This window comes from Alosa sapidissima, chromosome 11 (genome assembly GCF_018492685.1).
Source record: "Alosa sapidissima isolate fAloSap1 chromosome 11, fAloSap1.pri, whole genome shotgun sequence".
NCBI lineage: Eukaryota > Metazoa > Chordata > Actinopteri > Clupeiformes > Clupeidae > Alosa > Alosa sapidissima.
In genome coordinates this window covers 33,114,962-33,184,961 of record NC_055967.1, presented here as the reverse complement: position 1 = coordinate 33,184,961, position 70,000 = coordinate 33,114,962, and the positions used below count along the sequence as shown (strand labels likewise).

The window sequence follows — 70,000 nt, the reverse complement described above, 5'->3', positions numbered from 1 at the left end:
AGAGAGAGAGAGAGAGACTCAAAGCAATCAAAGGACTGTAGAGGCATGTCCAAAAGGGGGAATTAATTAGGCCTTCCTCCTCTGTTCTCTTATCCTCTCCCTCTCCTTCAGTCTGTTCTCAGGTTTTCCTGTTTTTCTTCTAACCCACACTTCATCCTCTCCACCTCTACCTCCACCATCACCCCCTTTTTTTTCTAAGCCCTTTTCAGCAGCCTGGCTTGTGTGTGTCAGTGAATGTAAGACGGGGACGGGGCAGAGGTCACTTATTTAGGAAACTCTAAACTGCAGAAAGTCTTCAAAGCATGCCACCCGTGCGCTGAAAAAAAAAAAAGAACACAAGACAAACCAGGAGGGTTTTTAGAGGGGCGGTGCAGACTTTGCCATCATTGAGGCGGAGCGTCTGATGTCATAGGTCGCATTCCTGTGCGGAACTAGGCCAGTTCCCTGTATAATAGCACACTGCTGACTAATCAGGAGGGGCTGGTGGGAAGAGGGGGGGGGGGGGGGGCACAACCACTGAAAGAAGTTCTCTGTCTACCTCCGAAAGTGCACATTTACCTTAGTATTTCACCTTTTGCATTTCTTCTATAGTTTGTTTTTGAGGATTTATTATGGTGTGTATTTGCATACTGCTAAACAAATACAACAATATTACTGAAATAACACAATAAGTCAAATCAAGAAGTAAGTGTTCTAGGAACCGCGATGATTCAACTCTTAAGGCTCTAGCATACATAGTATAGCATGCCTTTCAGATTTGCCTCATAAAAGTTTTTTTTTTTTTTTTTACTGAAGTTAGCTGTAATTGGCTGAGGTAGTAAGCACTTTTTTTACGGAAACTCTATAGGCTACACAAAGAATCTCTATCTGCAGTTATCAGAAACGTTCAAAGCTGTTAGATATAATTATCAATTTTGATATCTTAAACAACCTGGCCCACACCTGAATTGAGGCCCAGTGTCTGAGAACTTTAAGCCTTTAAACTTTAAACTTAGACAAATCAGAATCTACAATACGATTATTAGGATTTACAAAAATAGAGGCATACATAGATCATTAAATAAAATAAAAATAATTATGCAAATATTGTGATTACATTGGAGCTTATTTAAATTAAAAATATAGCCCATTTTTAGTGGTAATCAATCAATCACTCAAGGTGCATTGATTAGTGCATATTTACCCTGCAATGTGATGGAGTTCAGTCCTACAGCCACATGGATTTGAACCTGCGAACTAGCAGCACCTCGGATTAGGAGGTGGTCATGCAAGTCAGAAGGCTAAAACCTTTGGATACTATAATGTCTCTCACTAATACCTCTATAAATGGCACTCACAGATCGTGATTTCCGCAATCTAATATGTTTATAGCACGCCAAACTGTGCAACATTTGTTTATTAAACTTAGGTATGACATTAACTTTGATGAACGTAGATTGTGCAACTGTAACAGAGAATTATACAACACAAGTCACAAAAGAATAAAATGCCAATGCCAATCCCTTCACTATTTTGCTCTAGTTGGTTAGTAAATGTAGGTTGTAGCAGGTGGGCACGTAGCTGGACATTAAGGAGTGAGCATTGCTCACTGATGAGCTATTGTATCCACTGGCTAGCATTACAATAGCATCAGCTAGCCAGTGTTCTGTTGGGTTTTTGAGACAGTTGAGTAAATAAATCTAGGCTTGCCCAGTGACTGAGGCTGCAAATATGGAAAAGACCAAAGGCCCCACGCCTTGTCAGACACATTAGCTGTGGTTGAATGGGTTTGGAAGGGGAAAGTACCAGAAGCCAATGGATTTCGTTTTAAAATGGTAGCCTGAGATTGGCAACTGGACAAAAGCCAGTCTCTTTGCAACCCTTGTTTTAAAGGTGCTTGTAGATAGATAGATAGATAGATAGATAGATAGATACTTTATGGGTAAGGCTATTTACACCCCTGGTACAATTTGCAGTGTATGCTATTCGTACCCTGGTGCAATAAGAAGTGAATTCTATTCGTACCCCGGTGCACACAGCAATGTGTCCTATTAGTACCCCGTCTGGTACAAATATCAATGTATGCCATTCGTACCCCGGTGCACACAGCAATGTGTTCTATTAGTACCCCGTCTGGTACAAATATCAATGCATGCTATTCGTACCCCGGTGCACACAGCAATATGTTCTATTAGTACCCCGTCTGGTACAAATATCAGTGTATGCTATTTGCACCCCTGTGCATTTATTCTGGCTTATTGATCACACAATGTAATAATATATTTATTTTTTTTAAAACAAGCAACATGGTTTTTTTGTTACGTAATAGGGTGTGAATAGCTCAGCTGTGTAATAGACACTCTGAATAAGATATGCTGTTTGCATCAATGTACAGTTAGAATTCGTACCCTGGTGTTTATAGTACTGCATGCTATTTACACCCTGGCGCATGAACTAGCTAATTGTTGCAATCAAAACTTCTGTTTGAGAACCGATTTCTTGTTCAAATTGCGCGCTTTCTCTCCAGAGACGTTGGTACACATGCACATTCACTCTGCCAAAACGCATCACACGGGGAATCGAACCCAGTCTCCCGCGTGCCAGCCCTTGTCTGTGACCACTGCACTATCTGCTAAATTTATAGTTTATAGGCCTAAACGTCATATTCACGAAATTTCTGTTCACTAACAAACTAACAGTTGTATGTGTTCACTGAACCAAGATTATGAAAATAAAACACAATTTTTCAATCTAAAACTTAATCTGAACAGATTTCTTCCTTTCAGAATTCTTCACTTTCTGCTGACGAAAAAAGAATGTCCGCCATGTTTTTTGTGCACAGTGAGCAACGTCTTTTTGTTGTTATGTCACAGGGTATGAATAGCTCAGCTACAGTATGTGGCCAAGGCTATTCGTACCAGGGGTGTAAATAGACACTCCTATACTTTATTGATCCCCAGGGGAAATGCAAGGTCTCAGTAGCATACAGACAACACACACACATTCACTAACAGCAGAAAAAAGTAATTAAAAGTATATAATATAAAAACACAACTAAGCAATAAAGACAGTAGAAGATAAAGAACATACTAAATATACTAAAATACAAATTATACTAACTAACACTTAATCTAAATCAATTCTAAAAACAGTATCCACATAGTGGTGATTAATCAATCAAGAGGCGCTTTCAATGACTGAGGCAGGGACTGAGCCTGTGATTCTCTGTGCATAGTAAGGTGATAGTGCAATGGTGATAGTGGTCATGGTGATACTAAGTCCAACAGTCCAACAGTGCAACAGTGCAAGAATAAAGGCTATATATCTATATATATAACTATTTTAAGAAAAGGTATAAGTGTGGCCACAGTTCGGCTGTGGCATGGAGGGAGGGGTTATGCTATGTGCTAATGTGCTAATATAGCACGCAAACAGTGAGGCAAAAAGACAGTGGTAAAAAGTGGCTAGTGGACAGACAGTATCCAAACATGGAGGGGGTGAAGAGGCAGACAGACTATGCAGAGAAGTCTATCTCTCCTCTTCCCTTAAGTGAAGCATTGAACAGTTCAATGGCCCTGGGGACTAATGACTTCCTCAGTCTGTCAGTTGTGCAAGGCAGTGAGCGAAGTCTCCAGCTGATCAGGCTCTTCTGCTTAACAATAGTGCTGTGGAGTGGGTGACACTCATTGTCCAAGATGTTGATCAGTTTGTTCAGGGTCCTTTTGTCAGATATTGAAGTGATGCACTCCAGTTCAGCTCCCACTACAGAGCCAGCCTTCCTTACCAGCCTGTCAATTCGCCCAGCATCCTTCTTCTTTGTGCTTCCTCCCCAGCATACCACTGCATAGAAGAGGACGCTGGCAACAACAGACTGGTAGACCATCCTGAGGAGCTTGCTGCACACATTGAAGGACCGCAGCCTCCTCAGGAAGTACAGCCTGCTCTGCCCTTTCTTGTAGAGTGCATCAGTGTTGGCTGACCAGTCCAGTTTATTGTCCAGGTGGAGACCCAGATACTTGTAGGTGCTTACCACCTCCACATTGACCCCATCAATGGGGACTGGTAGCAGAGTGGGCTTAGACCTGCGGAAATCCACTACCATCTCCTTGGTCTTTGAAGTGTTGAGTTGAGAGTTGAAGATGATTGAGTTTGCACCATTGCACAAAGTCCTCCACCAGGCTCCTGTACTCCTCCTCCTGCCCGTTCCTGATACACCCCACAATTGCAGTATCGTCAGAAAACTTCTGCATGTGGCATGACTCGGTGTTGTAGCAGAAGTCAGATGTGTACAGGGTGAACAGGACTGGAGAGAGCACAGTTCCCTGTGGCGCTCCAGTGCTGCTGATCACAGTGTCAGAGAGACAGTTCTTCAGTCTGACGAACTGTGGTCGCTCGGTCAGGTAATCTGTAATCCAGGTTACCAGGTGAGCGTCCACACCCATCTGCAAGAGGCTACTCCCAGTCTGAGGGGTTGGATGGTGTTAAAAGCACTTGAGAAATCAAAGAGCATGATTCTCACAGCACTTTTCCCCTTGTCTAGGTGAGAATGTGTCCTGTGTAGAAGATAAGTGATGGCATTGTCTACGCCCACTTTCTCCTTGTATGCATACTGTAACGGGTCTAGTGCATGGCGTACCTGGGGTCTGAGCATACCTAAGACCAGTCGCTCCATTGTCTTCATCACATGTGATGTAAGAGCGACAGGTCTGTAGTCATTAAGCTCAGTAGGGTGTAGATAGCTATTGAGAAGTGTTTGTACTAACGATGGTATGGATAACAGCCAGAAATGTGGAAAAAGAAAGAGAAGGCCTGGCAGTGATGACTAAAGAGCTCATAACTGTTGGAGCATTCAGTGGTTATTCTCGTGGTTATAGTAGGCTAGGTGCCTGTGAGAGGGAGAGCAACATAAGCAAGTGGACTGACCGTTTGTGCTGTGGAGCTGGTGCTGAGAACAGAAGATAGAGGAATGAGGAAGACATGAGGTGAGGAAACTAAACCAGGATCATGGGGTGGAGCAAGGACGTTGTTAGGCCTGTTTTGGGGGTGCTGAAGCCACCCTAAGATGATCAAAAGCCCACCTAAAAAAATATAGTAATAAAATGCATCCAAATTCACATTCATTATTCTCTGTTGAATTGCTCACGGAGTACTAATCACACATGAATCACACAGATATCACATGAACCGGCAGAACCAGAGCTTTCCTATGATATTAGCGGCTAGGTGTGTGGTTTGCGAGATAATTAACATTATATTATATATGCGTGAAATTTCATCATATTTCATTCTGCACATGGTATCTGCACGTCCATCTCGGTGGTATATCTCACGGACGCTTCACTTTGGGCTGAAATTCCAATGTAATAACAGCCCAAAATAATGAACTTGGTTTCCATATTAAAGAATCAAAGTTGATCATGGCATGCACAGATCAGCTGTGCTTTTGAATAGATATTTCTATCGGCATGCTTCAGGTGACATGAATGCAAAACAATTAAATTAGTATTAATAAAGTATTTTTCCTTGATATAAAGGAAATACAGAAGAAATATGCAAGCATACTTTCCCAGATATGGGTAGCCTGTACTGTCTTCAAAACGAGCTAGCCTAGCATTTATAGAGCTCTTTTCCAAAACGCTATGTCATGTTATTTAATTGTGTATTGCAGGTAATATCAGTAAAAGTGACTGAGTAAAGATAAATAAATTATCAATGAACGAAATTGCAGTTCCACTGAAATTACTAGGAAAACAAAATAAAAAAAAATATTAATGAAAATGCATTACAATGGAAGTTATAGCATGTTGGAACCAAACTCATAAACATTGATCTCAATATAAATTGATCTCAATACAAACAAAAAAAGTTTTTGCCTGAATTTGCATTGTCCCTATTTACAAGGGCATTGTTCCCACCTCTTTTGGGGCCTACCATCAAATGTTGGACATCTATAGAAAGCTGAGAACCTCTAGTCTAACAGTCAAAATAACTGTGTGATGTACTCACACAGAGTTACAGAGGCTAGAATATAGTTTTTTCTTTCTGCCGGATTACAAGCATCTCTGAACTGACCACATTTCAGCCCTCTAGGTCACCAGGTCTTGTGAAGTTGTATGCAAAAGTAGATCAATATAGAATGAAAATATGAGTGCTTTAGACTATTATTTGCCAAGGTATGCTCATGTGTTTTGTAAAATGCCTATGGAAACTCCCCATAGGACTTTTTGTTATCCAAAATGCATACTGACAATCAAATGCTTACTGCACATGAACCCCATTGTGTAGAAGCATAATCCTGGTCTCAAATGAAAGGAAACACTGAGGTTTCTTGTGAACTATTTAGATTGTATGTCAGGTGTTCTGATATAGACTGACTGCACAAAATATGGAATAATTACAAAAAAGTCTCTATTTTTGCATTTACTTTGTTGGTTCAATGAGTGTGTATAAGATAGACTATACATCTGTACAACTAATATTGGATAATACAACATGAAGATTCAATTTCTATGGATTCTTGTGAATATTTCAGTACCCAATATGTTGCATCTACTTATTGTGCAGAAGTCAGGGTAGCACCAAAAGCGGAGGGGGGGCATTTTGGATCAAATTTAATTGAGACATAATAAGATTAATTTCAAGGCCAAATAGAGAGGGTGTCTGTACCAAGACTGTCAACTCTTACTCAACCCACTATTATATATATTGTAACGTTTGAAGGTTTCGGGATGCCAAGAGTTGTTCAGAGCAAGCTTTATTGGCTGAGAACTAGGGCAGGGACACAGACACAGATCACAATGCACACAGGGCAGGTCAAGAAGACACACACACTACACTAACAGGGGAGGTCCAGCCCCCCACACAAGAAGGAACACACATGAGGGGAAACTAAAAGGGAAACATGTTACACTAAAGACACTAACTTTACACTTATAACTTACAAGAATAACGACATAAACCCCCCAACTGTTCGCTCTCGTATCCCAGCATGCTTTTCGCGGGAGAACGCTAACACTGTCTTTCTGCGCCGACACTACAATATTATAATTATTACTGACAATCATATAGATGTTATGTGCCTTACTGAAACCTGGCTTAAACCAGATGAATACCTTCCATTAAATGAGTCTACACCTCCCTCCCATTTGAATTATCATGTACCACGCCACACTGGCAGGGGAGGTGGAGTAGCTACAATTTATCAATCTAGTCTTCTCACATCTCCCAAGCTCACACACAAGTTTAAATCTTTTGAAGTTCTAGTCCTCATGTCCTCCTAATGACTTCATGAACTTTTTCAATGACAAAATTGAAACAATTAGAGATAAGATTAATAACCAATCAGTCTCACCAAATATTCATACTCCATTGCTGAACGGTAGCGAAAATATAATTGAATCACAGATGAGACGAACAACGTTGAATTCATTTACACCTATTGACATATTAGACCTCACTTCCACAATCTCTTCATCAAAATCTACAACTAGTTTACTAGATCCTATTCCTACCCATCTCCTGAAGACTGCTCTCCCTTTCTTGGACAATGCTTTGCTCCAGATTATAAATAACTTACTGCTATCAGGCCATGTACCACAGTCGTTTGAGTTATCTGTTATTAAGCCATCCCTCAAAAAGCCTACCCTTGACCCTAACAACCTGGCCAACTATAGGCCTATATCTAATCTCCCTTTTTTGTCAAAAATACTAGAAAAAATAGTGTCGAAACAAATTGGTACATTCTTGCATATGAATAAAATCCAAGAATTATATCAGTCTGGTTTCAGAGCTCACCACAGTACTGAATCAGCCTTAGTTAAAGTTTTTAATGACCTCCTCATCGCTGCCGATAATGGACATATATCAATATTGGTCCTCCTGGACCTCAGTGCTGCCTTTGACACCATAGACCACAATATACTACTCCACAGGCTTGAACATTCGATAGGCATTAAAGACTCAACACTCGCTTGGTTTAGATCATACCTTTCTAACCGCAGACAATTTGTACAGGTTCACAATAAACCGTCTACCAGACTATGGTAAAATATGGGGTGCCTCAAGGCTCAGTACAAGGGCCCCTGTTATTTTCTCTCTATATGCTTCCTCTAGGCTCAGAAATTAGGAAACATGGCATTAAATTTCACTCTTATGCAGACGATATACAACTATACCTTTCCATAAAACCTGACGAATTAACTCCGTTAGCCAAACTTGACACATGTATAAGAGACATAAAGACATGGATGACAAATAATTTCCTGCTTTTGAACTCCGATAAAACAGAAGTCATGGTTTTAGGTCCTAAAAAGATGAGGGATATCCTATCCTCATCACAGGCTACATTTACTGATCTTCGACTATCCTCATCCACAAGTGTTAAAAATCTAGGGGTTACAATTGACCAAGACCTATCACTAAGTAATCACATAAAACAGATTACCAAAATGTCATTTTATCATTTAAGGAACATTTCAAAGATAAGGAAGTCTTTATCCTTACCAGACGCTGAGAAATTAATCCATGCTTTTGTCACCTCAAGGATTGATTATTGCAATGCTCTATACGCTGGCTGCAATAACACCTGTCTAAAGAGCCTACAGCTTATACAAAATTTGCTCGCACACTGACTAGAGCTAAAAAATATGAACATATTTCCCCTATCCTGGCCTCTCTACACTGGCTGCCTGTTAAAAGTTGCATTGACTTCAAAATATTGCTTCTAACATACAAAGCCATTAATGGCCAGGCACCAGAATATATTAAAGATCTCCTAGTCCCATATAACCCACCTAGACCGCTACGATCACAGAATACTGGCCTTCTTGTAATTCCAAGAATCTCAAAAACTACAGTAGGAGGCAGAGCTTTCAGCTATCGCGCACCCCTCCTCTGGAATAATCTTCCTTCCTCAATTCGACTAGCAGACACCCTCCCTATTTTTAAGTCTAGACTTAAAACATACCTCTTTACTGCCTCCCATAGTTAGGTATGGTGCGGTGTGGAACTTCACCCACCTCAGGGATTTTTGGAATGGACCACCCTGCTGAGTCCTCGTGTGACTGGCACCCCAGTCGCGCGTGCAATGGTGGTCACTGACCATACCTGCGCTGGTGCCGACTACCCTTCATCATGCCTTAGTTATGCTGCTATAGCATAGTGCTGTCATGGACTTTTCATGTGTCACGCCGTACAACCCCCCCCTCTCCTCTCTCCCCTTCTCTCTCTCTCAACTCTCCCTCTCTTGCCTATTCTCACTATGATATACTGTAACAATATATAGTATCACTAATTACTTATTGACATTAACCATTTTGATTTTCAGTAATACTAACCCACTCTACATCTCTCTTTCTTTCCCCTTACTGTACCTCACTTGTGAGGTATATCATCACCAGTCATCAACCATCCATGTGTTGGCCCTCCTCTCACCCATCTCACCTGAAGTCCCATCCTCGACTGCCCTATTACTGTCCCCCTATCTGGATTCCTGGCCCGTACAGCCTAGCAACCCATCACCTGCCTATGACAATTCTGCCCGGATTCCTGGCCTGCCTGCCGACCCACCACATGCCCCTTGACAACTCCCTTCCCCTGGACAAATCCAACGCTGGACTATTTGAACTTTCTGTCACTAAATCAGGAATAATGAATTATCAAACCAGATACATAATCACTCCACCTCTTGTAACTTTCAGCTCAAGTGCTTTTTAACACCATGTCTTATTCTCTACACCTGACTATCATATGCATTTGTCATGTATACAGACCTTACTGTCCTGTATTGACCCTAGGCAGATGGGTCAGGCCCTTGAGTCGTGGATCTGCTCGAGGTTTCTTCCTATATGTATCTCCAATTCTAGGGAGTTTTTCCTCGCCCCTGTTACCCATGGGCCTCTCTCTTACTTTTCTTTTTCTCTGATTGCCTACATACTGTAAAGCGCCATGATGCATGTGTAATGTTTTGGCGCTCTATAAGCACAAATAAATTGAAATTGAAATTGATTAATTTCAGAATGTAAAGCACTATACAGATTGTACATGAAAAAAGTTGTCATTTTTGGATTCCCAAGAGTCCAAGTTTGAAATGGTGTATAACATTACTATGCTACAGCAATATGGTGCGGGTAACCATCCCACCGGAGGTTACACTGAAGATTATGTGGTTTTATGACCAAGATAAGTAATAGTCAAATTACACTGAAAATAGCCTAGGCCTCAAAGCCCTAATATATGTTGTTTTACAGTGGGTACTATTAATTTAAATACCTAATGTAACTTCACGACAGTTCATGACAGTTCTTCTCCAAGTTGTTTTGTATTGGTGTGCCACCCCAAGATTTGCAATGGCCTCATCAGGCCACCCCTGTTAACATTTTCTGGGGGCACCACTGGCAAGATATAATATCAGTCCCTGCAGACTGTTATAACCAGCAATATTGCGAAAGTGAAAACTAATGGCATGGTGTCCCTGTTAATACCAATTCTTTGAAGGCCTTTTAAGGTGTGATGAAAAAATGTTGGCGCGCGCTTCACCTATAACCCTGGGGGCTAAGCCCTGCATCTGCCCCTCCTCTTGTTTTTAAGGGAAGCATTTAAAGATGAAGTGAAAGTGACATGCTGCCTGGGGAAAGGTCAGCCAGTTGAAGTGAGTGAGCAGAGAGGGCATGTGGGTGAAACATTGAGTGCCACACACACATACACACACACACACAGACACACACACACACACACACACACACACACACACACACAGACACACACAGACACACACAGACACACACACACACACACAGACACACACACACACACACACACACACACACACACACACACACAGACACACACACACACACACACACACACACACACACAGACACACACACACACACACACACACACACACACACACACACACACACACACACACACACACAGACACACACACACACACAGACACACACACACACACACACACACACACACACACACACACACACACACACACACACACACACACAGACACACACAGACACACACAGACACACACACACACACACACACACACACACAGACACACACACACACACACACACACACACACACACACACACACACAGACACACACACACACACACACACACACACACACACATACACACATACACACACCACACACACACACACACACACACACACACACACACACACACACACACACACACATACACACACACACACACACACACACACACACATACACACATACACACACACACACACTCACACACACACACAGTTCCTACAGGTCTTGTTTGTGTTTTTCCTTTTTAATTCTGCAGAAAGTTAGAAAAAAGAAACAAGACAAAATAAGAAGCAAAACAACAACAAGATCAACAAACCTGTAGAAGACCAGAATCAGCACCAGGATCAGCTTACATAACCACCCCGCTGTCCATGTTGATGGTGTCAAGGACACTTTGTGAAAAATGTGCAGTGGTGTTTATGCCATGGCATGGTATGAGATCAGTGCAGACGAAAAGAACCTTCACATGGATATTTTATACGTCTGCTTTTGCTTGCCGAATATATCACTAGTCTCGGCCTTCTCAAAAGTTAATGTGTTTTGAGGGAAAAATCAAGTCTTATATATATATGAATATATACAGTATGACTTAAATATATAAATGATTTTCAGAATAATTGGTTATTGGCTCCTTTCACTGAAAACTTACAATTATAATGGAATGTTGGTGTAGGAAAGTCAGATAAACCTGGCCAGAAGGAGACTCCATACGTTATTATTGTCACATGGTCATGGTCTAAAATAATGTTGATCTTTCATTTTCTAACAAAATCTAAAAAAGTCAAAGATCACTCCAAAGGCCAAAGGCCAAATGTATCTCATTAGAGTTTGGGCTTTATGTAGGGTTTTTATGAAAAAAGTTCAGTATCAGGCCATTGCAGCATTTTGAAGCAGATGGTGTGAAAACATGAACAGCCATACACACACACACACACACACACACACATATATATATACACACACACATTCTTTTGGTGTTAGAGCATTTTAGGTTAGCATGAAGATTTATGGCATTTGACTTGAAATGTAATGCCAGAATCTCACACACTCTTCCAGGCATGAGTCTTGAATTGACTGCGTCTGCCGGGAAAGTAAAAAAAAAAAAAAAATGAAAATTTCACCAGCACTTTCATACTGACTGCATTTCCAAACATAATTTGGACAGAAACCCTCACATACACACACACAAACACACACACACATGAAACGACACACACACACGCATGCACAAGCAGACACACACACACACACACACACATGGTAAATACAGATGTCCTCAGTCCCATGCTTGACATGCAGGAGGTTAGGCTGTGGGTAGCCGTGTCCCTTGGCATCCGACAGCAGTGACATCACCGGGCACGCCGGCTCCCACTTCTGTTTTCTCTGGCACCTGTTGGCCCTGGGGATGATGCTCATGCCACTGGCTTCTTACAGTAATAAAAATGCAATGCTCGGCTCTCGTACTGCACACTCACTCACTCTTGAAAAACACACACACACACACACACGCTCACTCACTCAGGGCCTCCCACGGCTCTCATACTTTCCATTTCTGGGGCTTCACTCTTATCAAGGCCCCTGTGTATGGTGGTATGTGTGTGTGTGTATTGGGGGGGAGAGCCGAGGTATAGTCAGTGAGTATGTGTTTGTGTGTGGGTGGCTGAGTGTGCGTGCATATGTTTTTGTATGAGTGCATGTGTGTGTGTGTGCGTGTGTGTGTGTGTGTGTGTGCTTGGATGGTGCTCATCTGATGAAACAAGGCCCTGGCGTTTACTGGCATGGCAGGAACTCTAAAAGGCTGTGGAATGCATGGCGTAACAGAGACTGTTACAGAGAAAGTGATGAGCCACTGCCAGTCGTCATACTTTCGCCGTGATGTAGACATGACAAGTGAGCTGCTTTCGGGAACTGAACTCATGTGCTGAGTAATATGTTGTTTTTCTATGTGATTGTTTAAAACAGATTGAATTGCCTTATGGATGTTTTTTTCCATTATTTCAAAATAGCCAGAGATCCCAAACCTATCTTTTCCAATGAAGACACCACATTTTTGCATGTAATAGACTGTTTCATGTCAGTGAATCATCGTATCGACAGGAAATCAATGCATGGTTCAAAGGTAGTAACAAGCCTTTAGGACTCATCACTGATTCATGAGGATCAGGCTCAGTCATACTCAGCCTGACATATTGTCCACAGAAGCACAGAGATGTCTTATGCTTTGATCACGGCTGTCACAGATCACACCGAGGTCACAGACCATGGCATGCTGCTGGTGGATCACTTGATTAATAACAAAGAACAATGCTACATAAGACAGTACATAGTTGTCCCACAGTTCTGTTATATATTCACAGGACCCAAAGCCTAACTTTGGTAAACAATATTTAGTTTTGCCTATTTGCTTGAAAAAAAAAATAAAGACAAAAAACAGCTACCTTAGTGGTAGCTACAGCCCTGCCGATGCTAAACATTTTGTCATCTTTCTCTGGAATTGCAAAACATCTGATATTTACTTTTCACTGAAAAGAGGGCCATAAATCCCACATAGCATAGTTTGAAGGCAGACCAGCTGAATCTGTTCAAGTGAGGGTTTATGACTACTCCCTTTAGTTTCAAAACAAAAAGCATCAAAGGGACAGAAGACAGATGAGGATGACGAATAGCTGATGGTGTCCTCCTGGTGAAGGGCTTACACGTGGAACTCACACATGCCTTGGCACAAGACAGCTGGGCTCAAGGTCAATGTCTGCATGATAGAAGACCCACAGGAAAACAAAAATAGAGTGCTTGTTACCTCTCTATACAGTAAACATAAACGTAAATATAAATAAGTGTAAGTGTCAAATGTAGATGCACGTGTCCTTATAGGGTTGGTGTAAGGGGCACAGACGTGAGACAGGAATGACAGCAACTACTTTGAGAGGCTCACATTCTGAACAGGTGCAAAGCCAACATGAAACCCCTGGTGCAAAGCCAACATGAAACCCCTGGTGCAAAGCCAACATGAAACCCCTGGTCAACATGAAACCCCTGGTCAGAATCAGGTGGCTTTTGGGAGACCCCTCTCAGGAGTGGGTGGTCGTCTCTCGTCTCCACACGTCGCTTTGACGGCCTGTGAAGCCTCCCGGCATGTCCATGCGGACACGTGTGGGCGAGGCCCTTCTCTTGCCTCTCCGTAAAGGTCATCGTCTCATCTCGCCCGCCGCTGTCTCACTCGACTCAGAGGTCAGGAGGTGTTGGAACACTGCATGCTTACGGGGAGATGACTCGACGAGTGTCGCCAGCCATGTCTGACAGCGTCTGCACTCCGAGCTGGGTGTCATTTTTCGGCTGACATTTGCGCCAAATGAACCTTGGCTTGGTACACTGAGATGTGCCATGTGTTGGCATGGGGAAAGATCATCCAGGAAAAAAACATATCAAGATCGTTTTCTTATTCTACCTCACAAATGTTTGTTTACATTTACATGTGTTCATTTGGCAGACGCTTTTAGCCAAAGCAACTTACAGCAATACAATAACATTTAAGCTACACAGCTACAGCTACAGCAATGGAATATAAACATTTAAGATACTGCGAAGATGAGCTAGGATTTACTACTGCATCTGTCAATACAAGTACAAGAGGATTGGAGTCCCTACATGATTAGTACTAGTCAGATTATGACAGGAGGAGAATTCGTAGAAGAGGAGGGAAAAAAGGGATGTGGAGAGGAATGAGGTGGAGGAGGGGAGAGAGGGATGTGGAGAGGAATGAGGTGGAGGAGGGGAGAGAGGGAAGAGCATGGTAAGTGTGTATCAGGTGTGTGAAGTTGTCAGAAGCACTAGGAACTTTTTTACCAAAGTAAAAAAATAGGGAGTTGTTATAATTGTTGTTCATTAATAAACAAATCACTATTACTACTGCTACTGCTACTGCTGCTAGTGATACTACTACTACTACTACTACTAATGCTAATAAAAATAAAAATAATAATAATACATTTTAAATTAAAATAACACATTTTCTTCGATTTATATAGCAGCATTCATATTTCAAAGTTATTTTCTTTTGTAAAGTGTAAAGTGTAAAGAAGCCTGTTTGTGGCATATCTACAGTACATGTGTGTGGCCATGGATATATCTGTGTGTGCTGTGTACAGCCCATGTGTGAGAGAGCAGTTGCTGCTGAGAGCCTTTGCTCTCCTGGCAACACTTAGCTCAAACGGCTTCAGCTCCAAGTCACTCACTCTCTAAAACACTAATAACACACCTTTGGGCACAGCAGACGGGTAAACACTCACACTAGGCCCCAAATTACACTCCTGACGTGTGGTACACACACACAGCCTGTCTGACGCACGGCCCATAATGCCTGTTTACCTGCCCACGTAACAGAGGAAGGCACGGCCAGTCAGGCGTTTCACTAAGGCGTATAGGAGTCTTTGATGGTTGGGACTGGGAGATTCCATCGAATGTTAAAGTTTGAAGTTCATAATTTGATGTTTTATACTTACTTTGCTTACTTAATTTTAAACGTCTAAACGTAAATCTTGTGCCACTTGTGTTTCTTTTTCTGAACAGCACATGTTAGTGGACAATGTTCACATTTTACTACAAAAGAATGACCAGCATGTTTTTACTTTCTCTGCTGGGCAACGTGATTTTTGTCCTCTTGGATGACATGGAGTAAATGTTTAACTAAAAGGCATCTCTTGGAGTTACCATTAGTGTCCATATTCCAGTTTTTATGTATTAAGGTCATGTATTTTTATGTAAAACACACACAAACAAACACACATTTTATTTTTATGTATTAAGGTCATGTGTTTTCATGTGAAACATACACAAACACACACACAAACACATCCACAGAAATTTCAGTGGAACTGTACTTGGGTTATTGTTATTTGATTTATCTTGACTCAATCAAAACAACACAACTGCACTGACATTACCTGAAATACACAATTAAATACATTACTTATTAATGTTTTCAAAAATGGATTTATAGGGTTTTGGAAAAGAGCTCTTCAAGTGTTTAATTCACTTATCTGCAGATAGTAGCATCAGAATGGCTTTAGAGAACTCAACACGCTACATTAAACACTACTACCTTTAAGACCTTCTTATCGAGACAGCTTTGCCCTTTGGGAAACCTGTCATTGACTCCAAGACCTCTTAAGATTTTGTGAATTTTATTACAGTGATGAAGCTTGTATAAACAGCAGTTTATAAACAATCTACTCCTAACCATGTAATCCATTCTCTTTCAACAGGCAAGCCCATCATCTGGAAGATACAGGATGTCTGAACCCACAACTTTGAGAAGAGTGTGGTGCTGTAAATGTCAGATATTAAAAATAAATAAAATTAACATTCTTATTGTATCACATGACACCTTACTCATGTACCACAAATGTAATAATATGGTTACTTCCTGGCAGAATTATGTCATTGCTAATAACTTACTAACAGCAAAAGTAAAACACTGTTTCCTATCATACTGCAGGGTTCTTTCATAATTTAGTCAACTTTATATTCACTTACCTTTCCCAAAACGTCCACTGTGATTAAAGGGGTGGTTAAGGATTTTGGACATAGGACCTCATTTCCAAGTAAGCAAGTGTGATATTTATCAGTGGAGACCGTTTTCAACACTTTTCATCCAGTCCTTCTAATTGCAGAGTTCGCAGGTGCTAGGCTAGCACAAGTCAACGGTATGTGCTAGCCTGCCACTAAAGACAGTCTTACCCACTCCAAAGTACACCCGAGGCAAATAAATTATAACGCCAGACTATCGATGTAAATGTCTGTATTGACAGTGTTATTTCTAACGTTATTCTATCCTTGCATTTCAACGATCCCATTACATTTTGAGGGACTAGTTTCTTAGCAGCGGTGGAATTATACTTGCTCCGGTTAGTAGTACTGCGCCGAAAAGTAAACAGTAAAGCGCACTCCAATGGGGATACCTAGTAGTAGCCTTGGTAATATCAGTCCGCCGCTGAGTTGCAAAATGACTACTAACAACTTTAGGGACCAAAGTATAACTATTGCAACGCGATGCAAGGGTAGTTGTATTTCTTACACTATTCTATCAACACAGACATTTACATCAATTGTCTGGAATTTGCCTCAGGTGTACTTTGGAGTGGGTAAGACTGTCTTTAGTGGCAGGCTAGCACATACCGTTGACTTGCGCTAGCCTAGCACCTGCGAACTCTGCAATTAGAAGGACTAGATGAAACGTGCTGAAAACGGTCTCCACTGATAAATATCACACTTGCTTACTTGGAAATAAGGTCTTATGTCCAAAATCCTGAACCACCCCTTTAACTCAAGACGCACATATTTAACGACAACGTTTGACATATTTATCTTCGCAATATGTTAGTCACAGTTTAGGCCTAAACGTAACATCTGAAGGTATTGACATTCAATCTACCAATAATGAAGGAACAGTAACCTATATGAATAGATTGAAAGTTTTTTTCACTGTCTGGAACTATACGTATGGAACACAATAAATCTTGTGAGGTATTGTGAGTCAGATCTCAGGGAAGACTTACTGTTAGGTAAGGGATAATGGACGACACGGTGGTCTGTTCACAGAAGTTAATGCACGGTCGAGGTTGTAAAACGGCCCCGACGCGAAGCGGAGTAAGTGCGTAAGTGCATTAATTTCTGTGAACAGACCACCGTGGAGTCCATTATCCCGCTTATTCCACTGTTGCCACCTGCGTTGTGTTCATTTCCTGTTACAATTTTAACGTTTTAATCGCTAAAACTGTCTTGTTTGTAGAACTAATTTCTTCCGACGCATATCAACTAATTTCTCAACTTGCCGGACAAACTGCCGTTACTAGTTCTAAATGGATGGTTGCTACGGCCAAAGGCCAGTCGTTAGTTCTATCTCTCCCGTTGTCAAGCGGGCGTATCCCAAGATTCTGATGAAATTTAGTTTTGAAACATCGCTATTTTACTTAGCCTGCTGTCATCCATCTAGCTAAAAGCCACCTCCATTATATGCTACAATATTGCCATGTTCTGAACGTCTGCATTTTACAGCTAGAATGCAACGTGACAGTTCATTTAAACTTAACAAGTTTGGCGAATTAATATACAAGTGTGATATGGCCAAAAAAAGGGATCTACTTCATAGGTGTGCAAATAACATACGGTTAATGGTCGTTCTAAATTACGTAGGACAATGGGAAATTCAACCAAGCAGTGGAATAATGAGTCATAATTCTTCTGTGATACATCTGTCTCAGTCATTTACTAGGCTATCTGAGGAAAATGGGCACAAATGCAACAGATGTGGAACAAATAATTTTCAAGTTGCATTGTTCACGCATGGATTTCTCAAATGACACTCAAGAGTCAATATGAAAATCACACAACTGTGGTAAACTGATTTAAGCAGTTTAACAGGAAATTAAATGTGAATAATATGAACGATGTGAATTTTGGTTCTATGGAATAGTTGCAACTCCAGTAAAATACAAAAGGTTTCACCTTTCTGGGAAAACAGTATTCCTAAATGCTTCATGTGAGGTGATCGACACGAAACAAGGATGGTTAGCATGACAAGACCACCCATTAATCTCAGGTCAACACACACAATTGTGGTGTCCCAAACTTAAGTGTAATTGTTAGCATTAAGGAGGAGATGAAATACTCCCTCGTCAATTTAATTTGGGAGACAGTGACTGTCAATTTCATGCTGGTAGTCAAGCTAGCATTGCTAATGTACGCAGCCAGTGACACAGTTTGGTGTTACCCTCCCACTGGGCCGCCTCAGATACCCAGAGAGACAAACACAAAGCTACACAAGAAGAAACAAAGCAGGAAATGTTTTGCAGCATTTTTGTTAATAGCCTCTGTTGCAGTTGGCTGGTGATTCAGCTATTCTGGTAATGCCAATCTCTGTGCCGCACACACACATACACACGCTGCCTCCCATCATTAGTACGAAGGTCTTGTGTGTGGCACAAACAGAACAGACGTTGTCATTTACAATGCGCTAGTACTCTGGCTCCCTCGGCACGGAGGCACTTTTGGATGCAGCCCCGTCTGTACTACCGAAGCATTAAAACGAAATTGACAGCCCTTGGGTGGAGAATGGCACAAGCGGACAGGGCCAGCCTGCCAGACTCCTCAGAAGGTCTCAACAGGCAATTGTTTGGGGTTGCCAAATGGCACCAATGCAATGTCCTTTTCAAGCAATTTCACCGCAAATATTTGCCGCATTATTTGTTTGTCTCTGTCTGTGTGTGTGTGTGTGTGTGTGTGTGTGTGTATGTGTGTGTGTGTGTGTGTGTGTATGGATAGAAGGATGGGTGCATATAAAGAGGGGGTGATAGATGAAGTGCGGAAGCTCTTTTAGTTTGTTGACTTGGTGGTTGAACCAATCCTCCACGCGTGTGTCATTTCCCGACAGCGCTTGAAACCATTGCTTATTTTTCTGAGTCGTTTTAAGAGGACCTTGGGTGTCTGGATGTTCACAGTGACAAAGACGAAACTGTCTGCCCTTCAGAAATAGCTAGGAACCACTGGTTGATTAAAGAAGTGCCCTGTTGGAATTGGGGAGATTTGTGGGAGGGTATGGGCAGGAAACGAAAGCGCAGAGGCATGGCATGGCATGGCATGGTAAAAAAGAGAGGAGCAGTGAGTGGCATTGTGCAAGATGCTGGCATCAACGGCTACGTTGATGCCAAAGGGCAACAAATCATTGACAACAGGCAGCGTCTCTTTTTTCACTCTGTCTTCCTCTAGACACTAACAAATACTATAAGGACTGAACAGAACAGAAACTCATGCCACTGACTTGTAGTCACAACTTGGTTAGGAGAGGGGAAATTATTTATCTTGTTCAGATGTAGGGACAAGGACTGGGGGACAAAGGGGAAAACAGACACTCATGCAGTTTATGTGGAAAACATAGCATGACTATCTTTTATCCAGGCTGACTTTATCAGAAACATTACATGGAAAAACATCTTTATTTCATTTGCTTGTGAAATCAATGCATATTTAGGATTTTGAAGTTGTATCCTGATTTTGTATTTGTGTACATTTCTATCCATGCCTGGGGGCTGCCTGAAGGGGGGTTCACATTGTATGCCCATTATTGTCAATGGCTTATGCACTTTTTTGCCAGTTAGCCGCTATTGCTTGTGCCGCGGTCAAAGTTGAACCATGTTGAACTTTGACCGCGGCCCGCTGTAAATCATAGGTCTTTTGCGCTGAGCCCGGCAGTAACCACAACAAAAATCTTTAGGACATTACCTCAACCAAGAGCAACCTAGCGGCGAGCACAGTGCATGCCACGTACAATATGAACCCGACTTGAAAGGGGCATGGTTTGAGTGCTCGACTTAAATGAAAGCTAATAGGCTGCTAAGGGCCGAGTCCCACCCCTCACCACTCTTGCTTAACTTAGCCATTACATGAACAGAGAAAGCTGTTTGGGGAGTCTGCTCGGGTTTGCCTGTGGTTTCCCTTGTCAATGCACATTTGATTTGACAGAAATTATGTGATTATTTGAATAACAACATGATAGCCATGGTGATTTACCATGGTGCGTAAATTTGAAAAGCTAAAGAAGCTAGTCTATGTTAGAGTTGTCCGACTGTAGAAGTTGGACAGTATGGATGGAACTATGCATGGCCAGAGCGAATGACCGCTTGCTATGCGAGGGGAAACTGTGATTTATCAAGCTCAATGCTGCTCAGATCATATAGCCTAGACCTACTATACCGGAGCATCTAAAACTATAGTCTACTATAAAAGCATCTAAAACTATAGTCTACAGAAACATTTGAACACATGTTGAACAAATTCCTCATAGCTCGTAGCCTATCACTGAACTCCTACAGTCAGACATTGTTGTATTGTAAGCTATTTCAATGAAGTAGGCTACATCACTAGTACTTATGGCTCTCAAACGACATGCTGCATATCCATCATCACAGGATCATATGCTGAGAGACTTCTGTCAAACATACCGTAGCTACGGCAAAACCTGCACGAGCCATAACCCTTCAATGCAAGCAGTGAAAGGTGGAACACGAGCCATTACCCTTCAATGCAAGCATGGTGAAAGGTGGAACTCAGCCCTCGCCAGCCTATCAGCTTTAACTTGAGTTTGAGGCAACCCCAGGCATAAATAGAAACAACATTATTTATTTTGATCTATTTGATCAGTTGGAACTATATATTTGATCAGTTGAAACTAAAATTAAAAATGGGTTAAACACTACTAATGGGTTTAGAACGTTCTTAGTGTTTTAAGCCTCCAACATTATCTTCAAGGCAGCGCTGCCTGGAAGGCGGTAGGGTTAGGCATGGGTTAAGGTTAGGGTTGGGGTTAGGTTTAGGGTTAGGATTCGGTGCCTTTAAGTCGATGGTGGCAGCGCTGTCTGAAAGACAACGTTGGGGGTTAAAAACACCATTGAGCGTTTAAAACAGCCGCTTTGACATACATCAAGATGGGATCAAAAAGAAACAGAACGGTGTAAAACTGAACAAGGCTATTTATGTGGATTTTATGTGAATAGTTATATTTGTATATTTAAAAGTACACACAATAAGCATAAACATTTTCTGCAATATTCCATCTAGTCTATCTCTAATATCTTCCTAATATTTTTATGTACTGAAACAACTTTTTTTTGTAAATTTTAAATAATGCATCATAGTTTTCACTGCTGATATAAGTCTATATAAGTATTTATGGTAACGCTTTAGAATAACATGTGCTTATTAGGCGTTAACAGTGCATAATAAGCAGTTAACAATTCATAACTAACAGCTAGCTAACTGTTCATAACATTAAGTAACTGTTAACATGCAGCTTGTAAGTGTTTATAAGCAGCCTTTTAAGTTACTTACAAGCATATTTGTTAACAGTTGACGTGCAGCCTGTAACTGTTAACAAGCAGCATGTTAATGCTAGTTAATGGTGTATAAGATAAAAGGGTGGATAACTAATACGCTTATAAGACCTTTCTTAACCTTTTGTAGTAAATTTTGCAGCCCCCCAATCTAAAGCGAGGTCCACGTAGCCTATAGTTCCACAAGCCCAACCTTCTATCTCTATATATTTACTGTATCTATCTATCCAGAGCCATAGAGAGAAAGAGTTGCGACACTCTTTGATGTCACCGCCAGGGCAGTCACGTGGTTCGTGTAAACCGCTATAGTTCCAAAACATACGCTGGCTGTCATGTTCTTCTAAGGCACAGACAGCAGCGATTGCGTTATTTAACGGTAAATATATATATATATATATATATATATATATATATAAACATACACCCTACTACTTTTTCAGATGTTATTGCATGATTACATATTTGTTAATGTCAGTTTTGCATTTTGAGAGGCAGGGTGACAACGAAAAGCTGTATATTACTTAGATACGTTTTACATTTTTGGAGGGAAAAGCTTATGTTCATGTTCGCATGGACAGAAGTACAGGCTAGAACGGCTCTAACTTAAGCTTTCTTTTCCATATCATTCATGTGATGACAGATGTCTCGTGATTTTCATTTTATCGCAACTGGGCTGTATTATTGATTACCGTGATTTTGCTTATAAATTCCGATTCAGCCATTAGCTTACCTTCGTGGTAGCATTAGGTCTGCCGTGGTCCATTCAGCATTCGCCTAGCAGCTAGCTCACTTCTGATAAGTGGTCACCCCCAGACCACAACGTGAAACATGATCATGTTAAGACTAAGAATATAATTTTAAGATTAAGCCATTCACATATTATCAAAAGCATTATGCTTATATGTTTGGGTCTATAGGTAAGTGCAGAGCTATTAAGATTTTTCTCTACGGCTCTGGGTTAATGCACAGAGTAAGAGTAAGGTTAGCTGCAGAGAGAGTGATAGAGAACAGTGACAGGCGACACTCCCCACTAAGCAATGCACAAAGAATCAAATATATTAAAGAATAACAACTCATTAAGCTTGGATGAATGAATCAAATATTGTTTAATAAAAAACACTGAGTGAGACAACAAGATGTGTGTGTGTGTGTAAATGTGTGTATCTAACTGGAAAAACAAGAACAAAGTGAAGGAACAGGGAGGAATATTATAAGTGATTAATACATTTTAAAAAAATCCTCCACAAATCAGGCTTCAGAGTGCATCAGGGCTGAAAGGAAGGACAACATTCATAATAAAGGTACCTGGCATAAGATAAAAATGAACAGTGTGGAACAAAAAAAAATGGGAACAAGCATGAATAATATCAACAAACATACGTACAGTGGCCACAACAACGATACTGGTGGTCCAGCAAGATCTGTTGAGACAGGGGCACAAATATGTTCTAACAAGCCAGTTCACTCAGGACTGCCTAAAAAATACTTTCTCTTACATACATCAGACTCACACCTGTGGAGTTCCACTATGCACTATGGCCAGTCACTGTAGGGCAGTTCCTCTCGACAACACATACTAACATCCTCTTCATCTGTGTCCTGGACACTAAAAAGCAGATAAAGTGAAATAGGGCGACAATAGATTCAACAATGGACAGACACCACCAGCAGCCATGGCCAGCACCAGCCACCATTACCAGCAGCCGGCAGCAGCAGCTGCCAGCATTAGCCGCCACCAGCAGCAGCCGCCACCAGCAGCAGCCACCAGCAGTAGCCGCCACCAGCAGTCGACACCACCAGCAGCTGCAGCCACCACCAGCAGCAGCAGCCGCCACCAGCAGCCGCCACCAGCAGTAGCAGCTACCAGCAGCACCCGCCACCAGCAGCAACAGCCACCATTACCAGCAGCCGCCACCACCATCCTTCTCCAACACCAGCCAGCTCAAGCAGTCATTGCCTCCAGCAGCAGCCGCCTGCAGCAGCAGTGTTTGGGGAACAAATTAGTCACACTACTGTCTGAGTAATAAACATTTTAAAGCTCATTATGGCTTATGATATTTTTTTGTGTGTAATAATTTGTATTCCTACATGCAATCCAACAGCCATTTCAAGAGTGTAATTAAACAAACCTTATTTCTACTAGCATCAGATACACAGTACTCAGCTGACTAACTAACACCGCCAGGTTCAGCAGATACAATCTAAAAAAAAAACGTCCTTAATCAACCTTAAAGATCCTAGTAATCTAACATCAATAATTTACTAAATAAAATATGTCAGAGATTCACTACTGAACTTCGTAATTTTTGGTGTAGCGATACCTTCTTCACAGCTTGCAAAATCGAGATAACTAAGTAGCAGGCAATGACTGAAAATCGGTTGTCTACCAAGTTAAGAAAATATATATAAATTGCACTGTGCACATACAAATAAATATAAGCATATGCACCATAAAGGGCCTATTTATATAATATACAGAGTTGACAATTCAAAAGAGGTAGCTATTTAATCAATTTACGCCTGGATATAACGTTAACGTTACCTTTACAGAGGGCGAAGTCAAGCTAACAAACTAGCAGGCAATCGGTGGTCTACCAAGATAAAACATATATATAATTACGCTGTGTACATATAAATAAAGATCAGTATATGCATCATAAAGGGCCTCTGATAAAATATAGACAGTTGACAGTTCAAAAGAGGTAGCTATTTAATCAATTTACCCCTGGATATAACATTACCTTCACAGTAGGCAAGTCAAGCTAACAAACTAGCAGGCAATCGGTCGTCTACCAAGATAAAAAATATATATATATAATTACGCTGTGTACATACAACAAAAGATCAGTATATGCATCATAAAGGGCCTATGATACAATATAGACAGTTGACAATTCAAAACAGGTAGCTATTTAATCAACTTACCTCAGAAGTTACTCGACGGTCAGCAATGGAAGTGAATGATGTCCAACGCCATAGAATGGCTTTTTGGAACTACGCGAGGCTGCATACCCCGGAAGTAGGCGGCAAAAAGCGTACAACGGAGTCCAATGGGAGTGTCGCAACTCTTTCTCTCTATGGCTCTGTATCTATCTAACTCGGTTAAGCTGTGAGAACCCCGATCTCCTGCGTCGTGAATTGCCGCGCTACTTACTGAGCCACATTCCTACCTATTATAACGACGAAATTGTTAATCTTGATTCTATATTCCGATAATGTTCTATATCATACAAGTTATGTTTTTTACAAATATGTTTCTGATGGAAAAGTGGTGTTTCATTTCCATAATCTTTATTGAGCGAACGCATAAAACAGTCAGTTTGTCAGCAGTCTAAAGATATTATGCCAGATTTGTATAGTTTGGTTACCTAGCAACCGAGGCTTATAGACGACAAGTGGGTGCGTTCAAAGTCTTGTAACGTTTGTGGAGAACTACGTTCGCAGACATTCATGGAAAACTGAAGGCAAACTGAAACATGTTTCAAATCCATCGCGAACGTTCGCCTAATGTTTGCGACTTTGAACGCACCCACTTGTCGTCTATAAGCCTCGGTTGCTAGGCAAACCTGTAATTACCTAACCCTTTGTTCATATTTGTTAATTGTTACTAACAAATCTATTTGGCACAAGTTAATAGTTTTTTCATTATTAATTAAATATTAGTTGTTTGCATAAAATCTGTATGTTAATGTTTTAGCAAATCTATTAACTAATATTGTATTAATATGGGTTAATAGTTAACTAAATGTCTTTTTGGCACTAATTAACAGTTATTTCTTACATCATTTAAAGGAGAATTCCGGTGTGATATTGACCTAAAGTGTATTGAAACATGATACCGAGTGTGAACGTATGTCTCATAGCCCATCTCGGCTTGTCCCTTGCACTCCAAAATCTGGCGCTAGTTAGCCGATGCTACCAACAGCTTTTTCAATAGTGGTGCTTCGGCATCGGGCTAGCCATGCAAGTAAATCACTGTTTTACACCCATTTACGAGGCTCAATGTATCTCCACACTTCATTGGTAGACTTCCGAGGGCCCTGACATTTAAAACGAGACATGGAGAACTTTGAAAAATCACTGGTAGTTTACTTACAAGACGATTTATACAGACAGTATCTTCACGAAGTTTAGCGTTTGCAGCCATCTTGAATTTAGTCACGATAAGTCGAGCAACGAGTAAGAATGAACAGGTATGATAAGGGATCAGATTCCAAAAATAATTCAGTGGAAATGCATGGATTCCAGTTTCTTCCAGTAGCCGGTAAAAAATGAAAATGCAATATTATTCTGCTTTAATCGCCCCTATCTTCAGTTAAGATGTTCAGAACTGCACCAAATGTTATGTGTATGATTGACCTGGAATTCTCTGGGGGTATGCCAAGTTTCGTAGAATTTCATCCATGGGGGGGGGGGTCTAAAAAAATTAGGTTATGTGTACATTTAGTGACTGTACACTCATTGGCCTGTAAATGGCGGTGCACACATATACACATGCACACACACAGGCACCCACATACTATCGGTATTAGAACGGCCGATACATAATTACAAATTCAGTAGGATTAAAAGAAAGCCAAAATAAATATTCATCATCATCATCATGGCTGCATTTTCAGTATTGTCAAGAAGTAGTCGTTTGTCCACTAGATGGCGCATCGTTGCAGTGAGACGTAATTTTGTTGGAAGTTAAAAGTGGGTTGGAAAAAACAATGGACGCTTCCTACAAGGACTGTAATTTACCGCAGCGAACATCTAATAAGGATAGGACGATGTTCACATGAAGTGTAATTCCCATTTCTTCTTGAAGCCGAAATAAATCTGAGGATGTTTATCGGACATGCTTGGTTTTTACTGCAGGTACGTTAATCTTGTAATATCAATAAGGACCTAGGTAATGTTACCGTTAGCGTTGGTTGAGTGATGGAGGCATTTGATTGATTGCATTTGTAGAAAACTATAAATGCGGTTATACCAAGCAAATGTATAGCAGCACTGTTTGTATCTTTCGACTGTCATTTATTGCACGTGCTACAAAATCATTCTGTGCAATGGAAGATTTACCAACGTTACACCGGTCTGATACAGTTTTGCCTATACATGCGTGAGACTGAGACGCCTGTTTATTTTGTTTTAAGTGCGTGCAGGGTGTGAGAGGGGAATCGATGTGCTTTGATTACAGCTTGGTAGTTGTAGTCTGTGAAATTAAAAAGCACGTGTGTGTGAAGTATCCAAACAATGACCCCTTCATTTCATTATGGCTGCTTTAGCAAAACACCTTAAAGGAACCATATGTAAGATTGTGGCCAAAACTGGTACTGCAATCACTTTCAAAATACTGAAGAGCGGTGTATCCCCTCCCCCTCCCCCCTGACTCGAGGTTGCCAACCCTGATGGCGAAACACTACTGACTTTGTGATTAGTAGATAGGTGGAGGGTGGCGCATCAGGCCAAAACACAACATGACATGACAAAACACAACATCAACATCAGTTGAGGGCTGCAACTTCACTTTTTAAATGACAATATCCTGGCCGGACTACTGTTGTTAGTGATATAAGTATTTGAAATGAACATGATTTCTTAATGTCTAGTGACATATCAGGGCCATTTTATGATTAATTGAAATATTTTTCTTACATACGGTTCCTTTAAGCTACTGTGTAGTGGGTCCCATTTAGAAGTGGCTACTTCATTCTCACTTTCCTTGACTCATGGAGCTGCGTGAATGTTATTACAACTTTTCGCCACGATATGACAGTTTAAGTCCGCTTGATACTGTAAGGCGTAAGCCATTGGTTTCCAAAGGAGATTTTATTTGTGTCGCCAGCATAGCCTATTGACAATTTATGTTGTAAATAGGCTTACCTTATAATCCTACCTGTAGCTTAGGGAAGCTAACAGCTTTCTATTAGGATCTAGTTTGTTAGTTACCGTTTTGACATAACTCCCTGATGCATTTTTGCATTTAGAATAGCCAGAGCGTGTATATCTCAATCGGAAAATTAAACAATATCGGGTGCCTATGGACTAGGCTGAGTGAACCCAGCCTGATCTGCCCGCTATTTATTTTTTGATTTCTTAAAAGATTGAGCTTGGTCTGATGAAAGCCAGATTAGCCATGGACCTCAGTTAAACAATGCAAGGGAACATGAATCAGCCTATATTTGCACGAACAATAACGGACAAAAGCTCTTCAACTTTGGCCCGTTAAAATGTGTATGAACAGTCTAGCGACGCATTTCATCAAGGCCCATTTGGACATGTCAGTTATTTGCACCACTGGTTAGATGTAAAACAGCATTTCGTTTCAGACTAGGCTACTGTTACTTAATTTGTGCATTAACAATAACGTTTCAGACTACTGTTACTTAATTTGTGCATTGACAATAAAGTATTACATGAACTAAAGATGACTAAAATCTTATGTAGAAGAAGAAACATTCACAAAAAATCCATCCATCCAAAAATGTATAAATACATTAAAAAAAATAAATAAATAACATTATGCTGATACCTTTTGCTTTTCCCAAATACAATGTAGCCTACAGGTGTAAGTGACCTTTCATCAATCCAGTTGCAATGGATGAACTGTGATGAACTGCCCTACTTGTGATTGTTTAGAGATTTTAAAGGTTTTATAACAATGCTACATCTTCTTGGCTATTCTACAATCTATTCACCTTTTCAGCACCAGTAGGCTACTTTCTGTGCAGCCGCACACACACACTCAGGCATGCCAAACAAGCATACACAAAAGTTTCAAGAGTGGGGGATGGAGTAAAATATGGAGACAAATTGAAGTGTGATTTATTTTCGCGGAACGGATGTACAGGACTGAGCGGCGGTCATATTTTGTACCGCTATGCGGTACATCTAGTTACATTTGGTTTAAGCTGGATGAGAAAGATGTGACATAATTTTATAGCATTAAACAGCTGACAGGAACGAAATTAACCGTTCCGGGAACAGTAATTTTTTGTTCTAACCGGTTCGGGAACATCAATTTATTGGTGGAACTCATAACCGGAAACGTATAATTCGTTTCTATTCGGAACGAACCAATTGGAAAAAAAAATCGGTTCAAAGCCCTGACTTAAACCATTCAGAAATGAACAGTAAACACCAAGAACAGTGAAACCAAGAAAAACAAACAGTGTCTACTGAATGTATCCTTAACTCTGAGTGGAAAACAAATAATTGAAACCAAATGCCATCCTTAGGAAGAATAACAGCACTGGGCAGATTGTTTGGAATTTCTTTTCTCAATGAGGATGTGATTTGGAGAGAAATCTCTAAAAAAGTTAAGCAATGAAAAAGACAAATTCAACAAACATGCTTTAAACAATTAAACAACGCTAAAACATGGAAATTAAACCTAAACACCCAGTGGTCGATGTCAACTCATTCCAAATTCATTACAATGTTATAATTCAATAGTTATCTGTACCAGTCGTTTTTCAAGATAGCTTGTTCAAGAAACAGTATGTGACAATTTGCACATTTTGACGTATGATTTTTTATAGTTTTGGAGTAAACGTGAAATTTACACACACTTTATGGTCATCTGAAGGACATATAACCTCTGCCCTCTAACACAACATTCAGTTCAGCTTTCTAGAGTTGACCACCACCAGAGAAGGGTTTCACAGTAAGGCATCATCAAGTTAGCAGCAAGCTAGCCAGCTTTATCTGCTATTTTCTTCTGCTGCTAATTTTAGACCAAAACTGTGAAAACTGTGCAAAACTTGGCAGTAAACACCAGCAAGGCTACACCCAGAGACGTTTCCTCTCAGCAGAACCACCCTGAACTTTCTCTACTAGCATACCTACCTATTATCTTTCAAAGTCAAAAACTTTCCAATAAATTGGTAACAACTTTGTATTAATAGTTTCATCAAATGATTTTTGTATAATTCAATATATATATATATATATATATATTTCCTTTTAATCTGTGTGTGTACAGTGACATATCTCTATCTCTGATTATCTGTTTCCAGTATCACTTACAGTGTCTTAACATGAAGCAAAATTATACCTATATTTAATAGTACATTGTGCCTATCAAAGCATCTCACTTTCAGATTTAATGAATCAGCAATTCTCTCATTTTGAAATTGTGATCTCAGCATTGAGACATTGAGGTTCACTTGCCAACTTTGACAGTTCGACTGTAATTCAGACGGTACAGAATGCACTTAGATTTCCTTAATTGCAACCTTTGCTATCTGGAGGTTAAAAGGTGAGATAAAGTTAGCCAGTGCATGGTCCGGCTTAAGGTTGTTCTCTTCCTGATTCCTGTGCTTCAGCATTTGCAGTGTTAATACAGGCAATCAGATCAGGATGTTTTTGCCATGCCTTTGGAGCTGTGTGCCTGGACCAAGACATAAAACACAGAGGACATGGAGTGGGGTACCAAAGGGACATATCGCTGCTGTGATTAATGAGGGTAGATTTGTATCTTCTTACTGAATGTCCTGATGTTTTGTTTGTTGTCACAATGTCCTGGGCTGGGCAGCAGGTGCAGATTTGCAATGTCAGCCCCCCCCCCATACACACACACACACACACACACACACACACACACACACACACACACACATTCACAGACACCTTGTTGTGTGTTTCATTGTCTTGTGAACTGCTGACACAGGGAGTGGTTACATATCTGTTACCTAATATTTGCATATCCACTTTTAGTTACAGTCAACCGCAGCCATTAGATTATGGTCAAATAAAAGGTTTCCTGTTCAACTGGTCTAATTTCAATATCCGACATGAGGTAGAGGGATCTCGTAATTCACGGTTAAACATATAATAATAACAATCCCTGATGTTTTTCAAAACACAACAATTAATTTAACTTAATTGAACTTAAGGATTGTTATCATTATATGTATATATACATATAATGATAACAATCCTGATGTTTTTCAAAACACAACAATTAATTGAACTTAATTGAATTATTGGACTTCCTCAACTGAATTTTGTGGTTGATTCTTTTCCTTGACTAGTCTTCGTGCATTTTTCAGATATGTATTATATTGTATCTGTTCCAATTCCACAAGAGGTCTGACAGATCATCTTAAAGGAACATGACAACATTTTGGGAAATGAGCTTATTCGCCATCTCCCCCAGAGTTAGGTAAGATTTTACAAACCCTTCTCATCTCTGTGCCCACAGTAATTCAGTCTGACGAAACCACCGTTAGCCTAGCTTAGCATAGTTCATTAATGTGGTCACTTATGCTTAGCACTGTATGTCAAATTCCTGTGTCCTATTTCACATTGCTATTTGTCTATGTCTTTGGCTGTGTTTTTGACAGTTTGATATGTGTTTTCGGTAAGCATTTTTTGGATCTGTCAAATCAAGAACACTGCAGTAGGAAACCTCAGTCACTGACAATATACCGATGTAAAAAATGGTATTGTCTGACAAATATTTTGAAGTTGGTGTGTATACGTGATTGACGATTTTTTTGGCGTATTTACTTTTAAACATGCTACAATTTTGGACGAAAAACACATAAGTGGTGTGCAGTGGCCTTGGGTGGTGCAAGGCTCCGGCCTCAGTGTGAGCTCAGGAGTTAGTTATGGTTGGTTGGACGCACGGGATGCTGGGAGGCCTCAGCCAAGCGCTTGAGCCAGGTTGGCAACAGGAGACAGAGGGCCCAGTGGTGGGGGTCTAGTCTCTCGAGACCCAAGCGTGCTCATGCATGCCTTGCCAGGACCCGCAGTGCCTCTAATTGCTCTGGTCTCCAATGGGGAGGGAAGAGAGGAGAAAGGGGGTCATATCCCAAACCCGCATTGACCTGAACAAAGTGTTCCTAAACACAGCAAACAGCAATGGCTTGAATAATAAGAGCACAACACTTTTCACTTTCTCTCTCGCTCATTCTCCCTCTCTCTCTTTCTCTCTCTCCCTGTTGCTCTCTCTCTCTCTCTCTCTCTCTCTCTCTCTCCGTCTTTTTCCCCTAAAGCCTGATTTCATAATGAAATCAATTTCACTCCACATCCCTGCCTGTGTTGTGATTGTTAGAGCAGGACCACGGCATAAAGAAGAGATTGTATTTCTTCACTGCTCCACAAACCGATCTAATTGTCAGTTCCTAATCAACCAGGAACTGCGAGAAGGGTTTCCTAATTATGTAACCATAGTTTCTGACTTGTGAACAATAGAGGAGCACTGTATTTTTGATGTGGAGTAAAATCATGTTCGGAACCAAGGTTGACTGGATGTATCGGTGTGTAAGGGGGAAATATAAGGGCTTTCTTTCTACTCAACTGATTTGAACTCCCCCTGGGTTCGAGATGACTGATGTCTCCAAACACCTACAGTAGGCCAACAAAACCATCTAGCTTCCAATGTTTAACATTCATATTTATTTTCTAACTGGCACCACTCCATGCCAAGTATCATTTTAGCTTTAAATGAGCCAATGAGAAATAAATATAGAATCAGAAAGAGACATCTATTTCATTCAATACTCTTAGTTAGGAAATGATCCAGTGAAAACTCATGAAAAAAAGCTCTTACTCAACAGATGACTCCTTTGACCTGAGATGTGAGAGATGCGCTTGAAATATGTACTGTGAAAACTCATGAAAAAAAGCTCTTACTCAACAGATGACTCCTTTGACCTGAGATGTGAGAGATGCGCTTGAAATATGTACTGTGAAAACTCATGAAAAAAAGCTCTTACTCAACAGATGACTCCTTTGACCTGAGATGTGAGAGATGCGCTTGAAATATGTACTGTATCTTATAGAGATGGCTTATGGGAATACAATCTCACATGGAAGTGATCTAATATTTAAAGCATCACATTGCTCTTAATTAAACAGGTCAACGTCTTGCAACATTTAAAGTATTTATTTTCTTTCTATGATCTAGGTGAGGATTTTGCTTCCTTATTTCCTTACATATATAAACTAATTTGATGTTGCAGATGCCTACTTTTCTGTTAGAAAATCATAATTCTCTAATCTCTGAAATATTGGACCCTATTTTGCACCCTGGCGCATGGCGTAAAACTCGTTTTCCACCCGGCGCAAAGTTTATTTTCTTTTTTTGCACGTTTATTTTTTAAACAATGCGCCCAGGGTGTGCTAATTAACAACCTATGGACATGGGCGGATTATGAACTTTCGGGCCCCTGGGCCCAGATGTATTAAGGGCCCCCCACTTATTGTCGTATATGTGGGAGGGGGGGTTTGGGGGTGCTCCCCCAGAAAACTTTTAATTTGTTTGATGTGATTTCCTGTATTCTGGTGCATTTTGGGGATGGCCAATACTAAATTCAATCAGATTCATAGCCTACATCCTGATTTGTTGATACTGAGGCAATGATTCCATGCAAAGGCTTGGGCTTCAGGGCCCCCTGACCCCTTGGGCCCCTGGGCCTGGGCCCGGTAGGCCCGTGCAGTAATCCCTCCCTGCCTATGGAGTGGCCTAGCGCATTGTCTAAAAATCACTATTGTACACCACCTAAAACGCACTACGCCATTGACCAAGAGAAACCTGGTCAGAAGTCTATGGCGAGTTGTTTATATGTTATTGTCAACAGTCATATTGGCAGGTGCACAACGCACCATCCTTCTATCCTCCATGAACGCGCACCAGCGCACATCCATGCAAAACATTAGAAATTGCACGATTAGGCTACAATGGGAAACATAATTAGAATAAAGATATTACGAAATACATCTCACAATGCATTTGCAAATTAGTAATGACGATTAAAACTGATTAGGCGAGAGCACAGCTAAAGACGCACTATCACGAGATATAAGCAACTCCTCTGCAGGATAAACGTTGTTTTATTTGAAAAATATTAGGGTAAGTGTTGCTTTTTCCAGCCTATGTTTTCGATTGTAACCCATTGTCAGTCAATAGTGAAAGTAACTTACTGCGTATAACTGTCTTGTCGTTGCCTGACACCATGGTGAAGTTAGTTTCACTTTGCCAATGAGTTCAAATAATAGACGAGTGCAAATGCGTAAAGGCTATGCTATAGGTTTTAGTAAAGCAAAAAAAAAGGTTTAGTGGAATGACTGTTCCATACGGTCTCACTAACAGACTCGCCGAATGCACCATTGACTGTCAAAATACCGATGCATTCTTTGACGTTGCGCTTTGCGCCGTTAAAGGGAATGATAGATGTCATTCTCATTGGTTTAAATGATGTTACACCCCAAACACACCCATGACTGATTAAGAAACCTAGGAACACCTTGTTGCGCCATGCACTCGACTTTTGATAACGAAAACACTCCCAATGTGGACTGGACATCCTACTAAATTTGAATAAGCTTTGACTAGTGACAATGCACTTTAGACTATCATGATAGGGCCCATTGTATTTCTGACACCTAAGCAGTTGATGAGGACCTCTGTAACTAATATCTTGTTTTTGGATGCTGACATTGCCTTTAACAGTGTTGCCAGATGTACAGTGATAATCATGTTTGCACAATAATGTTGCCCTCTGTTCAATTAATTGAAGACTTTTGGCATTACAGGTATGCACCAATTATGCCCATAGTGAGGAAAACTTGATGATTTATTAATTGCAACACAATCCAAGGAAAGCGTAAATCAAGCAGCAGTGCTTTTTGAATAAAATAGCATGACTGACAGGTTCTTGACATGAAAGAGGGTAAGCCGACAGTACAGGTAGCAATCATGTGTCCAATACATGGGTGTGGGTGTGTTACAATTGAATGTTGGCGTAGAATCGTACCATACTCTTCTTTTAGGGGTAACAACGGGTTGCAAAGAAAAAATGTTCTTAATAAGTCTAAATTACTAAGTTACTAAATTGCTTAGAGTAAGAAGGAAGGATGACTAGGAAAAGGATGCATCATATACTGTAACTATGTTAACATTTTTACTTTGTTAAAGTAGACAGTGTCAAAAAATCATCACTAAATGTGTTTTCTGATGTTACAAATGTACTCATACTGTTCTCTTAATTATGACCTATGAACCATAACCCTCAAAATCTGACAATTTTAGTACATAATTTTAACAATTTTACATCTGCCGAAACTGGGCCAGTGAATGAAGCAGACCAATGTGCAGTCTTCTAACATGTTGTATATGAGTGGTCTGATGCTAAGGGGTGTCCATCGTTACATATGAGTAACTGTTGGCATGCGGATGTCCCTTAAACATGCACAGAGCACCTTTCTGCTTTGGTTGATCACGGATTCTAATATCACAGATACACACAGTAAATTAACTGATCAGGTCTAATCACCTGCAGAATTGATATGACTCGACAGTATTGAGTATCAAAAGTCATCCCTTTTAGCAGGGGTGTTATTATCATATACAATTTTGTTGTAGCAACCTCTCTAGAAATTGCTAACATAAAGGAATCTGCTGTATGTATGTTTTTGCCACTGCCAGAGGCTTTCTCTATAGTGTGCAGAGCGGGCAGGGCTGTCGTGTAGCAGCTCCTTGGGAGCAAGATGGGTCGGTCACACTTTAAGTGCAACTTCTCCAGTAAGCGGCTTCTGTGTAGAAATAGAGGTCTACTAAATGATTTAAACTGCATATCAGGTTCAAGATAAAAAATAAAATGTGTCTTCACTCTCTCTCTCTCTCTCTCTCTCACACACACACACACACAGGGCCAAGCACCATGAAGACTAAAAAGACTTTTGATAAAATGTTTTTATTGATATTAAAAATGAAAGTACATGAATTGTGCATTCGGACGTTCTAGCGTGCAGAGGTTAAAGTAATGAAATTGGCACAGGATGAGAAGGCTACCAACACTAAAATCTTGCCACTGAAAGGCAAAAAGAGATCCCTTCATTTCAGCGAAAAAAGAAAAAGAGGTTTTCTTTGACGCCATTCAATTGAGTAGTAGCCAAACACAACAAAAATGAATGCAGTCCTAGCAGTAGAACATACAAAGAAATATGTTGTAATGTCACTGGAAACATGAGATATCCTAATAATAATAATAATAATAATAACAATAATAACAATAATAATAATAATTGCACTGCTTTGTTATACAACTGAAATGGGACGACTGAACAGATGTAGCTATCACAGCTATTATGTGGCCTAGTGGTGCAGAGCGGCTCACCAATGACTTCAAGCAGCTGGAAGTGCAGCTCAGCACGACAATGAGGACAAATAAGAAAACAGGTAGTTTAAACAGTATAAGACAGAACACAGGCTGAACACAGGCGGAACTCTGCTGGACCCTTAACGAGTCGTCAGGTAAAAAAATGGAATGAGTGTCGCGCAGCACGACAGGTGTCGTACTGCTCTGCAGGTGGAAGGTGACGGCCCACAAGTGTCTCTCTTGAATCTCTCTGGTGGACCATATTGTTTCCTGAGTATATCAACTGCTTAAGATGAGGATCAGTATGGTAGCCCTTCATCGAATCCACATGATGCGAGGCGGGATGGGAGACAAGCCCATTCTGGGTTAAAGGCAGTTTATAACATTTGGGGCATGTTGTTGATGGGAAAGAGAGATTAAGAGAGACTCAGAGGAGAGAGTGGATGGAGAACGCTGACACTCTCTCTCTGTCACGCCGTGATGAATGCACTGATCACCTCTATATGAGCTAGGGCACATATGAAAGGAAGTCTGACTAGAGTGGCTGGCTGGATATGACCACGAGGCAACGGTATGGTGGAGCAGAGATGCTCTTTCAACATAAGGCCCTGTGCCGCAAACAGAGTAGCTACTGCCATCTGCCCATTGCTCATACCCAGCCACATACTGCAGAGGAAACACATATCTCTCTACACAACAAAGTCTGCAAAAGATGACAAAGAAGAAGGGGGAAAACAGATATACAGATAGTATCACTGTATCACCATGATTGATACTGAAGTGGTTTAAACTGTAGTGGGTTGAGTACAATGTATACTCGGAATAGGTGTGTCTGGATAGTTGCTACTGCACTTGATGGAAGTCAGGCATTGAGTTTTTTCCTCTCCATTTAGCAGAAACCCTATTTGGCAGATCACGGAGCCATGCAGAAAAGAGTATTCAGAATATGTGCCTATTTTTGTGACATAACATGCCTAAGCAATCCAGGCTACTGCTGCTGTTGAAATATTCATTTAAAATCGCTCTGTGGTAAACCACAAGGAAAAAAGGAAATATTTTTGGTACAAAGCATCTACAAAAAGCATTACAAGTAAATCGGGAAGAAAAGAGAGCATATAAAATAAATCCGTCAGTTGAGCATCAGTGCTACGTATATTATTTGGACCAATTTTCATATATATTTTTATAACAAAATAAATAATGCCTTTATACAGTGCCCTTATTTGTATTTAAACAAACAAAAAAAGCTTTGCGGCTCATTACGCATGATACAGCTCAGACTAAAAGAATATAACATGATGTCCCTGGAAACGAATTATATATATTTATATATATTCAAGTATTTGTTTTCAGGCAAAAGCATGTGAATACTACTGATATACATTAAAAATATATTGTTAGTTGACATTATTGCGTTTTTTCCCTTTGAAATTGAAATTTGTGCCTTTCTTCATAACTGTAAAATAACATTACCACAAAAATCAGGAGAGCAAAACCAAAACAGGAATGTCACGGTACCAGAGACTGACAGTTTTTTTTCTTTTTTTTTCCTTGAAACATTTCCATGATGTGGACAAAAAAAGTGAATAAAAACAAAACAAAACAAAACAAAAAAACAACAAACGAAAACACAAACATCCCACTTGTTCCATGTCTTTTAAGGTTTCACTTCCTGAAGTGCAAGGTAAGATACTGTGGCGCAGCAGCACTAACAGGAAGAGTAGTCCATTCGCAGACGTGGCGTCCTCCCCTCACTATCCCACAGTGCACTGCGCTTGCAGGCCTCCTGGGAGCAGCCGGGACCAGAAGCATGGCCTGGTGTGTGTGTGTGTGTGTGTGTGTGTGTGTGTGTACCACAGCACCAGAACGCACCAACGCACCACCACTGCCACCGCAAACAGTAACGTCCCCCCTCTCGCTGGTTCAGCCTATAGACCCTCCTCATTCTCTCTCCACTTCTTTTTAAAAGAGTCACACTTTCCTTAAAACGGAAAGTTTTAATAACTATTCAAAGGAAAAAAAAAACGTGCTTCAATCTCCTCTTCTTATCGTTCATCCCCAAAGCTAGCACCATGACATTTTTTTGAGCTACACGTTCATAGTCCATAAAAAAATAGTGCCTTTTTTATTTACTTGACAAGAACTTTGACGTAATCCGTGGCAATGTGCAATTTGCAGACTCTTTTCTGCTTTTTGTTTGTGATTACAAGGTGCTGGAACAGGAATCTAATTTTACAAAATAATTCCTTACAGTGTGGATGTTCCTTTATAGTTTAGGTGCAAACTAATCAGAAGAAGGACTAAAAAGAGATACTTTTGTCTTGGGAAAATGGTGTGGAATGGATTCTTTCATGCTAAGCACATTCTGGTGTCCTTGGAAATCACAAAAAACATCAATAGAAAACAAAGTCTCATCTTGACACTTGCAGGCCATACAACTTTTCCATCTTCCTTCCTGTGTTGCTCTTCTTCTCTTGAAGGATCCACCTGAATTGCATTCAGCCTTAATTCCACAGCTAACTCTTTGTTCTCTTGTTTTGCTGTTGCTGTTGTTTTTGTTGTGTCCTTTTGTGTTTTGAATGACAGAGGGCGAACAGTGATGGGGGAAGAATGTGAGCATGTACGTATGGGTGGGGTGGGGTGGGGTTCGGGGGGGTCTCGGGCTTGGGGGGTGACAGGGAGGAGAAAACTGCCACCGAGATGACGTCAGAGACAAAGCTTTAATCCTCTAGTCTGTTTTTTTCTTCCTCTTCTTTTCAAACTCTTCTCCTGTGCAAACGTTTCCCAAAAACAAAACAAAAAACTCATTTGTGGTTGACATACTTTTCCGTGTGCATGAGGACCGGAGGCAGTTTGCTGGGAAGCGTGATGAGGGGTCGGTGGAACAGCGCCTGCTCCTGGGCCTTGATCCGCTCCGCCTGTCGTCTGAACTTCCGGGCTCGCAGGATGGCCGGGACGCCCCTCCGGAGGCGCTGGGCGGCCTTGCGCTGCCACACATCATATTTGGAATACTTCACGGTCACATGTTTTCTTGGGACTTCCTGCGAATGGTCCAAGCCCAGCACCGGAAGAGACAAGCAACGAGACAAAAAGGGAATTCGGATTAATACAAGTTCTATGCACATGTACGCTCAAAGATACAATGTTGTGAAGGGGAGAACAGTCCTTTATGGATCTATGGATTTGTTTGTAGTAACAATAATGGCATCTTGGCATCTCCCGTTAGGGTTGCCATTACTGAGAAGAATTGGTTGGCAGTGAGGTCCCTCTGGATGTTTAATTTACATATTTCTCCCTTCCCTTGTCCACTAATATTGCAGACATACATGTTTCAAAGACCAATGGTAAGTATGTATATTCAGGGATATCAGGCACTTTATGGTTGTCTAAATATAGTTTTGTCCTTTCTTTTGGTTTGTTTTTTTAAGTGCTAGTAGAATGTTCTGCCTGACAGTGATCCAAAATTCCTTTGGGGTTACATTAGTGCGCATGTCTTTTGGTGAGGCTGTACTAAAACAAACTCCTCTCTGACCCCAACTTCAAACAATTTGGGGTAATGGTGACAGCCAGGTTCCCAAGCCCATCTGACAGTATGTAGGCGAGACCAGTCATTGTTCTCTGACTGAAACCCCTTCCCAAAGCCCCCTCCTAACACACACACACACCCATACACACACACCACTATCAACATCGTAAACACATTCCAGCTCAAAACCTCTTTTCCTGGCCAGCAAGTCCCTCAAACAGTGGATTCAGACTTGAAAGGTCCCCCAAGGGAGAAAGAGAGTACAAGGATTTATGCGGCAAGAGCACTTCTGGTGAATGCCTGCTTTCATCCTGTCCCTTAGTACAGAGCCCAGTGAATGTGGGTCTCCTTAGCCCAACCCCAGATCAATTGCTGTGTTTATTTCTTTCGATCTCTTCACAGCCGCTTCAGGGGCTTAAGAACAGCTGGCCGACAAAGTTGTCAGTGCTTGAACGAGTTTCCACGCCAAGAGCTTGAGACCTTCTTAATGGAATGAGAGTAATGCTTCTTTTGGGGCTTTGCGTATACTAATGACATCATTTAAAAAACATTTTCCAGGCCCTGGCAGCTTTGCAGAGGATCTGCACTATATACAAGCTTCTGAACAATCAGTGTAACATGACAACTGCTGACCAGAAAAAAGGTACAAACATTTGCATTTGTTGCAAGTTGTTTACTGCTGGAGTTTATTTTTTCAGAAGGCAAAACCTCTGAAGTGAATGGCAACCACTAGGGTCACAAAGGCCATCCTTCAGGCGTGAGCAACCAGCGACCTGCCCGTGGGTTCCTGACGTTGACCCCTGTGGAAACCTTGTGTTGACTGCCTCTCAGTATGCTCCTGAGTCACACTATTTTCCGTATAGATCAGCCCTTTTTACGCAGGGACCACAATAACTTGCTTAGCACCATGGGTTTTGCATGATAAACACACTTGCATGTATTTCTATTGGATCCCACATGCTAAATATGCCTGCGCTCAGCACAAAATGATGTGCAGGAGAGCTAGATTGCCGGTGAGATAGGTGTGTGCAGGCGGGAGGTTCTCACGGATCACTTACCGGTTTTAGTACTGGCAACACTGGTATGACCTGAAGAGATGTAGCCGAAACGTCCCTCTCTGACTTAGCGGGCTTGGCGCAGTATTGCTCTAGAAGGAGAAGGTCACAGCTCCTGAAACAGCACTCTTCTACAATCCCTCGGCCCGGGGAACGTGACCTGGTATTCCTGATCAGTGGTCTACCTGTAGAGCAGAGAGGCAGACAACAGTTAGGCACCAACACAGCTACAGCGCTATTGGATAAAGAGCATCTGATGTGTCCCTCAATGGCAGACACAGATGCCCCTGTGGGACTAGTAGATTGATGTTGCTACTTTTGTCCAAGCACAAATCAATTGTTTGATCAGTGCTGCCTGTCTGTGTCTTTGTTTGTCCTGACTGTAGTTGCTCTACTAGCATTACTAGAAATATAAATGGGACATGCGCCCAAACACATCAACAAGATTCTTAAGGTACAAACATTTTACACAATGGCTTTAGAGAAGACATTGGAGGCACGTCATCTCTCTACCCCTCTCTCTCTCCTGCTCCCTTGCTTTGAATCAGTAAATAATCAAAATGGAGGATATCCTTTGACCTTGTCCCCTTGCCAGCTCAGCAGAGATAAAGAGAGCAAGGTAGAGAGACACAACAGCAAGGCGAGATGGGACAGGCATTGATAGGGACAGAGAGGGGAGAGGGAGAGTGAGGGGTCAATATCCTATAGTGTAGGCAAGGAGGAGTGGGGGGGGGGTGCACAGTAGCAGTCTCACACTTTCTTGTAAAAAAAGAAAATTACATATTAATAAAGATTAACCTAAAATTTGAAGGACAGAAGGGGTGGCTAGGCAAGCCAAATTAATTACTCATCTCATTGAATAGGGCAGCTAGAGAATACAAAAACGTGTCTGTTTGTCAGCCAATAAAGGGTAAAAGGTATCAAAGTCAACCACAATGCAAGTGATTTTTTGCTCCCTAAAACGAGACTAAATGAGGGGAACCATAAAGGTGCAAGGATGGTGATAACAACCATGCATGTCAATGACCCATTGCAATTAACACCACTACCCTGTACAGTTTGGGACTATTGTTATGCCACTGTACCAACACTGCTGGTGAATAGTATTGGGAGTAATGGCGGGCTAATGGTAACTCCTCTCCCATCACTCCTTCGACTAGACAAACAACTTTTCAATTGAGCGTAGCCTGGGAACATTTCTGGGGAGCTGAATGGAATGCCACTTGGGTGCTATTACTTTCCCTGGCGGAATGTGCAAGTAAACAAACAGGCCATTGTGGCTCATTTTGCGGAGCGCGCGCGGGCCCTTTCATATGCAACGGGGAGATATAGGCAGAATGCGCGCAGTCAGCACTTACACAGGCCGGCGTCTTTGCGAGCGCAGCTATGTGTTCTCAAGCTAACTGCGCAACTCAACACCATGCAGCCACTGACCGAGCAGGTCGACACACACTTCTTAGCATGCAGTCACATGTACGTTGCACATATTTTCTCTCAAAAACTACATCAGTCAGTAGAGTAAGAATATGTCCACCTACTGAAGTAGAAGCCCCTGTCTTCGCACACAAACTGCAGCGCGTCCACGAGCTCCCCTCCGCAGAGCGTTTCTGACGACGCGACTTCTATCATGTACAGTGTGAGAGCCAGAGCGCAAACCAGCATCCGTCTAGACGTGGACATCCCTCTGATCTGGAGAGAAAAAGAAACACATTAGGCTACAATATATGCCATAAAACGCATCCAAGATAGTTCTGAGCTCATTAACCTGAAGCATTGTGAGACTTTAATGTAGGCTACAGTTACATGACAATGACAGATTAAGGTGGAAAGCAGCGATACAGGAAAGTTTTAAACATGGCTGTAGAATTCCTGACAGCAAGTTAACGTTCTTATTACACTGCATTTAAAGGCCCGTGAAACTCTCTTCGGCATTTACTTTAAGGTGACTCCTCTCTTTTTGCAGTTTACGTAGCCTGAACGAACTCCACCATCCAATCTCCATGTTCTTGCTCCTCTTTATTGCACCTCAGGGAAATAATTGTTTGTAGAGGGGCGACTTTTATCTGCGATGTCCCGCTGTCTTACACAATGCACAACAAGTTGCAAGACTGGCTGTTCAATACTCATCTATCTTAAATCTCCCGACTCAGCATTATGAGCTGAGCTATCTGCTGGTTCCCCGCCTCTGAACACAAGCAACCCCCACAGTGCCTATGCCCCCTGGCGGTCAGCCTGCTCGCCGGCTTGCCCTGGGTTCAGAGTAGGGACGCTCCAATAGACCAAAAAGCCACTTCTTGAGAAACCTCAACCTCAGAAGCCCAACACCGACGTGTATCTGAACTGTCAGCTGGGGACCCAGTCGGTTAAGCCACGCTTGTTGCTGTAAAACCAGTATTCCCCCCCTCTGCGTTTGCTGTAGGCTACGGTTCAAGTAGAATCACGAGTAGATTCAAGCATAAGCTGTTCTGTCATCAGTGACTAGCCTATATATTGGGATAATAGAGAGTGTCCGTTTAACTTTCTTGGTCATCGTAGCTTTACAGCTGTCTCTAATGAAAAAATAAGATAACATCTTACCTTGCAAGTCCCCGTCCTTAGGCAGGTGTGGCATACTGAGTGGTTGCCTTGTTTGTGTTGTGCCTCCATGTCAGTGCTCAGGGTGGTAAATTGTATTTGGTTAGAAAAAAAAAATGCAGGTGAATTGACTATCCCAGCTGCCGAGGCTACGTGGAGATGTTGTATGAAGCTGTCCCAGTAATCAGGCGACAGGCAAAAGTTCTCAGCGAGAAGTATTATATACCAAAACCCGCCCCTTCACCCCCCACCTCCACTCTATCCCTTACCTCCCACCCCCATCCCTTGCGCATGTCTGCCTGAAGAGGTTACCGGGGATGAGAAGTGGTCCATGAATCAAAGAGTCATGCCAAAAAGTGATTAGATGTTTAGCTCATTTTTATGCTCTTTCATCTTCCACACGAACGAATACTAAGGTTGCATTCTTGTGTCATAAGCGAGTGAAAGGTAAAGTGTCGGGGAAACTTGAACGGAACAAGACAAAGATGTGTTCAATTCCGATTGGTCCAGTAGATGTTATTACCTTGGCGTGTCTCAGGGGGGAAAGTGTATCTGACAGATCTCGCACACTGAGACCACCAGGCGATCAAGACGCCAAAATGTCCCATCGTTATCTAATGGTCTACGATCAATCGAATCAAGTTTAAAGGGGTAAACATTGGCCACACTTGTAGACTCCGTGACGAATACATTTGTACGTTTAAATGGAATGTCGAGGACGATAGACCGACGATGAGGTCATGGTCTGCCACTTCCCGTTTGATAACCACATATAGCCTACCGCAAGAAATCGAGTGGATCAAATTGGGCATCATGCTTGGGAACAACACGTTTGCATATGTGCATGCATTTAATTCAATTTCATATTGAGAGAAGGTCTGTCATTTTCCTATTGACATTTTACAAAAATACCTATGCTGGCAGTAGCAGGCTAATTAATATCAAACATTGTAATCATCAAAATCAATAAATCCCCTTTACAGCATACATGCCTACAGCTTTATCCCAGGAACAGTTGAAATTGAGAGGTGGACATATTCACTTCCCCCTTAGTATTGTGTATTTATGCAAGTTTCATGCATTTAGACATAATATCTGACTTCAGCTTTACTGAAAAGAGATTGAAATGCATATTTGACACAGTTACAAAATATGAAATTTTCTGTCTGAACATAAGCAATGAGATGTCCCTCTCTGATTTTAATAGTTATTTCCTAATGCCATTTCACTGAAGGTTTCTGAACAACCTAGCTTTACATTCAGGTAGCAGTGTAAAGCTTCTGGTCTACAGTTTCTGACAGTATCAGTGTATTAATCATTCCAGAAATGGGCATCCCCACCTTGTCAGTCATTTTGTATGAAGGTACACTGAAAGGAGACACTGAAAGGAGACTATCATCTCTTGTAGCAGCAGCTTAGATTGCCGTCTAGGTCTGTCTGATATCAGAAATCAAACCAAAGCACCTGTCACATGTTTAGATCGTACACCTCTACATCATTTGTCAGTATGCTAGAAAAGACCATATCTCAGGTGGTCAAGAGTGCACTGCTGTGCTATAACACAAGGAGAATTTGACTGCATATTTGCCTTTGCGCATACTGTATTATTATTATTGTATTATTTTGATGGGGTTTCTATATGTAGTGCAAAAACAGTATAAGGTGTTATGATACGGAGTAAGATGTCATGTGATGCGATGTGATTGCATATACGCACACACACACACACTAACACACGAACACACACACATGCATGCACGCACACACACACACACACACACACACACACACACACACACACACACACACATATATATAGTCCAAACAAAGAAAGATTTGATAATAACTACAAATAAACTTCCCTCATTATTATCTTATGTATATTTTGGTATTCCCTGTGCAAATAAAGACAACAGAGGGATAAAGTGCTTTTCACTGTGTATCTCAGACTGAGAGGGAATCTGGCAATTTCTAATCACTCATCGACACCCATTAATTCTGAGTATCTTTGTCCCATTAAAATGTCACTGAGGACAAAAACACCAACGTGTGCTGTAAGAGCCATGTAAAGCCAGACATGCATGTGGTGGAAGCCACATAAAGTGAACGCAATCTAAAAGTGAAGCCATGGTTATGTAACTGCGCCCTAAAGGACTACAGCCCACATATCCCCTATGCGGGCCCCCAAAAATCCATGGGCGAGTAAACTAGCAAAGGATGACCAAGTACCTATACTACAGCACCTAGATAGATAGATAGATAGATACTTTATTGATCCCCAGGGGAATTCAAGAACCTGGCATACACTAAGAAGTTAAATGGTCTTTGACTTCATTGTTCAACCTCCACTGGTGGTTGTGCCTATGGGGTTTTCAGGGGAGACCAAGGGGTTTCAACTTAAAAGTTTACATGTGCGGTCAAATTCCTACTATGGGTCAATTATGAGGTGAATTCTTGGAGTTTGAAGAACAGTTCTAGAAACCGTGGCTACTGGGATTACTTACCCAGACAGAAGTCCTTTCTACTTGCTCTTCTGATATCTTACACAAGAGTTGATGGACGTGATAACGACTTTGCATGGCGGTTGAGAGCTATTTTATTATGTGACAGGAATTCAAGATGGTCAGAGCAAAGAACATGTTCTGGTGTCCCAAATGTTGCGTTTCTTCATAAAAGATGGGCACATTTTTTTAGAAAAACATATGCTAGTAAATGCACACACACACACGAGATAGCCTATGTGGCCAATATGCCTAATTAAGAATCACAAAAAATGGTTACTGTCACAAGAGACCACTGCAGTAGGCTGGATAATGAAGGGCTCCGTTTAACCCATACATAATAAATGCGAGGATTTACCGTAAGCGCAACCTCAAAGACATCAAAACTTTCAGCGGTGTCCACGAATCGCTAATCAATCAAAATGAGCAGGAAATCCTTATGGCCTGGCATGAGCCGCTCATGAATCATTCACCGGTTCATACGCTGAGCCGCATTATGATTTATCAGCGTTGTCATCTTCTACATCCGCCAAAGGAGCAGTGAGTTCAGCTCACTACGCAGACTTTGGCACTGTGGGTAGGCAAGGCTATTTCAGCTGTTGAACTGGCTTGTCTGTCTGACAGTCTCATGTCACGCTATCTTTGACCGCACATTGAGTTTATTCATTACCTGTGCTTTTCTTATTTGCCTTCATCAATCGACACATTTAGCCTTTGGCCTACATAAATGCTCTTACGACATTCGGCGTGTAGAATACAGCGAAACATCATCCGTTGCTTGAATCCTAACAAATATTGCACAAGGCGCACACACATTTGTAGGAAATAATTTTCTATAAAAACACAGGCTATAGGCCTAGGCCCTACAGTCTTTGTTTTTTCTAAGTCAGCGATTTCCATGTAAAATGACAAGTTAAATAGTGTCACGATGGGCTATCTACTTGGCACACTACTGGAATGTAACTTTAGCCTATAGGCTACACATTTGCAGACGCTGCCATCTAGTGGGTGTAGTTGTGGACAACCTTAAGTGAACAGAGTAAATGTGGATTTTGTTTTTTTTTGTTAGATCTGTCTTAGTTATACAGGCCTTTTAAAAACCCAAATATAGTTGAGTTGTCAGTCCTCGTGTGATTGTCTCCGCTCAACCATGTGGTTTGCTTTACCTTTACCTTCAGATTCTGGGAAGGAGCTGACTTCAAAAGCCTGTAGTAGCCTACTGACAGGTTAAATCTGAAAGTGATTGAACATATATAGAGCTACTCTGTTCGAGTGAACCAATTTATTTATCAGTAGGCCTATTCGTTTATTTTTGAACGTGGAGAGACAGACGCCCAGGGATATAACTCCTCCTGTGCATCTAGCCTACAACACCAGAGCCCCCCAGTGGAGACAGTTTTGAAGTGCTTCAGAAAAGATACTGCGCCCTCCATACAGTCCTAGCCAGGGTCATCCAGGCTAGCACCCCAGGGTCATCCAGGCAAAGATTGTTAAGGCGGAGCTTTGATCCAGGCTAGCACCCCAGGTAAAGATGAGTAAAAAAAAATCTTGTTTTTGAGTTTTATCTTACTATCACAAATTTCCCTCACGGGATCAAAAGTATATATACTTATACAAGGAAAGCAACGATGAGAAATCCAACTCTATGGGAAGCACATTTATTCTGCTAATTGATTAATGTATATTTGTTTTATAGTTGTGGTATTTAGCAGACCCTTTTTTCCAAAGCGACTTACAGTAGCCTATATGGACATCATATCAGGTAAAAATAACAAGCCTACATTAAGCATAATAATAATACAGCAATATCAATAACAATATCAAATATCAACAATGAAAAATTATGATTTTTTTATATTAACAAAACCATAACCAAACATGCTGGACTTTTATATTGTAAGACCGTTCACATATATTTTCCTCTCTCTCTCTCTCTCTCTCTCTCTCTCTCTCTCTCTCTCTCTCTCTCTCTCTCTCCATTCCAGCTATGATGTTGTGTGACTGAAGTGCATTGAACCCAACAGTGAGTCCAGTGGTGATATTAGAAACAAGCCAATTGTCAACATCCCAGCTGGAGACTCCAGTAGTTAATTGGCTAGAGTCAGTAGTTAATTGGCTCCAGTAGTTAATTGGCTAGAGTCAGTCAGCTCTGATGTGCTTGCCTTGCCCAACTGATTCTGTCCTCTCCATCCTTCACCTGTGGAAGGAATCTGGGACACTTCCAACTAAAGATCAGGTGTTGCTTGAGAGCCCTGCAGTGAGGAAGTTCTGGCTCTGTTGGCCTCAGGTGGTATTGTGACAAGGATTGGGTGTCAAAGGAGCCCAGCGCTACAGCAGCATCAGGACCTGGCAACACCGCTGTGTGAGGAGGATGTCCCGTTGGTACCAGAGCTGCCACTACTAAGCATCACTGATGAGCCAGCCGAGGGAAGTGCTTCTCAGGAGCCACATGAGGAAGATGAAGCATCTCATCTTAAAGCTTCAAGGTGTCAGGAGAACCAGGAGCCCAAATACCCCCAGATAAGACTATGAAGACTTCTAAAGGGCGTATTGTTCATAAGCCCGAACGATTCAGGAACTAGCAGCTTAAAAGGGAGACTGTTTAGTTAATTTTCAGTTCATTCATTTCATTGAAGTCCAAGTTAAGTGTTAAAAGAAAATATGTGAATTGAAGAGTGATACAGGGAAAAAAATGTGTTCTACTGCATCTGATAGGATGTTCATTTTAGTTTACCAGACTGTGATGTAAGCAGACAGCAAGAATTTAGTTATGACATGTTAGATGTGTTTTGGAGTCACTTGTACTGAAGGGATTCATTCAGCACTTCTGGAGGGGTAGTGTAAGGCCGTTCACATATATTGTCCTTTCTCCCTCTCTGTTCCAGCTATGTTTATGCTGTGTGATGCTCATACTGATTGGCCATGAACGTGACATGATCACGTATACTGAACGTAGTGAGAATACCCTTTCAGTTTCAGTTTTTTAAGTTTAGGCTCGCAGCTCACGGCATGGACAGTGCTACAAAATAACTGTTCTGTGCCCGAGCTAGAGACTACAGTCTAGTTTAGCCACAGCCACTGATGTGTTCTGTATAATTATGTACTCACCTGCCGAAGTTCAGTAAAATCCACAACAGGAGGATTCTTTGTTGTGAGAATTAATTTAACCCACGTCAGACGAGCAGCGCATTGCTCACTCAAGAAGTCACCACGTGACAATTACCATGACAAAACTATAAATATACATGCAAGTACCTGTTTATATATACCCATTTCCTAACTTACCGAGGTCACTACACTTTATCCTTATTGGAACTGTGTATTGTAGTCTTCCTCGTGTTGAAGAATGACTTCTGTGGAACTTCTAAATTACTTCTGTGTGACTTCTGAATGACCTATGAGTGACTTTGTTTTTACCTTAAAGGCGAAGTCAGTGGTTACGCTTGATGTTGCGCTTGTTTATGTTTACATTTCTGAGAAGACTCTTTTGTCTAAAGCAACGTACATTATATTTTAATCAAGAACCAAACAAAACAGACCAGAGAGGTAGCTCACCCCTCCCTTCAGTATTCCCAGAGAAGCTCCACACAGTGTTTTGTTTTTGGTTGGGGAACAGGCTGGCCCCAATTTGTTTGTTTCAAGTTTTCGGAGCCTTGGCTGCTTACAGACACCGGGTTTCTTCCAGGGTACTCACGGTATGGGCAGCTAGTGGATCATGGAGATGTTTGCTGAACTAGATTCTATAATATTTCCTCATGTTCAAAAGCTTTAAATATTCAGATTCATGTTGAGCAACTTCAGCCTATCACCGTCACACATGGACTTTTTTTAAAATCATTTCCGTATCCTAAATCTTTGCTGTCCCTCTTTATACCGATTAGCCATGGTAGTCTTCATTGCAGAGTACAAGAGGATTTTGTCTGAATGATGAAGTTCGAATGTAGGCCAGGTCTTGATACACATACTGTATATCTCTTGATACTCTTCAATATTGTTGGCATCCAAGCTGAACACTCCGCTACCTGCCTCAGCGGCCTATGAAAGGCTATTTAGCATTGCAGGACTTGTCTTCAGTCCAAGAAGAGTAGACTGAATCAGGCCCGGGGTGGGTAATCGGGAGAATCGGGAGAATTTTTAATTTTTCACGTTAGTCTATTTTTTCTTAAAGTAGGACACGTTCCGCATTCTGTGCATGACACCAATGCAATGCCTCTGCATGGGTTGTAGCCTACGTGAGGGAGTTCTCTAGCCTGGGTGCCATTCCAAACTTAGTCCCGCCCACAACATTTGAGGTCGGGAAGTTCGGTCTGACTCCATTGTGGTGGAAGTATGCTCGCCCTACATCGGGCGGACCAATCAAATCAGGCTTTACGATGATGGACAGGTGAGCAACAGCGCCTGGTCTATCACGTCATCTGAGCACACTTAGATTAGGCTTATGTTTGAAACAAAAAACGCTGTAGCTAGAAGGATACATGGCTTTTAAGACCCCATATTGAAAATTCATATTATTTAATGAGGTTGTATCACTGAAAACGATTATTTCTGAAAACTTTGATGAGATAAATAAAGTACAATAGGCATTAATTAGTAGGCCAGCAGCATGTTGAATTGATTGATTATGTGCCAAATTGCGTTTTTTATTACAATGATAAAATTGTAAAAGGACGTGACTACGAGGCTACAACATAGCCAATGTAGGACTTTAGCCTTTTAATATATTTGCTGCATTGAATCAGTCTTTCTAGAAAGAACAGGCAAGAGCTTTCTAGCCTCACGTCAGCAGCGCCGCATCATATACATTAAAACACAGCGGATGGCGGGCGGGTGCGGTTTTGAAAATTGGTCAAAAAACTTTGCTGATGGATGGATTAAGTTTTGCTATGCAGTTATGGTTGAAATAATAGCCCATCAGCGCATCTCTAGTGTGGGTGCCTCTCTCTCGCTCAGAGGGGAGGGGGAGGCTGAGGGGTCGATTAAGCATGGATTCTAAACTCTGTGGTGGATAGGATCTACAATTAGATGTTAATTAATATTACTACCTAGGTCGAAGTACTCCCAAGTGCCATTGCGCCAGACATTGTAGTTCTCCTGTTTATTCGCTTGGAAAATCGTCACGTTTCATGTTGTGTGACCTAACATTTTTAATCAACTACTTGTGCAACTGTATTTAAGTAGGGAAAACGTGGATGTGTTTGATTAATGCCATCTTACTCCCTCTACGGCTACGGCAGAGCCCGCTAGCATAGCAACATGCTAACACATTCGCGCCACGCGCCAGAGCGTTTGAGTTCACATACCGACGCGGGAGAGGTATGACTCAACTCGTGAAAGTTAAGGTAAGAACATATATTACTACTGATTTTGGGTGGCGTGTTCCTTTAAACTTGGCAGGATGTAGTGTAACTACTTGTGTGGAGGCACAACTGAATGTCCCCAAAATATGCTCTAACTAAAGCTGAAATCTTCTCAAGGACCTGAGAGTAGCCAAATGCTCTAACTAAAGCTGAAATCTTCTCAAGGACCTGAGAGTAGCCAAATGCTCCTCAACAGACCGTGCGGCACACATCCAAAAGCATTTGCAAAAAGATGTCTCAGCCTTCTGTCTTCGCCATTTGAATCATGCTACTATGTTCCAAATTACCAGAAAATCCTGAGATCCCTGCCTTCTGCACCGAAACATCTATTAAACTATTTGACTTGCCACCACATTAAAGAAAAATAATTGTAAAGGGTTAGGGTATTGTAACAAAGTTATTATAAAATTATAGAGTTATGATATAATAACAATCAATATTTTGTGCAATATCAGGCTTTCCAGGCAAGGACAGAGACACCATTCTCCTTATTATAAGTCAGTGTATCTTCAAAATTAGTTTAAAGCCCTTATTTTAGGTAGTGCATAATATTGCGGTAATATGAATGGATGTCTTTGTTAGCTCTCAGTACCTCCTACATTATTTACAGTGCATGAAAATGCCCTGTTCTGTTATCCGAAGTCTTCTTCTTCTTCTTCTTCTTCTTCCCACCAAATTTCTGCGTCTAATTCAGCTTCAACCGTTTAACATAGAAACTTTGTTCAAACTTTGTAACGTAGGTCTTGAAAAGGACACTTGAGGAATGTATTTTTCACTTTTGTAAACTTTATACTTTTTGAGATATTAACAAAAAACAAGCTTATTTTTCTCAACTTCCAGCTGCTCAACTAGGACCCATCAAAGGGCCAGTTAAACTGATTGCACCTGTATCAACTGCTTTCTGTTGAACTAGGCCAACTCTCTGTGTATCTCCATTCTACAAGGATATAAGGCACATTCCATCCAACTTTCTACCCATTCATCCTCTTCAAACCATTCACTCATCTACCCATTAAACTATCCCATCAACATCCATTAAACAATCTGCCTATCAACATCCATTCAACTTTCTGTCTATCAACATCCACTACACTATTTTAAACTATATACTCAGGCTTTAAGCATACAATATGGCTCTCTTAAGACTACTATTTCCTTTGCCCACAACTGTTTCAAAATAAATGTCCTCACTACACTACAATAATTCACTATTAAATAATTTAACTATTGAAACTACTCAACTATTTAACTGTTCAGCCATTTCAACTGTCAGTTATCAACTACTGTTTCCAAATAAAAGTTTGTTTGGCATTTTATGTTATTATACAGTATATTTATATTTTCATGCACTGGTAATTTCCTCGAAATTACATTTTCTAGTTATTATTTTAGACTATTTTAGCGCTTGATTTTTTTAGCACTAGATTTTTTCCCTCTCTTGTTAGGTGCCAATTGCATGTCATGGTTAAGTTCTTTACAATGACAATGAAGTTTAATCTAAACTAATCATAGAGGAGGAAACATCTCCCAGAAAGAGGAAACATCTCCCATTTCAAGGTTGTTGCACAACATAAAGTAATATTCTTTCTTGAAAAATAAAAGATTTAATATTAAATCAGACTCTGAAATAGAGTAGTGGAGTGGAGTTCTGGTAGTTTGACACTGTGATTCTGAGCGTGGGGGTACGTACAGCAGAGGGAGTTGTCGGCTCTTACAAACGTTCTGATGGTTCACCAAGGGACTATGCCTGTGCCTCATCAGTGCTGCAAGTTATTCAAGCTCTCTGCGAACATACATATTACGCTCAGCTTTCAACTCAAGCGTTTTTTTTTTTTTTTTTTACTTGTCCACACAGTTTTTTTGCAACGCAATACGTTCTGATATGAGTGCAAAATATTATGAAATAATATGAACATACATTTTGTTGCTCTTTGATTTCCAATCTTGTAAAGTGCTCTTATAAGTAAGTAAGTATGTATACTCTTTTGATCCCGTGAGGGATATTTGGACTCTGCCCACCTTTTTCCTACTGGGTCGGGGATCAAACCGACAGCCCTTTGGTTACAAGCCCGAAGCCCTAACCAGTAGGCCAAGGCCTTGGGCCTTGTTAATTCTCAGTTGGTGACTTCTTCAGGCAAAAGTGTCTATCATCTAAGTTGACTAGTCCATGCAGACTTACAGTATAAATACTGACTAGTAAACGCAGACAGCTGTATAAAACTATATCATTTGACAGAACCAAACATTTTCCTTGTTAGGTTTACCCATTGCCTACTTTCTGCTAAATTGTGTTTAGTGCACATAACACTGAGTGACATTGCTTCAAATAGTAGAAAGAAGGAATGATAATCAGAAAATAATGGAAACAAAGCCAGCTCTTGATCTTAAGGTCATCATGGTTCTTGTGCAGTATCAGATAATGAGTAATTGGTATTTCACAGGATTCTTATAGATAGATAGATAGATAGATAGATAGATAGATAGATAGATAGATAGATAGATACTTTATTGATCTCCAAGGGGAAATTCAAGAAAAAACAAAAGACGATAAAAAAACACAAAGACATGGAGCTACCTCGACATGCTGCCACTCTCGTTGTGTCGGAACCGGAAGTCAAGAGGGATGTGCAGTGACTTCTCTCTCCCTGCAGCCTGCAGATCTCTGCTCCTCTGAAATGAACTAGACTCAAGAAGCCAGCTACTGTCTCTCACTGTCCAGTCAAGGGTACCCTCACGTGGTTAGGTAAAGGTATTGGGTGCAGGTCCTGGCAGAGGTAGGGTTGAGTTGGGTTGAGATGGGGTGCGTTAAGAGGGTATAGTCACTTTCCTCCACTGGCTGGCATCTAAGGTCACCAGGTCCCTGTTACTTTTTAGTCCAGACCAGCTGACCCTGATGACTCTGATGACTTGATGTGTCTCACATGGCCCCAGGCTTTCCCAGGCATCTCGGCTCAAAAGGGCTTGTCTCACTGGCTGGCGTCAGTGAAAGAGTGGCAGTGCCCTGTTTGACAAGTCTGTGCGATGTGACCTCCTTTTAGAAAACACTAGGTTCACACTTGGTTGGAACGGTGCACAAGTTTTGCTGAGGAGAACAAACCCTGCTTTGAAGGATTGAGGTAAAATGGCCCATAAGAGTATGCTTTGTGCAGGAGAGCAATTCAATTTCAAGTCATATTCACAAAATCCTCACAAGTGGCTTTACACAGATGAATTTAATTTGCAACAAAATGCTAAATATGTGATTGCCTCGCAAGGCCAATCTCTTCATCTCATGCAATATTGTTGGTTGAAAGTTAAATTCTTCAGACCAAGAATGACTTTTGTGTGAAATAGTATCCATGAAAATGCACTGTTCTGTTATCCGAAGTCTTCTTCTTCTTCTTCTTCTTCTTCTTCTTATTCTTCCCACCAAATTTCTGCGTCTAATTCAGCTTCAACCGTTTAACGTAAAAACTTTGTTCAAACTTTGTAACGTAGGTCTTGAAAAGGAGACTTGAGGAATGTATTTTTCACTTTTGTAAACTTTATACTTTTTGAGATATTAATAAAAAACAAGCATCCTTGCATCCCATGTTGGCGGGCAGCCTCGGCCTACTGGTTAGCGCTTCGGACTTATATCCGGAGGGTTGCCGGTTCGAACCCCGACCAGTAGGCACGGCTGAAGTGCCCTTGAGCAAGGCACCTAACCCCTCACTGCTCCCCGAGCGCCGCTGTTGCAGCAGGCAGCTCACTGCGCCGGGATTAGTGTGTTCACCTCACTGTGTGTTCACTGTGTGCTGAGTGTGTTTCACGGATTGGGATAAATGCAGAGACCAAATTTCCCTCATGGGATCAAAAGTATACTTATACTTATACTTATGCTCATGTTAAATAAACACACAATGCAAGCCTCCAGAGTTAGTCAATCCCACTATCAACCAATGCTAGTATGCTTTCCTACAGTCTGTGTTCCACAAGGCTCTCTTGGACCTCAGCTGATCCTTCTTCTTCACACAGCTGAAGCAAAACATTGCAGACCACTGGTCCTGTAGTGGAAGCAGCCATGGCCGGTGATGCTTGTGGACGGTTGTGCTCTGGGTTCCTGACCGAGTGCCAGGTGGTTAGTGGATTGGGGGGCCAGGAGGGACACAAAAGCTGGTCTGCTGCAACTCGACCCCAGTCAGCCCTCAGCCAAAGGTCTGGTCACACACTGTTGTCCAACTCTGCCATTTATAGATCGAAAGCGAGCAGTTTGTGCCTACAGTTCCCTTTCGAAAGTTTTTTGAGGGGAAATGGGAACTCATGTCTGCAGCTTCAGTCACAAAAGCACTTTCAAAGCTCTCATGTATGGAATGACAAAGCATTTAATGACAAGACACATTGACATAAGTAAATCCAGTATTGGGCATAGCATAAACACGATCTACACACACACACTCTCACACACACACACTCTTACACACACACACACTCTTACACACACACAATTGTGCCACTGTATTTCTCCCATATTGTTTTTTTTTACATGTCTCGGGCTGTCAAACAGGTAATTACATTGAACATGTTCAATGTAAAAAAAGTCAAAGAAAATCATGTCTACACTTACAGGTAATAACCATCTTATAACTGTGTTATTAAATATCTTTTTGAATCACCTGAATTCCATTAATCCGGAATGACCACAAAGGCCACTCTCGTGCATGGACAAAATCAAACCATATTTGGTGTGTTAACTTACTAGGGTGGCCCATCGCGTGTGGAAAGTGTTGAGGAAGGAGACAAGAGGTAAGAGGCGAGGAGGTAAGAGGTAAGTGGTGCCGCCAAGAGAGCACGGAGCTGCATGCGAGGCCATGGAAACTTTCCCGCCCGGGGAAAAGGGAGCCTATATTAAATAACCAAAAGGAAAAGGTAAATTGTAAATTGAAGATCCAGACAGGAAGACGGAAAAGTTTGACAGCTGAAGTGAATAGTTTTGCTTGTAAAGGCCTCCAGCTTTTTATTGCTTTTGTCAAGCGGCATTTATATTTCCTCCAAGTGGGAGTGAGGTTGGGCTGGTGTGCCCATATGCTTGTGCAGTCATTCACTGGGATATCATGTTACAAAAAAAGTCAAAAGATTAAAAAAAAAAAACTATTCCAACCTCCAGGGACTCATTAGTATAGGTGATCAATGATGACAACACAAAACAACACAAAAAAAAATAAAAATAAATAAAAAGTGACAATCCGCTTGGATGGAGACAGATGGAGATTTGTTATCAAGTGGTTTCTATTTATGTAATGATGGAATGGCACCAATGACATACACAAACTCCGACACCAGGTAACTGAACGACTGACATGCAGCTATAGGTTTCAGAGACACAAGGGTAATTTTTCACGTACATGGTTAAGTGACAAACCTAGATAGGTTAACTTATAGTAGCTAGCTTGTAAACCTCCCAATAAAAGGACTTTCCAGCTTTGTTTTGCAAGATAAATTAAGCCTTTGGGCTCCTCTTTTAGGAAGTGCCCCTCTTCCTCTGGGTTAATGCACCCAGGTTTGTCACCCAGGTTTGTCAGTAAACCACACACTTGAAATCTACTCAATGTGCTGTAGCCAGTCTGGAGCTGTATACCCTGTGGAGTCTTTGCTTTCCAGGTCACACTATTGTTGTTTTTTCAGCGTCTGTGTTAACACTGGATAAAGTGCATGCCAGCAAACAGCCAGTCTGTTATTTATAGGGGTCTCCATAGACTGGTGAGGATGGGTGGCATTGGGGGTGGGGGTGGGGAGACGGGAGCAAATGGGGAAATACAGTCGTGTAAATTTAGATCCTCCCAATGGCCGCCTCCCTGATGTCACATGGGCCCCTTCTACACATGTTCAATGTTGACCCATGATCAGTGTTGGGGAAGTTACTTTTAAAAAGTAGTGTTTACTCGTTACTCGTTACTTCTCAAAAAAGTAACACGTTACTTTACTTAGTTACCCTCTATGGAAAGTAACTTTTTACGTTACTTGTTATTTTTACGTTACTTTTATGTTGCTCGACTTTGCAGAACCCAATATCTGTTCCTAAATGTGTAGGCCTACATAAAGTTCTACTATGGAGGACATATCAGGTATTTTTTTGTGCTATTTATAATAAAAACAGAGCATTTGACTGTAATGTTTGAGCAATGTTGACAAGAAAACATTGGGCTTATAGGCTTCAACACCACCACTAAAGCCCTATGAAACAATATCAAATAACAGCCTCGCTACATCTTGGGCATATAGGTGAACACAAAATATATGAGGGCTTATTTTATAGCCTTATACTCTTTCATTAAACAGGCACTCCTCCGAAATTTGGTGCAAAGCTAGTGCAAATCGTATCAATAGGCTGGTAGTTGAGTTAACGGCAGTGGACAAAATCAGGGCACAGTGTAGGCTACAACTAATACTCACATTCCTCCCCTTAGTTTCAACGAGTTCGAAGTAATGTGAATACCTCCATGCGTTGGCTGCGTCTCGCTTGCTATGATTGCACTTCATGCTACCAGCCTCTGTCACGTACAGTAGGCTGCCGTGTGGAGCTCGTGCTTATTGAAACAGCTGAGAAAGCAGTTTCGCTGTCAAATCTGTCCCTGGGTAAAGTAACTTTGCGCCGATATGAAAAAGGAACTACGTTACGTTACCAAATTTTCAGTAGTACAGTAGTGCGTTACACTACTTTTTACTCGAAAAAGTAGTTACGTTACTGTAACGCGTTACTTTGTACTTTGTAACGCGTTACACACAACACTGCCCATGACCCACAGCCAGATAGTGGCTACCTTTGAACCTGAAATTTGCCTGGGAGGAAAGGATTGTGGTGCATGTACCCAGTTGTCTGTTCTGATTCTGAAACACTTGATTTGTTCTCTCAGACCATATGCTCAACTCTGGCCAGATGGAACTTCAAGATATTTCACATTTTGCTCCCTTGGCTACGTAAACGTACGGAAGCCTATTGCTGCCACACTAAAATATTTTCACGTTATAACGTGAAAATATCATGTTATTTCAAGATATGATATTTATCACGTTTTTACATGAAATGATCACGTTATTTCAAGATAATGAAACTAAACGAAATGAGGCCATGCGAGCTCATGGCTGGCATAAATGATAACCAGTCGTGTCTGAACTTGCACCCTGACTGCTATTACACAGTGCTGCTTGATGAGTGTTTGTTTTTGTGCATGTGTGTATGTGTGTGTAGGCTACGTGTGTGTGGTCAATTCCCAGCTGACTGAGGAGCAGCGAAGAGTGATGGAGGCCGATAGAGAGGTTCTGTGCAGGATAGCCTGCTCACACAGCCTGATAGTTCTGCTTTATCTTCTTATCAACACTTATCAAAACTTTCGCTAACTTGACGCAAGAGGGAGAAAGGGCTTTGTTATATGCGAATCTTCACGCAATGTGGGTGAATGTATAGAGCGCTCTGGCTCGGTAGCCTGCATGTCTGGTCACCGCAGTCTCTAAGGCTGTCCGCAGTTTCTAAGACTGTGGGGAAGGGACGCAGGGAGTGCACAGTGCAGGCTGCTGGAGAGCACAGCAAAGAAAATATTCAAACAGCAATAGCATGCGCTTTTTGAGATCACACTACAGTAATCTACGGAGCCCCTAAGGGGACATGAGCAAAAAAAAATCTAAAGTTTAGTTTCATGTGCTCACGTGAAAGTTTCATGTGTGAAAGTTTCATGTGCGCACATGAAAGTTTCATGTGAAAAGGTTTTGCATGCGCACACAAAACTTTCATGTGCTCACGTGAAAGTTTCAGGTGAGCACATGAAAGTTTCACGTGAGCACATGAAACTAAACTTTAGATTTTTTTTGCTCATGTCCCCTTAGGGGCTCCATAGTAATCAGTCCGGCCCCACCGGGAATCCTCCCAACTCTCCCGATTACCACTCCACAAGGCTAGCTTAGGCTACTGCACACATGTGCAGAATATTCTGGACAATGCTTGGGTGTTCGCATAGGCTAAAGGCCTATAACAACATCATCCGTGTTCAATAACAATGTCTTAAACCGAGCTTAAAATAGAATTTGATCGAGTCGTGTAAACGAGCATAGCCTATTGTTGGCTCTTATTTCGTTTAGTTTCATTATCTTGAATAACGTGATAATTTCATGTAATAACGTGATATATATCTTCATCTTAAAACGTAAAAATATCATATCTTGAAATAACATGATATTTTCACGTTATAACGTGAAAATATCAGTATCATGAAATAACGTGATAATTTCATGTAATAGCCTAACATGATACATATCTTTTTAAAACGTGAAAAAGATATTGTTATAGCAAGAAACGTTTCACTTAATTACATAATACGAGCCTTTTTATTTATTTTAGTGTGGCAGCAATAGACTACGTTTCCGTACTTGGCCCCTCCCCTCCACCTAAACAATTTCAACTTCTAACTCGTTATTCTGTTTGAAACATCTAGTTCATAATTGCTTTAATTTTTCTATTGCTAAATATATCACCATTTTGGAGCTTGGAGTTAATTAATTATTACATTTTGTATCTGTGTGTAGGCTAGAGCAGGGGTTCCCAAACTTTTTCACGACAAGGCCCCCCAAATACCACTAGGTTCTGGCCAAGGACCCCCTTGATGTGTTATTTAACCCATCGACAATACTACGGCAAATGTAAAAATACATTAAAATAATCCTAATCCACTCTCCTTAATCCTAATTTTAGCTACAAGCACTTTGCGATGGAGCATACAGTGTGTAAAAATAGCATTTGGGGTTTTCTGCTATATGAGAGCTATCACGCTACTATTATTACCAGTCATTATCATGGAAAATATAATGTTCAGATATGCAACAAATTATTATAATGGCATTGTATAACAACCCACATAGTAATAGGTATATTTTAAATGTTCCAACTTGATGAGGCCCCCCTGGGGTCCTCCAGGGGGTCCCAGCCCCCACTTTGAAAACCACTGGGCTAGAGCATCACCTTAGCCTATAGGCTATTAGACCATTTGAATATCCTTAGAACTCACAGTCATGAGGGATCTTTCCATAGAAGTAGACCTTTTCTTTATCAAAACTGAATGAAACTCTATGCTTGGCAGGTGCCATCGTATGAGTGCATTAAATGTGGTTCATTTGTAGCCATGAAGATTTATGTCAAGGTTGTATGACAACATAACTATAGCCTAAGGTATAAAACTGGATTAAATAAATAGTCGTTTAACTATCACCTAACAGTGGAAGTGCGATGAGTGACGGTGCATTGATCCAAACCACAGCAGCTGTGTAGTGTGTATCAAGCCAAATGGGAACGGCGTTCTCCGCGATCTATTGTTCGGGCCGCATGCAGACTGAACTGTTGACAGAGTGAATAGATGCCACTCCCGGTCATCCCTTCACGAGCCATTTATCTTCCAACCGCCACAAACGGCTTCCTCATACTCCAACCCTTCTTTTACAGACACTCAACTCCCCTGTGAATTTATGACACAGAAAACAATTTATGCAGAACGATGCGGCAGACAGGAAAGAGGTAACGTAGAGCTATTTATAACAAAGCAATGCAAACCTAACAACTTGAATATGACCATAATCGTCATGGTATACCCTATTATTGTATTTTATGTTGAGGCAATTAGGATAGGCTACTGCCTTATGATTAAAGAAAAATCCTCCAAAAGGTCTTTTGAGGTTGCCTATTTCCACATCATTAAGAATAGGCTTGTCAATGGGAATAGTTCATATAAAAATATGACATCCTTCTAGGCTATTTGGTGTAGTCTATTTAGTGAGCGCAAATAAACACATTTGCTTGTAGCCTATATTGATCATGACTTGATCCTGACAAGGAATCATTTCACAGTCTTAGCACATTTGCACTTTGGTAGGCTATACTGTGCACAGGTGATAGCCTACATCAGTTGCTCCTCAAACGTGCAACTGTAATTCCTTCCTGGTCTAATTGCTTTAAAAGTGGCGTGCAATTTTACGCCATCTCGTGAGATCACGTTGCTTGCTCAAATCTTATGTATTTAATATTACGCGACTAAACTCACAATGTCCTTATTCCGCTATCTTTCCGTGGTGGCGACAGCCCCTTTCTTCAAGCGTGTATGTCGTCTGAAGACGCAACAGAGGACAGTGAGTTTGTGTGCGCTCATCTCGTTGCTCCAACTATGGATAACTCCTCATGTCCCCCTATTGCCCCAACCGGTGGGCAGGAAACCGCCAAGCTGTTGGTCTCTTCATTTCTTTCCCCTGCACCTTTCTGAAGATGCAGTTTGGAGTTACGTCAGACCCCGGCCAAAAGTGCAGGGCAAGCAAATAAGTGGCTAAGGAGCTATTCGTAGGCAGAGCTGCCAAACCCGGGTGAGAGAGCCTCAGCGCACTCCTCAGAGATTCCTGCTATCACTGCATTAAGCGTTTGTGTTGTAGCATGTGGTGAGTCATCTGCTTTCTGCAAATATAAAACATTGGGGATTTTGAAAGTTCTTTTTTCCTGTACACTCATGACAGGTATTCGACATAGGGTAAGGGCAATAGAAACTCTTTTTGGACGTAAATAAACGTTTTGGTCAACCTGACATGCAATGACATCATGGCGCATTTCGATTTTGGTGTCTGGAGAAGCTGTTTGACCCTTTTTGACTAGACTTCACATTAATCTCAAGTCAATATGCCACACACTCGAAATAGGAACCCAAGCCCTATCCCAGAGGTAACATGGGACACGGGCTTGAAAGAAATGAACGAGACTTGGAAGGGAGCAATTGCCTGCCTTGGAGTAGCAGTATTTTTTGTCATGACCATTGGGATCATATATTGGCAAGTTGTGGATCAGCCTAACAAGAATTGGATCCTGAAGGGGAGTTTTAGCGGACTGATATGGGAGAGACGGAGTCAAACCCTTGTGATCCAGACTCTGACGGAGGACAAGACGTTTGTGGAAATTGATGTTGGCAACGTAGGGAACCCCGACACAGAGGTGTCATTTGTTCGGAACCTGTGTTGGCTCAATAAAACCGAGTTCTGTTACACCTGGGACTCGGTTGCGGACGTGAAGATATCACTGGATATACCTGACATGGTCCACCAAACGGAGTGTTACAGCATGACATGGACCCCAGTTCACTGTCACGTACATCTGAAGGTAGGACACCGGCGTTTTACTACAAAGATGTCAAGGAGAAAGTGTGTGTGTGTGTGTGTCTCTCTCTCTGTTTTTGTGTGTTTAAAAGAGTTGGTTTTGGATTCATGATGAATGTTGAATGAGTCTAATCATAAAAAATGAGATAGGGACATCACAGTTTGTGTTGTTTCCGACACATTGCTTTTGTTATTTGTTACAAAACATTTGTTGAAAATAACACAACTTGCTTTGAAAACAACACAACTTTTTTTTTTATTTCTGTGTCCAGATAGGGACAACACAGTATTTGTTGTTTTCAACACATTCGTTTTAAGAGTGTAATGCATATTAAAAAATGAATGTCATATGGCTCTGTCCAATGGAATGTTCATAGTAGGCCTAATCTTTGAATTTTACCTGAAGTTACCTACATTTTACTAAATTAACTTTCTTCACTTAGTTAACATATATACCCAAATGCCCGTAATACTACAAAAAGTTAGTTTGGCAAGTAACAAGTAGCCTATGAATTTTATTACATTTATTCTCAACAGAATAAATCTTAAATAAATCATAGCACTTCTTGTGTGGTAGAAGTGACATTTTGTATGCTGTGTTTTTTTTCATGTTACCTCAGGTTATTCACAGCTCTGCCTTCCTCAGAGGCAATCCGGATGTTTTGAACATTTAATCTCCCCCTTTTGTACATTCCCGAAATGATTCCATGTCATGTGTTTCTTCAAATCCCCCCCCCCCCCCCCCCCCCTTAAATCTTACAGTTTTGGATGAAGTGCTCCACAAAATTCCTAAATCCTGTTAGTGTTCTCTAGACAACTTGCACCTGCCTCCCCTACATGTCAAGTGAGAAGCCCCTTGGACAGAGTAAAGTGCTGTGATATATTTATTATGGAAATAAACAGCGGTCTGGCTGTTTTACAGCAGCAGTGACACCCTAGAGTCCTCATACTTGATTGTCTGTAATTGCAGACAGCGCGTGTGGACACTCCCCAGACTACTGCATGCACTCTGAAATTCAGAATTATGTACAGTTAGACAGCATCATTTCAGAAACCCACACACTTGTTGCTTGAGAGGATATCCAAAAATATCCAGAAATTCCCATACAAGTTGTAGATAATGATAATGCAGCAATCACACTAAATTACTGTAGAAAATAGAATTAATCACAGGCGGATTTGATCAATTGGGGGATTTCATGAGCGTAATATTGGAGAAAATGCATCCATTGAAAAACCCAAAGCTCTCTTAAAATGCTTTTGTCACTCTTTAAGTGCACTCATGCATTAATGTACACCAGTTTACCTTACCACTATGTACACCACTTTCATTAATATGAATTTGTATTATATGAATATCATCTTTTAGACAGATGTACATTGTAACTGCTTTGTAACTTGTGACCAACTCTTGTATGGACTCTTCATATACGCCTGTGCAAAATAGCACACAAATGATGGGGGCTTTTTAATTTGTGTCAAACCAAATTTACAAAGCGGTCATCTTTGTTTGTGTTTGTTTGTGTGTTTGTTTGTTTGTTTGTCTCTTTTACTCATCCCCTTCTCTCCCTCTCTCCTGCTCCCTGTTTGGCCCAGGACTGTTTCTCCATGACTAACGTGTCATGGTATGGGGGCGCGAGCGTCAGCTCGCCGAGCTGGCCCATCAACGAGGCCAACGTCTCCATGCAGGCCTTCGTCATGAGCGACCTGCGGGACAACCCCTCGGGCTACGGCTCGGTCCTCGAGCGCTACTTCCTGGGCTCCTCAGGTAAAGCACGAGTTACCCTCAACAGGATTGGTCATCACATGCCGCAGCAGCGGCATCACTCCAGGGCCTGGCCATTACGCACTCCCACACACACACACACACACACACACACACACACACACACACACACACACATACCACTCAGTGCAGCACACACACACACACACACACACACACACACACACACACACACACACATACCACTCAGTGCAGCACACACACACACACACACACACACACACACACTCACACACACACACACACACCACTCAGTGCAGTCTTCTTCGAAAGGCATTAGAGGGGCTTCTCACTCTACACCTCCCACCCCCCAAAGACAGGGGATGCCTCCCATGTGTGTGTGTGTGCATGTGTGTGTGTGTGTGTATGTGTGTGTCCAGTCTCCAACTGTTTCGACAACCACAAAAGAAAGCTCACTACACACTCAAATATAGAGTAACAGAATCCTACGGGTAGCCTACTGCCTATTAGTGTGGGGATTAAACAACAAAGGCCCAGGACACTACCTACCCTCTTAAATTAACTCGTTTGGATTCCACCATGATTGCCTCGTGTTGCTAAAAAAAACATAAACAAGGCAGAGCCATGGTGATTTTAATAACCTGCAAAGCTATTTTTGGTGTCGTCTGGGTGATTGTAATAGGGGCTGCAGCAGGGGGCAGAGATTCCATGTGGATGTGGGTAAATGGTTAATGGGATTCATTGAGAGGGCATTGTAATGACCCTTGGGACTCTAGGCCTGCAGCCCTGCTATGGGAGGCATGTGTGACTGGGGCAGCTGAAGGCCAAAGCTGGACAGAGCCCCTCCATCGGTGGTGGCCTAGGAGGGCTGTTTATGAGGACACGTTTATACAGTATGGTCACACACAAACTTACTGCCTTATACAGTCACACACACACACACACACACACACACTCGACATCCAGGGTTGCTGAAGAACTGAGCATCTGTGAGCATGTGTGTGTGTGTGTGTGTGTGTGTGTGTGTCTAGGCTGTATAAAATGTATTAAAATGAGCATTTTAATTCTCAGCTAAAAGGTGAAAGTGGTAATCTGTGTCCCAGACAGCTGTGCAGAATTAAATGGACAAACGGGGCACTGCATTAACCAAAGGACATAATTATCATCATGTGACCCAAACAAAAGCCTTTCATGACTTCCTAGACGATTGTTTGCACGGTCCTCTTTACTCGCTTATGTAATGCAAGTGCACGCTGAATCGAGATCAAGAGAGAGAGAGAGAGAGAGAGAGAGAGGAGAGAGAGAGAGAGAGAGAGAAAGTCGCATGACTTTAATCCTTTTGCCACCTTCCACAAAGGCCAGTCTTAATTAGGTGGGAGCTCACCCAGCTCACAGGCAGTTCCACCCTCAATGACACACACCATCCTCTGATTGTCACAGTTTTGAATGAAAGAACGCTAAGCTCTCACCGAAGGCCAACTGTCCCTTGTTGCCAGGTAACCACACACACAGACAAAATACATATCTGTCAGATCTGACATGTTGGAGAGATAGCGAAGGCAGTGCGGTCGGCTTGAGCTTGAGGTGGTCAGCAGTTGTTTGTGTTCCTTCGTGTGATGTAAGGAGGCTTAGTCGTGTCATGTTTGCGTGAGATCACCGAACGTGTTCCAGCATTAGGAATGGATATAGAATAAGGTACATTCATGCTGGGGAATAAAAAGGCGCTTAGATTTGTTGTCCTTAAGCAGATTAGTGGCTTTACGTCACTTCAGCTGCTTTCCTGCCTTATACAACCCAAATTAAATTTTGCTTATCTGCTTCCAACATGTTTCGCCCTCGACTGTGGCCCCCCGTCGCTCTGCTATCTAGATCCCCGTCGCTCTGCTATCTAGATCTCAATCTAGATCCCCGTCGCTCTGCTATCTAGATCCCCGTCGCTCTGCTATCTAGATCCCCGTCGCTCTGCTATCTAGATCCCCGTCGCTCTGCTATCTAGATCCCCGTCGCTCTGCTATCTAGATCTCAATCTCGATCCCCGTCGCTCTGCTATCTAGATCTCAATCTAGATCCCCGTCGCTCTGCTATCTAGATCTCAATCTAGATCCCCGTCGCTCTGCTATCTAGATCCCCGTCGCTCTGCTATCTAGATCCCCGTCGCTCTGCTATCTAGATCCCCGTCGCTCTGCTATCTCGATCCCCATCGCTCTGCTATCTAGATCTCAATCTCGATCCCCATCGCTCTGCTATCTAGATCTCAATCTCGATCCCCGTCACTCTGCTATCTAGATCTCAATCTCGACCCCGTCGCTCCGCTATCTCGATCCCCATCGCTCTGCTATCTAGATCTCAATCTCGATCCCCGTCACTCTGCTATCTAGATCCCCATCGCTCTGCTATCTAGATCCCCGTCACTCTGCTATCTAGATCTCAATCTCGACCCCGTCACTCTGCTATCTAGATCCCCGTCGCTCTGCTATCTAGATCCCCGTCGCTCTGCTATCTAGATCCCCGTCGCTCTGCTATCTAGATCTCAATCTTGTGACGCTGAGGCACGTGGTGCACCTATCTGGACAGGACGCTGCTGTCCTTTCCGTCTCTCGAGTGTGAGAGTGTGACATTCGTCACCAGCTGTGATGATGATGAGGATAAGGGTTGGCTGGTTGGCTTGTGGGTTGTGGGGGGGGGTTGATGGCCGTGTGTGTGAGCCCCCAACCCCCCCCCCCACCTGTCTCTGACTCTGCGGAAGAACTGTAAGTGGCGAGTACAGATTGGATATCGCTGAGGAGCAGGATTGAGAATGAGCGGCCATCATTCAGCCGCTGTGAATCCTCCGAGGCTTGTTCCTATTTTTATGCCAAACGGCCACTGCCCTGCTGCCATGCGGTCAAGTTCCACACACACAGAACAACATTTAGTTATCTATTTCCAATAGCCTTCATTTTTTTTAGATATTTTTCATTTCTCTCTAGCACACTAGGGGTCTTTTTAATTAGGAATGTATCAAATCATCTCTTACTGCCATCACTCAACAAGTGGTCTCGCATTTGAAAGGCGACAACTCAGTTGGCCTAAATGTGAACACCAAAATAAAGGCATTTACTGTTGTACTGATCCAAACAACTGTCATAATTTAAATCATTGACCGAAGATGCAAACTCTTGTGTTTATGTGCTTGACTGCTGTTAGCCTAACTACTGTAATATTCATCTGTCCATTTATCTGATATTGTTTCAGAGGTCCTACTTCTGATGCCCCATATAATAGTATAATAATAGTATAATTTATGGTATCCTGGCTCCACATTAACGAGATCTATTGCCAGGCATTTCAGGCTTTGACAACATAAGAAGACGTTGAGTTCAGCATGAATTCTGCTTCATCTTCTCAATTACATTTACACAAATATACAGTATTGCACAAATCTTAAATGCTAGTGAACTACGAAGCTACAATTATGTACGTATAGGCTAATCAGTTGCCATTGATTCAGAAATGAAATAAGTGCACTTTGAATGCTGAATGCTCTTTCTCTTTTTCTCTCTCGCATATTGAATTAGGAGTCAAATAAAAGAACAACATTCTCATTTAAGTGTGTTTGTAATAAAAAAAGTGCAATCTCATTTTTGGAGAGATAAATGTTGCTTTCAGCTAAGTATAATCACCCTGTATTTTCCATTGGTGATCTAATTTTAGCCATACAAAGCACACAATAAGTCTTCCTTAAATAAGATGGATTTTTTGGCCCTCTCCAAAGTTCCCCTTGCTCAACAGCACAAATAAAGCCTTCGGAAAAACACCAGCCTTTGTAAGTTTTACTGCAAGCTCTCAAGCCCTCAAACTCTTGCAGAGGATGCAGTGATTGGCATGCTAAAGAAATCACCTGTCTAAGACACAGCCTGGAAGCAGTTAAAGCTTTTGCCCGGATTTCAGTCTCAGACATTTGTTTTTTTTCTCTTCAGCGTCTTGGTAAAGAATGAGAAGAGGATTAGAGTTTGAGATTAATTCTGAATGACAGTAGAGACAGACTGCAGCCTTTGTTCTACCTTTTCTCACACCGAGATTCTTTGGCTGGAGTGGACGATGTGGTCAGTGCACTGAAAAGACCTCTGAGTTAGGGAGGGGCTGTTTCTGAATTCCAACAGGAAACGCTTCCCTGGCTTCCATTCGGACCCCTGTTGTGGGGACAACTTGGATCATATGGTGGCCTGTGCTTTGTGTCTATTTTATTAGTTACCTCAAGAAATAAGTCAATTAAACACCCAAGGTCATTGAGATTTTCAGAGATGCAGAATTGTCTTCTTTGGGCGCACACTGCCAGAATGATTTGAAAAGCTGGCTTCTTAAACTTGATTACTTCATCAGTTGCATTTTTTTCTCAATTTCTATGACCAACTTCTCTCTTTTTTCTGTTCACACTCACATATTTAAAGTTAGAGACTGAGGGGAGTCAAAGCAGACACAGGGAGACGCTGTGGCCCCCCCCCCCCCCCCCCACCCCCACTCCAACTCCCTTTCCTGACCGACACTAGAGAGCCCCTGATGCCGGTGAAACCCTCACAGCGTCCTGAGTGTCGTCCGTGTGACCTCTGACCTCTTGGAACAAAAGAGCTCTTCAAAAAACCCGAAGAGCCACTGGGAGAGGGTGTGCTGTGTCCTCCATGACTTTGATGTTTGCTTCAGCGACTCTTGAGAGAGTACATGTCAAATTGTAGAAGTAGACGTTCGTTTGTAGACCAAATGATCACATTCTTTTAGCTTTAAATTCAACCCCTCTAACCCTCAGCCTATTTTATAACTCACCTCGTTTTCAGGGCAAGAGAGAGATCAGGAGATACCATTAGGTATTCATATTTTTTATAGAGCTTGTGGAAAATATTTCAGGAAAGCTGGCAGAATTTCCTGAGGGGGAATTGTTCTAAAATAAGAGGCAGACCAATTCTGCTACCACCCACCATCACCTTAACCACCTCTTCTTACTTCAGCACCCCCCCCCCCCCCCCTCCCCTGCCAAATCCTCAACCCCTTAAACTCCAGGGGAACCCAACATGGCCATAACTCAAGCCCTAAAACTCTCTTAAATTTCACCAAATGACAGTTATTGATTCCCTCCTCCGTAGAATTCTTGTGTGCTCCATGCACCTCGCAAGGGGGCCCTCTGGAGGTACAACTCTCTCTCTCTCTCTCTCTCTCACACTCTCTCTCTCTATCTCTCACTCCGACTCTCCACTATTTCGATACCCAAAAATAGCACCGTACGCCAGTCTGCGCACCATGTCACGCATGCATTCTGAGGCATTTCTTTTTCCACTCGTGTCTCTTCCATACTCTTCCCCCTGGCTGCCCCATCTCACAGTAATGTACACCTGGGGCAACTTTAGGGAACATTTCAAAGCCTCAGATGTTGCCTAGACTTTTCTTTGAAGATGTAGTTCTAGTAGTTGTTTTTTTCTTTGCTTCTCTATGTGTTGATAGATAGATAGATAGATAGATAGATAGATAGATAGATACAGTAGATAGATAGATAGATAGATATGTAATCATTGTACAAAATACGCCAAAATAATTGTAATCCTCCTCAAGTGTGCTCACACATAACAGGCTATACTGCTGAAGTGCATGTAAATAAATAAGAAATATATTTCAGAGGTTGAGTAAATATGAATTCGTGGTTGTCTGGTGTTGCAGGATTATATCTTAACCTGAGTGGCAGAGGAGGACACACACGGTGGATAAACTGACCGTTCCCACTGCCCTTTGCACAGATAGTAGTTTGCAATCAACCGTGGGATAGTGACTTAATACCTTGGGAAAGTCAGTGGTCGTGTAACCTGTATTCCTTTGACATTATCCAATACTCTCACATGCTCACTAAGCAATCCGTGCCAGACAGCTTTCTCACTCTGCAACATATACTGAGCTTTTCAGATTCTTAGAAAAAAGCATGTTGTTCATGTAATTTGAAGTAAAATTCACGCCATTCTATTTTGAATTCTGACAAGAAAAGGCACAAATACAAATTGTTTGGTGTAGATAAAATAATAGTCTTTTTTGCTCATAAATAAGTTTCAA

The 70,000-nt window shown here is 41.6% G+C and overlaps 2 protein-coding genes and 2 long non-coding RNA genes across 5 annotated transcripts in view; 2 read left to right on the top strand and 2 right to left on the bottom strand.

Moving 5' to 3' along the window:
• Window positions 1–23,035: 23,035 nt before the first annotated feature.
• LOC121723492 lies at window positions 23,036–23,705 on the bottom strand. The gene is made up of 2 exons (XR_006034960.1): window positions 23,462–23,705; window positions 23,036–23,369 (listed from the first exon to the last, which is right to left on the bottom strand). It is a non-coding gene; the product is annotated as an uncharacterized LOC121723492 (long non-coding RNA).
• Window positions 23,706–24,948: 1,243 nt separating this feature from the next.
• On the top strand, window positions 24,949–40,347 carry LOC121723495. The gene is made up of 3 exons (XR_006034963.1): window positions 24,949–25,033; window positions 27,983–27,987; window positions 40,337–40,347. It is a non-coding gene; the product is annotated as an uncharacterized LOC121723495 (long non-coding RNA).
• On the bottom strand, window positions 35,618–43,392 carry igf2b (insulin-like growth factor 2b). Of its 2 annotated transcripts, none has more exons than XM_042109188.1 (4): window positions 43,200–43,392; window positions 42,161–42,311; window positions 40,626–40,807; window positions 35,618–39,082 (listed from the first exon to the last, which is right to left on the bottom strand). In XM_042109188.1, exons 1-4 carry the CDS (start codon window positions 43,266–43,268, stop codon window positions 38,846–38,848), a joined length of 639 nt encoding a protein of 212 aa, XP_041965122.1. In that variant the 5' UTR covers window positions 43,269–43,392; the 3' UTR covers window positions 35,618–38,845. The 2 variants fall into 2 exon arrangements, with proteins under 2 accessions (XP_041965122.1, XP_041965123.1); XM_042109189.1 differs by lacking the exon at window positions 43,200–43,392 and adding an exon at window positions 42,559–43,169.
• A 17,128-nt stretch (window positions 43,393–60,520) lies between these two features.
• The window catches only part of si:ch211-236l14.4 (SITS-binding protein), a 27,954-nt gene continuing 18,474 nt past the window's right edge, over window positions 60,521–70,000 (top strand). The window contains exons 1-3 of the mRNA XM_042111230.1: window positions 60,521–60,571; window positions 61,555–62,188; window positions 63,781–63,952. Coding sequence (XP_041967164.1) covers window positions 61,715–62,188; window positions 63,781–63,952 — 646 coding nt within the window. The 5' untranslated portion in view covers window positions 60,521–60,571; window positions 61,555–61,714. The remainder of the gene's footprint in view (window positions 60,572–61,554; window positions 62,189–63,780; window positions 63,953–70,000) is intronic.

Excerpts from the sequence above, each read along its gene's own strand:
- igf2b (XM_042109188.1), bottom strand. The coding sequence starts at position 43,268 with ATGGAGGCACAACACAAACAAGGCAACCACTCAGTATGCCACACCTGC. Across the intron at positions 42,312-43,199 it reads TAAGGACGGGGACTTGCAAG|ATCAGAGGGATGTCCACGTC; the intron begins GTAAGATGTTAT and ends TTTTCTCTCCAG. Across the intron at positions 39,083-40,625 it reads TGTTGCCAGTACTAAAACCG|GAAGTCCCAAGAAAACATGT; the intron begins GTAAGTGATCCG and ends GACCATTCGCAG.